Below are 72,089 nucleotides of genomic sequence, written 5' to 3'. Positions count from 1 at the left end.
TTATATTATCATTACAAACCAGAACATGGAGTAAAGAAGACACATGTGCATTTGAAATGTTTATTTACTAATGCCGTCTTCTCAGGCGCAGTATCTTAGATAATACAAGTATACTTATTATCAGTATCAAAATTATCAGCATAGTTACTAAGACATAAAAAGCGAATGGTGACAGCATGTTAACATGCTGTAATGAATAAGAGTTAACAACACTTATATCTCACCCTCCCTAACACATATATTATATTATTAGCTAAGAAGGTCTCTTTGGGTTGTTTTAGGGCGGGCCCATACCTTAGTGTCCTAGCATGAAGGAATCACATCAGCATACACCAGCTCTCTTCTGCATGTGCACCGCATCAAGTGCCTTAACAATTCTCGTGCAAAGCAATATCAATCCCGCCTCAAGCCCAAGTTGGCAAAGCCTGCACTTGTGTTATGACTATGAAGGCGTGGAGATCAGACCTCATAACAATTCCATATCGTGTTGCTCCTGAAACTTCAGCACTCTCCGTGCAGACATGGTTTATTAAACAAAACTGATATCAGAGCAATAACATATTATTCTCACATACACCACGGCAAACCACTAGGTTGAAAGCTAAGTCAACAATTAAGGGTCGTGTGCAGAAGTTGCAAGAAAGGAAAAATGGCGTTTAAATCTCAAATGTACCTATGCTAACTTAACACGATATAAGGATATATAGGAGCTATACAACACCCCCCCATGATCCGAGAACGGACTAAATAAGATAACAGAAGTGCCATCACATGAGAGCAGAATCCAATTTTAAACGAGCATGAATAAAAATTCAATTATAAAAACTAATGCTAAAAAATAGCCCACAAGTATAATGTGGCTCAAGCCAATAGGCAAGCAAAAATAAAATGTCTTGACCAAAAGTCAATAAAATCAAGGAAATGCTATCAATCAGCATGTCAATTTGAGGCAGTGTCTATGATAAGACTGTATATGAAAAGTAAGCCGCAACAGCCTCCAGGAGGAAGTCACTGTCCTCATCCGAAAACAGTTCAGCCATCCAATTTAAAAGATGAAAGGAACATACGTGATCTTCCAGCACCGGATCCTCTATAACCATCAGAGGACAGCTCGGTGGGTTTTCAAGAAAACTTCGTTCCAAGAAATTTCGCGCTGCCGACAACACATCCCAGGGACCCATTAGTCCATGTGCCACCGCCAAGGCCATAATCCTTTCGTCAGAACAAACCAACTCGTGAGCAATGATAGGACTCATCAGTTGATCAAAATCGACGTCAGAAGATATTGGTCCGCAGAGACACAAATCAATGGCCCAAAGGAAATCACAGGTCAGGCAGCGAAATACAGGCTGGACACAGGTGAAATAGGAGAACCGAAAAGATAATCCAAACGCCGTGCTTAGAGTCGCCAACGGCAGCGTGCCATAATAATCAAGCATGCGGTTGCGAAACCGCGTCAGTAGCAGCTGAGCGTGGTCTTGCACAGGAAGGGCATCCATATTTTAAAAAGGCAGAAAACCACCAATGCGCCAGCCGCTAATGCAAGTAAAAACGGGAACCCTCCAAATAAGGATGAAAAAATAGAATGGAAGAAGGCAGGGATGACTCCAAAAATCTTCTCAAAGGAAGTCACGAGACCACCGCTAACAACTTTAAAAAAATGTGCTAGGCCCGTTGTGGAGGATGCGTTAAAGATAGAACGGACCATGGCTCCGAAATGCAAAGGCAAATCAGTATTTAAAAGAGCCTGAACCTCCGTACGGGTGTTAGCAATGTGAAGCACGAAAGTTTCACGGGCCGAGCTCAAGGCCACCTCTTTCTGGGACAATAGAGCTCTTATTCTAGCCATGCCGCTGAATTCTGCTCCCAAGGTCGGTATCTGTGGCCAAATGGAAGACTCCCTATGTTCACGTGTGGGAGGATAAAGAACATTTCTGCAGCAAATAACTCGCTCACTAACTGTTACTATGAAAGCTATACCTTTAATTAAACCACAACAGTTTTCATTATTGAGCATTAAATAACTACCATTCTCTAACAATTTAAACGTGGGGATGATAGCAGGAACTGGCGTGCCCTGTAAAACGCAAGCCATATTCGGTCGGTCCTTGTTACATGAACCGTGTAACTGTATGTGTCTGCACATTAAAGAATGATCTGGCGTCTCAGCACACTCATCCCCTGTTAGATAAACTTCTTGTTCATCCTTGAAACATCTGTATGTGTATGGGAGTGACCAGACCTCATGAAGAAAACCGCTACCTAAGGGTTCAAAACGACCTATTGGCACATATTTCATACAATTTGAAAACTTATATAAAGCAAAAGGCAGTGTTATTAAACCGTGGATAAGCCACGTAGCAGTAGTGGCTTCTGCCACAGAAAAAGGTAAAGACTCCAATCTTTCAATATGGAGCATAGAAAAGGAAGCATCACGCATTGAAAGCAAGCGTTGTTTGTCTGTCAAATTAAACGGGGAAAATAAAGAGGAAACGTTCATGTATCCCCAGGGAACTTTACCCATTTTCAGAGTCTGAAGTGTCCATGCAAACTGCATGATTGACCGTAATTGATTTTGACCATGGTATAATACTGACACTTCATCATGCACAATATCAACAACAGACGACACAATATTATCTAATGTGTAAATTCTAGAGGAAAGCACGTTAATGCTATTGTCAACAACTGCAAGCACTTTCCCAAGATTCGCCTGATCAATAGCCCTAAGGCGTGAAGCGGCCTCAATCTGTGAGAGTTTCCAAATTTCATTGTAAACCCCATATAACCACCTTTTCGACCTGCCACTAGCTGGGCCTTTAATGAAATCATTCAAATCCACCTCTGCATTCAGTTTGGAAAGGTGATACTTAACCGCAGGTAAAGTTGAATGTTTCAGCCAAGCTTGACACAACTTGCCCACAGAGTAAGAGGTGACAGTATGACTCAATTCAAACCGGGGATCAGATCTAACAGTCTTAAAACCGTCAGATATATTCAAAAATCTTTTTTGGCAAGAATCAGCACTACGGTGCCAAAGCAGCCAACCCCTGGGATTCATACTGGAAATGTTAAAGGAGGAATTAAGAAGCAGAGCCTGTATATCTTTAATGGACAATTGAGTAAAATTACTCCAATTCTCATATTCCTCCAACTCCGGGAAAGACGGGGTGTTTAACCTTTTAGATGTAGCCAATCCAAAGCATGTGGTCTGGGAAATGGTTTCATTTAAAAACAACATATGATTTGGGATGAGACATGCACGGTGCAAAGCCTCAGTGCCTTGTACCTGCCAGGCCCTTGAACCCCAAACTGATTTAAGGTCTATTGTTTCCTTCCATAACTCATAGCCCCCAGTAACTAATTGATCTAGGAAGGCCTTCGAGTACAACAATTTTGTATCGGTAAGTCTAACCTTGGACAGTGGCTGTTTGTGAAATTTAAAATAAAAGGACTCGGGATTGGACTGGTTAAAGTCAGTGAAATAAGTATACTTTTTAAGAAACGTTTCTGAACTCCCTTGTGTAGGAGCTGGGCAATGTTCCCACTGAGTAAAATTAACAGCCACCCTTCGGGAAGATGTTTTGTGTAAGAAGTGATTGCCATAATGTTGGTAACAGAACAATTCACCATAATTAGCAGATTCTAAATATAAATCCTCAGCATCAAAAGCAGCATAGTATTTCAAATCAGAAAACAAACTTTCCACAGCATTAACATCCCAATCATCAGAACGAATGTTTTGTTTCACCACATCCCCCATATTAACTCTTAGTACATTAGGAACATTAACGACTTCCGTTGGGCCATGAATCTGAAAACGAACAGCATCCCACGCGATTCCATCCAGAACAGGCCATGCTGTGATGTTAACCAAAGTCAAGTCTCTTTTTAATCTGTGTGTAGAATGTGAAGAGGAAAGTGGGGCCAATGTTCCATTTAAATGAGTAATGCAAGTTCTCTCCTCGACATAGTGTCCATTCATAATCCGAAAAAAATAAAACACAAAACCAATTGACATAAAAAGGTAAACCGAAAAAAGGACCAGCCAAATGTATATCCAAGGAGGAATCAAAAAATGTTTTTTAAACAGGCTAGCATATACCGCAATTTGAGAGGGTTTTTTCGAGGCAAGGGAAGCAGAGTCAAATGAAAATCTGGATTCCGTGGCTAAACGAGCTTGCAGGTCAGGCATGGACAAATCAGTGGGGTATGTATAGTCTGTCTCATCCATGTTAGTTCCGGGCAAATTATTTAATAATGGACTGGAAACAGCAGGTAATTTGATGGCCACATCAGGTTCAATATTAGAGGCAGTGGGCATAATTGAATTTCTCACAATGGAAGGACAGGAAACAGCCGGTGTCATGCTAAGAAGAATCGGCCACTCTGTGTATCTTGACATTGTCAATAGAAATAAACCTGTTTTCCTTACGACCTGGAAGTGGTGGTAAAATGACTGTTCTTGTGCCCTTCACTCCAAGCACTGGGACTGGAGCTCGATAGGAGGGACCAAACTCTTTCTTGTTGTCGATCTTCTCTCGAACCAGTTCTCCAACTTGGGGTAGCCAGCCAACTACCGGGATCTGCAACGCATCATCCGAAGTGGAGGGCAAATGTTCCTTTGCAAGACTGTCTCTGGTCTTTTGTAGATTCTGTAAAACATTGCAATGTTCATCTGCGTCAAAGGAAGTGGCGCGAACCACAGAGTCTAGACCGTCAAGGTCAGGGACGTACATCTTGATGCCAAAGAGCATTTCGTATGGGGTCCGCCCACCCAGAGACCTTCTAGGGAGATTATTAAGAGCACGCTGCACGCCATAGAGGTGAGCCAGCCAGTTTCTGCCAGTGCCTATAACTCGGGCTGTCAAAGATTGCTTTAAATCACGGTTCATTCGTTCAACTACACTATTACCCTCAGGTCTGTAGGGTGACGAAAACTTGACTTGGACCCCCATCGAAATCATGGCATCCTTATACGCCTTAGAGGCGAAAGCCGGACCCTGATCCGAATGGAAGGTACCACAGGCAAAAATCCCTATAAAGATACGCAAATCTCTAATGACAGTCCGTGAATCAGCGCTGCGATGTGGCCATACCCACACAAAGCGTGTGCATGAGTCAACTGCTACTAAGATGTATTTATACGCAGTATCAGATGAAAATGGACCGCAGTGATCTAAATAAACACAGCCTAGCGGTTTATTAGAAATGTACAACTGAGTCTGAGGCGGACGCGTAGCAGTTGAAGGTTTAATCTGCTGGCATATGTCACAAAGAAGGACATAATCACGCGTCTGTTTGTACAGTCCCCGCCACCAGAAACGTAATTGTAATTGAGTTACAGTGGCCGAGACGCCCGCATGCGCAGACGCCACACCTTCATGAGCCGCTGTAATCAAGTCTGCTCTGCGATCCGAGTTGGGAATCAGCCGTTCCCCAACATCAGGAATTGTCACAAAAGGAACCTTTTCGGGACTTAAGTGGTATTTATACTTCGAAGGGAACCCCGCAGGATGTTTACTTCCCTTCTCAGAGGCAGCAATCGCTGCCAAGATGTCGCTATCAATCTTGGTTTTAGACCTAGTAACTGCTGCAACTAAGTATGTAGATACTGCTGATTTCGCCGCTTCATCAGCAAGCGAGTTGCCAACAGCGTGAACTCCCACGCGCTGATGACCGAGAGTATGAATCACATAAACGAGTGGCAACATAGCCTTAAGCTCTGCCACTCGAACCCAGATCATTTTATGTTTTATTGCGCTACCCTTGGAATCATGAAAATCATTTTGAATCCAAAAGAACAAGTTTTCATTGTAAGACTGGACACAGTAGTAAGAATCACTTACAATTAGAGTAGTAACACTTGGATCTGCGTACTCCAAAGCTAGTAAGAGAGCACGAAGCTCCGCCAATTGTGCGGTGCAATCGCCCAGGGGCAACGTGTGTACCTCCCTGGAAATGAACTCATCATTCAACATAGCACCGACCACAATGGCGCATGCGGAAACGTAGGCATGTTTAGAGCCATGCGCAACCTGCGCCGACCCATCAGTGTAAATGATGCAATGGAAGTCCTCCAAAGGTCGCATCGCCAGAGGAGCAGGATGAACGAATTCATACTGCAAGTACTCCTGCGACCGTAAGGAAGCGTCAAAAATAAACATGACATCCGTGGATGACAATGACGCAGCCCACTGAATCCACCGAGGGTGCAAAGCCTTTGAATTCGGTACACTGGCTTTCGTGACTGCCTCCAAGTGAGGACAGGGTGTTACCACTAGCATGCGTTTCCCCTGAGACAGTGCTCGTTCCTTTAGAATAGCCATCTGTACAGCAGTTAAAATCTTTTCCACTGTGGGAAACCGCATCTCAGCCGAAGTGTACAAGTGTGACTTGTAAGCAATAGGTACTGTGTCACCTTCATTAAAAGTGAGGTATGTGAAACCCACCGTCCCGGGAATTATTCTTATTACCAGGTTGGTGTGGTTATCACGAGTCAGTAAATATTTAGAAGCGAGCAGATCAGCCTGCAAGGATTGCAAAATGGCTGAATGCTCAGGCAGCCAGCATGATTTCGAGAAAGTTGGTTGTATCAAAGCATACAAAGGCTTGATACGCTGGGCATATTCCGGAATGTAAGTCCTGCCGAAATTCAAAAAGCCCAGTAAAGATTGTAATTTTTTAAGTGTTGTTGGAGCGCGCAATTGTGCGCACTTCTCTAAGAAGTGAGGAGCCAAACCTCTACCTTCATTGTTGAGCTCATAGCCCAAAAACAACACAGTGTGTTCAGCAATGTGCGATTTTGCAAAGTTAAATTTGTAACCCATGTCTGCGAAGTTGCAAATAACAGAATTTACACGACACAGATGCTCCCAAATATCGTCGTCTGTGAGATATATGTCATCCACATACGAAAAAGCATCAGGGTCGAGTGCCTCCAGGATAGAGACAATACGAGCGGTAAATATACCAGGACTATTCTTGTAGCCCATTGGAAGACGCCGGAATTGCTTTTGGACTCCAGCGCTCGTAAAACTGGTCCATTGGGAGCTAAAGCTGTCCAATCTGTGGGCATAAAAACCATTGGATATGTCAAGCGTTGTCTTGAAACGCTTACGCACGAGACTATCCACTAGGGCAGAGCCGTGGGTATTCTGTACAGCACAGTTACGGCAATGCGAGTTTAAATGCCGGTAATCCAAAACCAAACGATATGATCCGTCAGGTTTGTTCACAGTAAAAAGGGGATTATTCATCGGTGACACACACGTTTCAATAACTCCCTGATATTCCAATTGTTCAAGGATTTCCGCGACGGAAGATTTTGCTTCACGTCGAATGGGATATTGAGGTTGAGGCTGCGGCTGAGACCGCAACGGAATTTCGTGGCAAGGCGACAATCTATCCCAACCACATTGGTTACGGTACAGAGCCGGCGCGAGAGCCCGAGCCCACTCTTCTGCAAAATGCTGCGCATGCTCTTTCGAGACAGTGTTCGCGAAACTGGGTAGGATCACCTCCTCCCCTCGCGGCGCCGCGAGCACAAAAGGTGGGGGCCAGTCAGCCTCCGAAAGTAAAATATCATATGTAGAAGACAGATTCTCCCAAAACACACCTTTAACGGTACGCTGTATGTCACCTTCAATTAACAGGACAATTTCATATAGTCTTTCAGGGGGAGCAAGTCTCGTATCCGCTGTTTCTATCACAACGTAGACATCAGTCGCTGTCACCCTCAGTAGTGGACGCAGCGCCTCTCTGACTATGGTTATCTCCGCCGCGCTGTCCAGCAAGGTCAGAGCCCACGTCAGATTCCGAAGCCGCGTTCTCACTATCTGTGGCATATCGATGCGCTGTTAAGGCTGCGACTTTCTTTTTCGCAAACTGCGGACGCCTAGGCGTAGAATCCTCCTGCTTCACTGCGCCGTCCGTCTGGCGGGACTGACCACGTCCTTGTTGGCCACCACGTCCACGTCCACCCCCTCCTCCTCCACCGGTCTTCGGGGCCGATGTGTCCTGAAAGGAACGAGGAGAGCGTAGATCAGAACCCTGAAAACGATCAGGCGATTTAATCATCGCGCGGTCGCGCAAATCATAAACTTTTTCGGGTGGCGCAGGAGCTTGTATTGCAGGAAAAGGACCCTGAGTCTGCGTAGTCTGCTTCCCCTGTGTCTGTTTTTTAGGCCAATTCTGTTTTTTGGACTTGGGCTGGACATCTGTCACTGCAGATTGTCCCTGAGGTTGTTTTTTATCCTTCACTGGAAAATATTTCAGACCTCTACTTGTGCGGCCAATTGTCTTATAAGCGGCCACCACAATCTTTGCTAACTGGCGGGGTTTGTCGGCATCGGGCAGAGCAGCCAAAGCATTCGACACCTGAAAGTTAACTGCATCTCCTTTAACATTGGAGAGAATGAGATCACTTACAATCTCAAAAGAACCACACAGGCGCATACCCAATTCAACCGCTGCCTCCGGACCGTGATCATTCTGAACACGTCTAATGATTTCAGGTAGGGCAGTCATAGACGGGTTGCCGAAGCACCTCGTATAAACCGCCGCAAAAGTTTTACCCCAGCTTTCACAGTCAGCAAGTTCAGGAGTAATATCCTTCGGTAGAGTAATCGTTAACATTCTATGTTTATCAGCAGGAGTAGAATTCGGAAAAACCGCCTCCAGCTGATCAAACTTCTCTGCTAGCCAGAATGGGAAGTCATCGTTGTCAACAGGACGCGCACCAAAAACCGAATTTACCATCACTGGATTGAGACGCATTCCGCCTCGTTCCATGGGAGCGGCCGCACCCCCCTGGGGACCACCAGGAAGATGTCGACCGATGTATTGCACTAAAGCACGAATCACGGAAATGGAAACTACATGTAGCCTGCGAATTTCTGCCAGGGTACAAGCCCCGTGATTCGGGTGCGGGGTAAAGCCACCCAACGCAGGCCAATTTGTACCTGGAATTGAGAGTGGACCTAACCTCGCAGGGGACAAAGAGTGGGGGAGGGCGCCATCAAACCAAACTCGATGCTGCCAATGATCAATAGGTATTTCCAATGCCCTGTACGGCGTATATTCAGCCGGGACATCCGAGGCGGTGTAGGAGTGGAACAAACCAGAATTAGCGTCCACAGCCGGAAACGTAACCCAAGAGTAAAACAACTCGTAAGGAAACGCCGGATCTGCACATACCACGAAAATCAGAGCCATCCCATCTACTGGGACCTGGTACGTCTGAAGATGGTTGCGTACCGCTACGCGACTATGCTGCGCAATAGCCACCGCTGCCGCCATTACAGAATTGGAAACAAGAAAACACAAAGAATACTTTGTAGCACAACTGGGTAGTAATTCAAAGAAACCGTTTAAGTAAGAATCAAGCTTGAATAAAGACCTATTCCAAAAAATAGGTAGGTTTCACCAACACCCCGTTTTCCGGAAACGGACGTGAAGGGGTTAAGGCATGAACGATAAACTACTCGAGTGTCATGATATAAGACCACCGAAACCGTTGGGCGCCATGTTGCAGGGTTTCTGTACTCACACAGAACTGTGCACAGAGGAGTGGAACCTCGGCAAATTAGGGTGTCCCAAAACTTACCTTAGCAACCAACTCACCCCTTACCGAGCTAGCTACAGTGTCTCATTGGACATATCAAACTCCCAATGTTTAGACAAACCAGAACATGAACTTACAGTACCTCAGGGTACGTGGGACTCATGAACACTCTTTCGTTATATTATCATTACAAACCAGAACATGGAGTAAAGAAGACACATGTGCATTTGAAATGTTTATTTACTAATGCCGTCTTCTCAGGCGCAGTATCTTAGATAATACAAGTATACTTATTATCAGTATCAAAATTATCAGCATAGTTACTAAGACATAAAAAGCGAATGGTGACAGCATGTTAACATGCTGTAATGAATAAGAGTTAACAACACTTATATCTCACCCTCCCTAACACATATATTATATTATTAGCTAAGAAGGTCTCTTTGGGTTGTTTTAGGGCGGGCCCATACCTAAGTGTCCTAGCATGAAGGAATCACATCAGCATACACCAGCTCTCTTCTGCATGTGCACCGCATCAAGTGCCTTAACAATTCTCGTGCAAAGCAATATCAATCCCGCCTCAAGCCCAAGTTGGCAAAGCCTGCACTTGTGTTATGACTATGAAGGCGTGGAGATCAGACCTCATAACAATTCCATATCGTGTTGCTCCTGAAACTTCAGCACTCTCCGTGCAGACATGGTTTATTAAACAAAACTGATATCAGAGCAATAACATATTATTCTCACATACACCACGGCAAACCACTAGGTTGAAAGCTAAGTCAACAATTAAGGGTCGTGTGCAGAAGTTGCAAGAAAGGAAAAATGGCGTTTAAATCTCAAATGTACCTATGCTAACTTAACACGATATAAGGATATATAGGAGCTATACAACAACCCCATTCCATCCCTCATCTGCTAGTCCAATGAGCTGTCTAGATCAATGAGCTGTGAATTGCTCAGAACTAAAAGGGCAGGACATGGGTAGAAGAGAGGGGGAGGGATAGGACTTTGTTCTTCCCTGCCCGATAGCACTCTATTTTCACCACGTCCATGTACATTGATGATCCTACTTAATCTTTTCCTCCACTGCCGAATAATTGCCCTCCAATGCACTCTCAGAGCACAATTGTCGGCCTTGAGTCCAATTATTAAGAAACATGTTATCAGTTTTTTTCCTTGAACATAAAACTTTATGTAAATGGTGCATTAATGCTGCAAATCAGTGATCATTTTGACAATGAAAAATACTCTATGGAACTCATTCCATATTTTGTCCTGGTACCATATTGGCTTTCCACTTGATCTCAAGCAGTCATGTAGTTTCTAAAAATACATAGGATCTGCATGTTTTTTGGACAACATAAACTAAGGGATTTGTGTCTAGACTGATTTCAGACACCCCCACAGGATATGTCAGGCTACAGACCAGCTAGCTCACAGTGCCACTATAAGCCCCTGAACCTTATCAATGAGCGAATCATTTCTGGCAACATTGAATATGACAACCCTTGACCCTTCAGTGATCGTGGAAAGAGTACAGTACGTTTTGCTCAGTCAATCGTGCTCACTTAGGTGCCTATTAGGATAGCGGACAGACATACGTCCGCCCACCACCCTAGCGGTGCTGGGACCAGCCGCCAGTATTGCGGCAGTCCCGCACTGGCAATTAGGATGCCACCGCCACAGTGGTGCTGGCATCCCCCATCCACATCATTGTGGTGGGCGGTGCACACAGCACCGCCCGTCACAATGCTGGGGCTGCACACTGTGCATTTGCATGCACACGTGGCAGGCACCACGCAGTGCCTGCCATGTTGTGCATGCAAATGTAGGGGGGTACCATCGGTAGCCCTTCATGTGCCCCTCCCCCAACATCCTGGGGGCCCGCAACGGGCCAACAACTGTGAAAAACACATGCCTTTTCCTGGCGACATTGCCGCCACGGAAAGGCTGCTTCCCGCTCCCATTATAATATGGATGGGGGTGTCTAGCAGACACTGCCACCATATTCAACCCTTTTTCGCCCGGTTGACTGGTTGACAGGATGGAAAAGAGGCGGACGGTCTTCCCGGCCGCCACGGTATCCCCGCCATCATAATATGGCGGGGGGAAAAGGGAGGCGGGCGGGGGATTATGTTGGGCGGTCCGACTCTCTAGTCTCAGAGAGATTCACAGAATAGACTTTGGGAAAGTTGTCATTCATTGAACCACCGTCACCCACCGCTTTGCCTGTGTGCTACCTACCACGTTGCCTCCATCATTCTTTGTCACATGCTCATCCTCGTATTTGTTATGTAATTTTAGACGTGTTTGTGACCATTATTTGAAGCATTATCTGATTATCAATTATATTATAATCTATCTATGAAATGTCTATTTATCTTCTTTAAATTGTTCAAAAAAATGTGTACAAAAAATATATATATCTGTGAAAAAATAAAATAAATCAGAATACACCTATGCATCTGGTGATTTAGTATTAGAGTTAGTGGGCTTACAGAATAGTAGTTTTAGTTTATCTTTATTTTTCTCACTAGTTATAGACCTTTCCAAAACGTGTTTCTTCCCTATGTATAGCTAGTGTATTGATATATAGGGGTCCCCTACTTCCTAAACTATTCATTGAACCAGCACCATTCTTGTATAAACATGTTTGCTGCGACAATCAATAGAAGAAAATGTAAGAGATTACAAGCATCTACAGAGTAAACAGAAGGTAGCATTCTACCATGGTACTAAAACAGTAAATATATGCAGGCATATAAACATGTCAGTAATCAAGCGTACTCCTATGATGCTGACTATACCTAAGTGGACCTAGCATATATGTGGATAAAAAGCCAAGAATCCCTAGGAAATAGCCAACTCCATTACCTGATGGGAGATAATGAAGGACCCCGTCTTGATCACGAGTTGGTAACCCAGATAGGGATGTCAGATTGCTGCATGTTGAAGCCTCAGCGTGCAGGGACATTCTTGTCAGTGTCAGCATAGAAGCGTCTCCTCTAGTTACCTAATGAAGGTGCAGTTCATTTATACCAAAGAGGTAACCTCAGGGGTTCTACCACAATCGATATGTTGTAAGTACGATTATGTAGATGAGACTAAATCAATAATTGTAATTATGCAAAGTAGCCCTGTCGCCCGAGGATGAAGATAGCAAAGGACGTTGTACAGAGTATGTTAATCCTGTTAAGTACGTTATGTGCAAGGGATTAAGATATGATGCTAAGAATCCTCATGCATAATAAATGAGGCTTGTTTCAAGGAAACAATTGACATTTATTCAGCACATAACTCGGGTAAAAGTTCATTGCTAGAACCAATATGTAGAGCATGGTAGGACAAATGTAGGTAAAATGTTGTTTTGCTATTTAGGCTTAGGTTAGGAAACATATCAAAGCTTTTCTCAAGCTTCTTCATAGGCTGTGAGCTGGCATTTCCAATTTGCTCATTGCCTAGGGTGACAACGTTTATGAGATGTAATTATGAAAATGGTTAGTAACAAAAGAAGACTCATGAGGATTTTACTCTGTCTTCATCAGGCCAAAGATGATTTCATTATCAAAGGCCACTGTTGCAATATATTGTGCATTTGATAACAATGCAGTATGTGGCCAGCAAACCTGCCTATGAGCCGATGGTCACCATGCACAATTTGGGTAAATGCAGTTGGAGATGAAAGGTAATTGTAAAGGAGAACCAACAACAGATTTCTAAAGGAATATACGTTTGTGCATGTGTGCATTTTCCTTCAATATTGCACTACTCATGTTAGTACAGAGAAACAATATTTAAGAAAAGGCCACAGTACAGGGTCTTCCAAGGGCATACATAGCTAAATATACATGTTTGTGTCTGATTGCATCTATTACCACGGACAATGTATGATCTGCAATGCTAAGTCCTCAACACAGGATTATGCTTCATAAGAGTCATTATTTTTTCTGAATCATTCACATAGGAGTACAGCATGGTGCAAAACCATGCAATCTCTGATGCGGGACTTTATTACTCTTCACAGACGGAGTGGAGTAAAAGGGAGTGTCACTTAAAAATTCTAATCTGCAGTGGCAAGACCTCTGCAACCCTCGCACAAAACAAGAGAAGCTGGTAGAACTCATAGGGCTAGATGTACGATCGTTTTTTGTGCAAAAAAGGGTCCTGGCATTTACAAATGCTATTTTGCGAGTAAATTCGCAAAATAGCGTTTGCAACTCTCGCTATTAGGAAGGGGCATCCTTTCCTAATAGCGAGTCACAATGGAATGTACCATTGTTTTGCAACAGCATTTGTGCCCTCAAAACAATTGCAGTTTATCACCTACTCCGAGTAGGTGATAAGCCACAAGCAAACGGGAAGGGGTCACTAGGGGACCCCTTCCCCTTTGTGAATGGATGTGAAAATAGTTTTTAAGAGCAGGCATGCCTGCCCCTAAAAAATAAAACAGCAATGTTTCATTTTTCTTTTTTAAACGCATCCCGAATTTCTTTAAGGAAAACAGGCTGCATTTTAAAAAAAAATGCTTTATTAAAAAAGCAGTCACAGACATGGTGGTCTGCTGGCCCCAGCAGGCCACCATCCCTGTGAGTGCTGGCCATTCCTATTGGGGTTGCAAATAACACCTGCCTCATGAATATTAAAAAGGCAGGCAATTTGCGACCCCATTAGGAATCGCTAACAGTGTCTGAGACACTGTTTTAAATTGCATTTTGCGAGCCGCAAATGACCAATTTGCGAGTCGCAAAATGTTAGGGTCGTACATTGTATCTTAGGCTACAGAGTGTCAGGGTTCTAAGGAGAATTCCTGCTAAAGGTCATATTCTGGCTAGTGTTTCTATGAGAAGGACCACCCGACAAAGGAGAAATTCCCAAACAGCAAACAAGTGGAGGTTAAATTGGCGGCTCTGGAAATCTAAGATGGCTGCCAGCTCAACTTCCCATTTAGCACACTAGTGTTTATTCTCTTCCTCAGTCCGTTTAGAATGTAAGGCGTGAGCTGCTTAACAAAGGCTCACTTCACCTGAGAAATTTGAAGAAAGAACAATGCGTTCAGAGAACTCCACCTGAGAAAATTGAAGAAGAAACCACGCATTCAGAGAACTTCATCATGTTAGTTAGTTATGGTAGGATTCGTCTGGGGCGTTGTTTAGCTCCTTCGGTTTCGCACACTCTCCTGTCTCATTACAGCGCATGACCCTTTGAGGAAGAGATTAGTGTCTCTCGAGAAAGTCGCTGTTTAACCTCCTCGTAACCTCCTGAGGTTTTATTGAACTCGAGAGAGAGCAGTTTCTCAGCCTTCTCTCTCGTCCTTAAAAATAATATCTCTGATGTAAGGGTTTAATGTGAGTCCTGAGAAAATTTTGAATTAGGAAAAAGTATACGATTTGAAGACTCTGAGTTCAAGTCATAAGTCATAAATTCCACGGAAGAGAAACTTCAATGGAGAAACTGTGAAGACTTGTGGCATCGTTATAAGCACAAGTGTTGTGTGAAAGCTTATGTTTATCTATTTGTTCTTTCGAATGAATTTGTCTTCTACAAGAAGGTTTTCAGCTTACCTGTTGATGTTCTCGATTCAATGGTGAACACCTCCAGACACGCAAGTACAACCTGACAGAAAGAAAGTATTACTGCATTAAGAAAAAATATTAATGATAAGAAAAAGTTATTTGAAGAAATTAGTATTACAAAACAAGTCAATACTAATTAAAACAGAAGAGGAGCAATAGCCTAAGGCAGTGGGGTATGTACTGTGTGAGATGATGATAATAATACAATAGAACGAAGCATAGAGAGAGGGTATAATAACCTTGTTTAACATTCTTTTACAGTATACAAATTAAAGAAGGAAGTTGTTAAGCAAGAAGTGAAGAAGCAGTTCCTTCCTGATAAACCATTGAGTGGCAAACTCTTCTCTTCTCTTCCCCATCCCCTTTCCTCCCTTTGAACATAGCTGCACCTAGATTATTTAAAAACTCTTGGGCAGTGAGTTCCTGGATGGGAATTGGGAACAGGCGTCCTTCTGCTCCTGTGCAATTGAGATCTGACACAGAGTTACCATTATAAAGATGACATCTAGAAAATGCTGCACAATTTGGAGTGTGGTGATAACTAGCATCATGGCTGTTTTTAGGGCTCCTTGGCATGAACTGTCAAAAGTATGGAGAGGGATGGATACATGGTCATTGTCATTATTTTAAGCCAGTCATGGTGGTAAGGCAAGGAACAACTAACTCCCAAATGCAGCAATCGTGAGTAAAAACCAGACCCCAAACTCCCTCTATGAAGGAGAGTAGTGGGTGATAAGACAAGACCAACTCACTTGCAACTCTGTGAAGTGGACCTTGGCACAGCAGACGAGAAGGTAGCAGGGGTTCTGCCATGGGGACACACTGAGCCAAGGTGGGTGATTTAAGGTTTGATAAGTGAATGTCACCTAACAATAGTAAGTGTGCAAGTCACACCTTGGTTTCACATTTACTGTATATACCTGCTGAGATTTAGATGGCGCATGACAAAGAGATAGGAAATTATAAACAAGCATTGGCAATACCAATAGTTCTCACCAATGGGAGACCTATTGGCTTTGTCAATGGGGTGGAGGTGGTGTATGAAGATCGCCTGAGTGATGGAAAAGAGAGCTTAACTGAAGAATTTGGTTTGAACTTATTTATTAGCCCTGGAAGATTGATTGATATTTTAACAAGGCGAGCACACTCAAATGTGAGGACAACACAGGGGATAGATAAGGACAGAGGTCTGTGAAGTGAGGGTAGAATGATGAGACCAGACTGAGAAAAGAAATGACAGGCATGTATAGGCATGGATACCATGCCATGCTGCACAAGAGATCACTTCAAATAACTTACCAGTACCAGCCAGCAAGATCAGACTGAGCCCACCTGAGAAAGCGCCTCATGGAGGTGATAAGGGGGTGTGTCTGCCCACAGCTCAAGGACACACAAGGCTGAGTGTGTGGCCAACTGATTCAAACATCATTGCAAGTAAATCCCAATGAGATGTCCTCTTTCAGCCATGATGAGCTCAGAAAATAGATCCAGCGGCGCCCGCCCCCAAGCCAGCAGTGGGGTAGAATGGGCGGTAAGGCAACACGTGACAAGAAGAGTTGGGGAAAGTGGCTCCAGGAATAAGAGGGGGTGGAAGGGATCAAAGAAAACCAGCTTTGAGGACAGACTGTGTCACTTGGGAGAAAGGGGTGAAATATAGACCTGTGTCAAGCAGGGAGATCACACGCAGGTTAAACAACAACCCAGTCCTGCTCCGGTTCGTGTCGGGTTCGAGGATGAGATGTGGATCCCTCGGAGGAGAGCAGTCATGGATGGCTGAGGGAAACAATCAGTTGAGGGCTTCAACAGGAGCCTTGCAACAGGTTTCTTGGAGGAGGGATCTGAAAAAGCAAAGCAGTTGAGGGATCTGAATGGGAACCCAGGGTGCAGGAGGCAACACTGCCTTCGAAAGAGCAGTGGAGGGCTCCTGTTGAGTAGGCAGTCGACGGCTCTCAGTACAGGAGGCAGTGAAGAACTCAGGAAGACGAAGGCAGGGCAGCAGGTGACAGTGGAGGGTTTTGAGAGGAACAGATAGGGAAGGGCTCTGAGATGGTCATGCAATGAAGGTTGCCAAGAAGGGCACCGGTATAGCGAGGATGGCAGTAGGCCACTCCTGTGCAGCCTTCCTAGTTCGGCAGTGCGCTGAGTTCCGTGAGTGGCTCCTGTACCTCAGGAAGTGAAGAGGAGCTGCAGCCAGGGCAGATGAGGAGACACTAAAAGCGTTGGACAACTTAAAAGGGAAACCTAGGGTGAGACACGGGCACTAGAAGAGGATCTTGTAAGTGGGTAAGAGGAGGGGAGAGAAAGGTGTTCAATGAGCGGTGGCAACAGTAAAACAGTAGATTTAGTGTAGGACATATTTCTTCACACAAAGGCACTACGCAGCAGCTTCGCTGTCTCCAGAGTTACTTACCTGTCTTCAGCAGTCTTCACTCTTAAGTTCAACTTGTGTTTGAAATTGAATGTATCCACAACACCACCGAACACCAGCAAATGTATAACCCGACAACAGATATGTCTAATCACTCACTTTTAGAAGTATTTAGCAATACAGCACATTATCCTGGGTGGTACAACATCTACAGTATCTAGACATGGTCCAGGGCTGAGCTCTGTCTCTCTTTGATGACTTGTGAAGTTGGAAGGAGTGACTTCTCTCTAACAGCTGGCTGTGCTCAGGCAAGTCCAACCAAAACTGTGCTTTTCCAATGCAAATAAATAGTAGTTAGGGCGGCGCTTGTTGACCAACAGGAATCCCAAATAGTAAAGAAGGGGCTGGACAAGCATCTACTAATCTCTCGAGAGATTAATGTCTCTCGAGAGAATCGCTGTTTAACCTCCTCGTAACCTCCTGAGATTTTATTGAACTCGAGAGAGAGCAGTTTCTCAGCCTTCTCTCTCTTCCTTAAAAATAATATCTCTGATGTAAGGGTTTAATGTGAGTCCTGAGAAAATTTTGAATTAGGAAAAAGTATACGATTTGAAGACTCTGAGTTCAAGTCATAAGTCATAAATTCCACGGAAGAGAAACTTCAATGGAGAAACTGTGAAGACTTGTGGCATCGTTATAAGCACAAGTGTTGTGTGAAAGCTTATGTTTATCTATTTGTTCTTTCGAGTGAATTTGTCTTCTACAAGAAGGTTTTCAGCTTACCTGTTGATGTTCTCGATTCAATGGTGAACACCTCCAGACACGCAAGTACAACCTGAAAGAAAGAAAGTATTACTGCATTAAGAAAAAATATTAATGATAAGACAAAGTTATTTGAAGAAATTAGTATTACAAACCAAGTCAATACTAATTAAAACAGAAGAGGAGCAATAGCCTAAGGCAGTGGGGTATGTACTGTGTGAGATGATGATAATAATACAATAGAACGAAGCATAGTTAGAGAGAGGGTATAATAACCTTGTTTAACATTCTTTTACAGTATACAAATTAAAGAAGGAAGTTGTTAAGCAAGAAGCAAAGAAGCAGTTCCTTCCTGATAAACCATTGAGTGGCAAACTCTTCTCTTCTCTTCCCCATCCCCTTTCCTCCCTTTGAACATAGCTGCACCTAGATTATTAAAAAACTCCTGGGCAGTGAGTTCCTGGATGGGAATTGGGAACAGGCGTCCTTCTACTCCTGTGCAATTGAGATCTGACACAGAGTTACCATTATAAAGATGACATCTAGAAAATGCTGCACAATTTGGAGTGTGGTGATAACTAGCATCATGGCTGTTTTTAGGGCTCCGCGGCATGAACTGTCAAAAGTATGGAGAGGGATGGATACATGGTCATTGTCATTATTTTAAGCCAGTCATGGTGGTAAGGCAAGGAACAACTAACTCCCAAATGCAGCAATCATGAGTAAAAACCAGACCCCAAACTCCCTCTATGAAGGAGAGTAGTGGGTGATAAGACAAGACCAACTCACTTGCAACACTGTGAAGTGGACCTTGGCACAGCAGACGAGAAGGTAGCAGGGGTTCTGCCGTGGGGACACACTGAGCCAAGGTGGGTAATTTAAGGTTTGATTAGTGAATGTCACCTAACAATAGTAAGTGTGCAAGTCACACCTTGGTTTCACATTTACTGTATATACCTGCTGAGATTTAGATGGCGCACGGCAAAGAGATAGGAAATTATAAACAAGCATTGGCAATACCAATAGTTCTCACCAATGGGAGACCTATTGGCTTTGTCAATGGGGTGGAGGTGGTGTATGAGGATCGCCTGAGTGATGGAAAAGAGAGCTTAACTGAAGAATTTGGTTTGAACTTATTTATTAGCCCTGGAAGATTGATTGATATTTTAACAAGGCGAGCACACTCAAATGTGAGGACAACACAGGACAGGGGATAGATAAGGACAGAGGTCTGTGAAGTGAGGGTAGAATGATGAGACCAGACTGAGAAAAGAAATGACAGGCATGTATAGGCATGGATACCATGCCATGCTGCACAAGAGATCACTTCAAAGAACTTACCAGTACCAGCCAGCAAGATCAGACAGAGCCCACCTGAGAAAGCGCCTCATGGAGGTGATAAGGGGGTGTGTCTGCCCACAGCTCAAGGACAAACAAGGCTGAGTGTGTGGCCAACTGATTCAAACATCATTGCAAGTAAATCCCAATGAGATGTCCTCTTTCAGCCATGATGAGCTCAGAAAATAGATCCAGCGGCGCCCGCCCCCAAGCCAGCAGTGGGGTAGAATGGGCGGTAAGGCAACACGTGACAAGAAGAGTTGGGGAAAGTGGCTCCAGGAACAAGAGGGGTGGAAGGGATCAAAGAAAACCAGCTTTGAGGACAGACTGTGTCACTTGGGAGAAAGGGGTGAAATATAGACCTGTGTCAAGCAGGGAGATCACACGCAGGTTAAACAACAACCCAGTCCTGCTCCGGTTCGTGTCGGGTTCGAGGATGAGTAGTGGATCCCTCGGAGGAGAGCAGTCATGGATGGCTGAGGGAAACAATCAGTTGAGGGCTTCAACAGGAGCCTTGCAACAGGTTTCTTGGAGGAGGGATCTGAAAAAGCAAAGCAGTTGAGGGATCTGAATGGGAACCCAGGGTGCAGGAGGCAACACTGCCTTCGAAAGAGCAGTGGAGGGCTCCTGTTGAGTAGGCAGTCGACGGCTCTCAGTACAGGAGGCAGTGAAGAACTCAGGAAGACGAAGGCAGGGCAGCAGGTGACAGTGGAGGGTTTTGAGAGGAATAGATAGGGAAGGGCTCTGAGATGGTCATGCAATGAAGGTTGCCAAGAAGGGCACCGGTATAGCGAGGATGGCAGTAGGCCACTCCTGTGCAGCCTTCCTAGTTCGGCAGTGCGCTGAGTTCCGTGAGTGGCTCCTGTGCCTCAGGAAGTGAAGAGGAGCTGCAGCCAGGGCAGATGAGGAGACACTAAAAGCGTTGGACAACTTAAAAGGGAAACCTAGGGTGAGACACGGGCACTAGAAGAGGATCTTGTAAGTGGGTAAGAGGAGGGGAGAGAAAGGTGTTCAATGAGCGGTGGCAACAGTAAAACAGTAGATTTAGTGTAGGACATATTTCTTCACACAAAGGCACTACGCAGCAGCTTCGCTGTCTCCAGAGTTACTTACCTGTCTTCAGCAGTCTTCACTCTTAAGTTCAACTTGTGTTTGAAATTGAATGTATCCACAACACCACCGAACACGAGCAAATGTATAACCCGACAATAGATATGTCTAATCACTCACTTTTAGAAGTATTTAGCAATACAGCACATTATCCTGGGTGGTACAACATCTACAGTATCTAGGCATGGTCCAGGGCTGAGCTCTGTCTCTCTTTGATGACTTGTGAAGTTGGAAGGAGTGACTTCTCTCTAACAGCTGGCTGTGCTCAGGCAAGTCCAACCAAAACTGTGCTTTTCCAATGCAAATAAATAGTAGTTAGGGCGGCGCTTGTTGACCAACAGGAATCCCAAATAGTAAAGAAGGGGCTGGACAAGCATCTACTAATCTCTCGAGAGATTAATGTCTCTCGAGAGAGTCGCTGTTTAACCTCCTCGTAACCTCCTGAGGTTTTATTGAACTCGAGAGAGAGCAGTTTCTCAGCCTTCTCTCTCTTCCTTAAAAATAATATCTCTGATGTAAGGGTTTAATGTGAGTCCTGAGAAAATTTTGAATTAGGAAAAAGTATACGATTTGAAGACTCTGAGTTCAAGTCATAAGTCATAAATTCCACGGAAGAGAAACTTCAATGGAGAAACTGTGAAGACTTGTGGCATCGTTATAAGCACAAGTGTTGTGTGAAAGCTTATGTTTATCTATTTGTTCTTTCGAGTGAATTTGTCTTCTACAAGAAGGTTTTCAGCTTACCTGTTGATGTTCTCGATTCAATGGTGAACACCTCCAGACACGCAAGTACAACCTGACAGACAGAAAGTATTACTGCATTAAGAAAAAATATTAATGATAAGACAAAGTTATTTGAAGAAATTAGTATTACAAACCAAGTCAATACTAATTAAAACAGAAGAGGAGCAATAGCCTAAGGCAGTGGGGTATGTACTGTGTGAGATGATGATAATAATACAATAGAACGAAGCATAGTTAGAGAGAGGGTATAATAACCTTGTTTAACATTCTTTTACAGTATACAAATTAAAGAAGGAAGTTGTTAAGCAAGAAGCAAAGAAGCAGTTCCTTCCTGATAAACCATTGAGTGGCAAACTCTTCTCTTCTCTTCCCCATCCCCTTTCCTCCCTTTGAACATAGCTGCACCTAGATTATTAAAAAACTCCTGGGCAGTGAGTTCCTGGATGGGAATTGGGAACAGGCGTCCTTCTACTCCTGTGCAATTGAGATCTGACACAGAGTTACCATTATAAAGATGACATCTAGAAAATGCTGCACAATTTGGAGTGTGGTGATAACTAGCATCATGGCTGTTTTTAGGGCTCCTCGGCATGAACTGTCAAAAGTATGGAGAGGGATGGATACATGGTCATTGTCATTATTTTAAGCCAGTCATGGTGGTAAGGCAAGGAACAACTAACTCCCAAATGCAGCAATCATGAGTAAAAACCAGACCCCAAACTCCCTCTATGAAGGAGAGTAGTGGGTGATAAGACAAGACCAACTCAATTGCAACACTGTGAAGTGGACCTTGGCACAGCAGACGAGAAGGTAGCAGGGGTTCTGCCGTGGGGACACACTGAGCCAAGGTGGGTAATTTAAGGTTTGATAAGTGAATGTCACCTAACAATAGTAAGTGTGCAAGTCACACCTTGGTTTCACATTTACTGTATATACCTGCTGAGATTTAGATGGCGTACGGCAAAGAGATAGGAAATTATAAACAAGCATTGGCAATACCAATAGTTCTCACCAATGGGAGACCTATTGGCTTTGTCAATGGGGTGGAGGTGGTGTATGAGGATCGCCTGAGTGATGGAAAAGAGAGCTTAACTGAAGAATTTGGTTTGAACTTATTTATTAGCCCTGGAAGATTGATTGATATTTTAACAAGGCGAGCACACTCAAATGTGAGGACAACACAGGACAGGGGATAGATAAGGACAGAGGTCTGTGAAGTGAGGGTAGAATGATGAGACCAGACTGAGAAAAGAAATGACAGGCATGTATAGGCATGGATACCATGCCATGCTGCACAAGAGATCACTTCAAAGAACTTACCAGTACCAGCCAGCAAGATCAGACAGAGCCCACCTGAGAAAGCGCCTCATGGAGGTGATAAGGGGGTGTGTCTGCCCACAGCTCAAGGACAAACAAGGCTGAGTGTGTGGCCAACTGATTCAAACATCATTGCAAGTAAATCCCAATGAGATGTCCTCTTTCAGCCATGATGAGCTCAGAAAATAGATCCAGCGGCGCCCGCCCTCGAGCCAGCAGTGGGGTAGAATGGGCGGTAAGGCAACACGTGACAAGAAGAGTTGGGGAAAGTGGCTCCAGGAACAAGAGGGGGTGGAAGGGATCAAAGAAAACCAGCTTTGAGGACAGACTGTGTCACTTGGGAGAAAGGGGTGAAATATAGACCTGTGTCAAGCAGGGAGATCACACGCAGGTTAAACAACAACCCAGTCCTGCTCCGGTTCGTGTCGGGTTCGAGGATGAGATGTGGATCCCTCGGAGGAGAGCAGTCATGGATGGCTGAGGGAAACAATCAGTTGAGGGCTTCAACAGGAGCCTTGCAACAGGTTTCTTGGAGGAGGGATCTGAAAAAGCAAAGCAGTTGAGGGATCTGAATGGGAACCCAGGGTGCAGGAGGCAACACTGCCTTCGAAAGAGCAGTGGAGGGCTCCTGTTGAGTAGGCAGTCGACGGCTCTCAGTACAGGAGGCAGTGAAGAACTCAGGAAGACGAAGGCAGGGCAGCAGGTGACAGTGGAGGGTTTTGAGAGGAACAGATAGGGAAGGGCTCTGAGATGGTCATGCAATGAAGGTTGCCAAGAAGTGCACCGGTACAGCGAGGATGGCAGTAGGCCACTCCTGTGCAGCCTTCCTAGTTCGGCAGTGCGCTGAGTTCCGTGAGTGGCTCCTGTGCCTCAGGAAGTGAAGAGGAGCTGCAGCCAGGGCAGATGAGGAGACACTAAAAGCGTTGGACAACTTAAAAGGGAAACCTAGGGTGAGACACGGGCACTAGAAGAGGATCTTGTAAGTGGGTAAGAGGAGGGGAGAGAAAGGTGTTCAATGAGCGGTGGCAACAGTAAAACAGTAGATTTAGTGTAGGACATATTTCTTCACACAAAGGCACTACGCAGCAGCTTTGCTGTCTCCAGAGTTACTTACCTGTCTTCAGCAGTCTTCACTCTTAAGTTCAACTTGTGTTTGAAATTGAATGTATCCACAACACCACCGAACACCAGCAAATGTATAACCCGACAAAAGATATGTCTAATCACTCACTTTTAGAAGTATTTAGCAATACAGCACATTATCCTGGGTGGTACAACATCTACAGTATCTAGGCATGGTCCAGGGCTGAGCTCTGTCTCTCTTTGATGACTTGTGAAGTTGGAAGGAGTGACTTCTCTCTAACAGCTGGCTGTGCTCAGGCAAGTCCAACCAAAACTGTGCTTTTCCAATGCAAATAAATAGTAGTTAGGGCGGCGCTTGTTGACCAACAGGAATCCCAAATAGTAAAGAAGGGGCTGGACAAGCATCTACTAATCTCTCGAGAGATTAGTGTCTCTCGAGAGAGTCGCTGTTTAACCTCCTCGTAACCTCCTGAGGGTTTATTGAACTCGAGAGAGAGCAGTTTCTCAGCCTTCTCTCTCTTCCTTAAAAATAATATCTCTGATGTAAGGGTTTAATGTGAGTCCTGAGAAAATTTTGAATTAGGAAAAAGTATACGATTTGAAGACTCTGAGTTCAAGTCATAAGTCATAAATTCCATGGAAGAGAAACTTCAATGGAGAAACTGTGAAGACTTGTGGCATCGTTATAAGCACAAGTGTTGTGTGAAAGCTTATGTTTATCTATTTGTTCTTTCGAGTGAATTTGTCTTCTACAAGAAGGTTTTCAGCTTACCTGTTGATGTTCTCGATTCAATGGTGAACACCTCCAGACACGCAAGTACAACCTGACAGAAAGAAAGTATTACTGCATTAAGAAAAAATATTAATGATAAGACAAAGTTATTTGAAGAAATTAGTATTACAAACCAAGTCAATACTAATTAAAACAGAAGAGGAGCAATAGCCTAAGGCAGTGGGGTATGTACTGTGTGAGATGATGATAATAATACAATAGAACGAAGCATAGTTAGAGAGAGGGTATAATAACCTTGTTTAACATTCTTTTACAGTATACAAATTAAAGAAGGAAGTTGTTAAGCAAGAAGCAAAGAAGCAGTTCCTTCCTGATAAACCATTGAGTGGCAAACTCTTCTCTTCTCTTCCCCATCCCCTTTCCTCCCTTTGAACATAGCTGCACCTAGATTATTAAAAAACTCCTGGGCAGTGAGTTCCTGGATGGGAATTGGGAACAGGCGTCCTTCTACTCCTGTGCAATTGAGATCTGACACAGAGTTACCATTATAAAGATGACATCTAGAAAATGCTGCACAATTTGGAGTGTGGTGATAACTAGCATCATGGCTGTTTTTAGGGCTCCGCGGCATGAACTGTCAAAAGTATGGAGAGGGATGGATACATGGTCATTGTCATTATTTTAAGCCAGTCATGGTGGTAAGGCAAGGAACAACTAACTCCCAAATGCAGCAATCATGAGTAAAAACCAGACCCCAAACTCCCTCTATGAAGGAGAGTAGTGGGTGATAAGACAAGACCAACTCACTTGCAACACTGTGAAGTGGACCTTGGCACAGCAGACGAGAAGGTAGCAGGGGTTCTGCCGTGGGGACACACTGAGCCAAGGTGGGTAATTTAAGGTTTGATAAGTGAATGTCACCTAACAATAGTAAGTGTGCAAGTCACACCTTGGTTTCACATTTACTGTATATACCTGCTGAGATTTAGATGGCGCACGGCAAAGAGATAGGAAATTATAAACAAGCATTGGCAATACCAATAGTTCTCACCAATGGGAGACCTATTGGCTTTGTCAATGGGGTGGAGGTGGTGTATGAGGATCGCCTGAGTGATGGAAAAGAGAGCTTAACTGAAGAATTTGGTTTGAACTTATTTATTAGCCCTGGAAGATTGATTGATATTTTAACAAGGCGAGCACACTCAAATGTGAGGACAACACAGGACAGGGGATAGATAAGGACAGAGGTCTGTGAAGTGAGGGTAGAATGATGAGACCAGACTGAGAAAAGAAATGACAGGCATGTATAGGCATGGATACCATGCCATGCTGCACAAGAGATCACTTCAAAGAACTTACCAGTACCAGCCAGCAAGATCAGACAGAGCCCACCTGAGAAAGCGCCTCATGGAGGTGATAAGGGGGTGTGTCTGCCCACAGCTCAAGGACAAACAAGGCTGAGTGTGTGGCCAACTGATTCAAACATCATTGCAAGTAAATCCCAATGAGATGTCCTCTTTCAGCCATGATGAGCTCAGAAAATAGATCCAGCGGCGCCCGCCCCCAAGCCAGCAGTGGGGTAGAATGGGCGGTAAGGCAACACGTGACAAGAAGAGTTGGGGAAAGTGGCTCCAGGAACAAGAGGGGTGGAAGGGATCAAAGAAAACCAGCTTTGAGGACAGACTGTGTCACTTGGGAGAAAGGGGTGAAATATAGACCTGTGTCAAGCAGGGAGATCACACGCAGGTTAAACAACAACCCAGTCCTGCTCCGGTTCGTGTCGGGTTCGAGGATGAGTAGTGGATCCCTCGGAGGAGAGCAGTCATGGATGGCTGAGGGAAACAATCAGTTGAGGGCTTCAACAGGAGCCTTGCAACAGGTTTCTTGGAGGAGGGATCTGAAAAAGCAAAGCAGTTGAGGGATCTGAATGGGAACCCAGGGTGCAGGAGGCAACACTGCCTTCGAAAGAGCAGTGGAGGGCTCCTGTTGAGTAGGCAGTCGACGGCTCTCAGTACAGGAGGCAGTGAAGAACTCAGGAAGACGAAGGCAGGGCAGCAGGTGACAGTGGAGGGTTTTGAGAGGAATAGATAGGGAAGGGCTCTGAGATGGTCATGCAATGAAGGTTGCCAAGAAGGGCACCGGTATAGCGAGGATGGCAGTAGGCCACTCCTGTGCAGCCTTCCTAGTTCGGCAGTGCGCTGAGTTCCGTGAGTGGCTCCTGTGCCTCAGGAAGTGAAGAGGAGCTGCAGCCAGGGCAGATGAGGAGACACTAAAAGCGTTGGACAACTTAAAAGGGAAACCTAGGGTGAGACACGGGCACTAGAAGAGGATCTTGTAAGTGGGTAAGAGGAGGGGAGAGAAAGGTGTTCAATGAGCGGTGGCAACAGTAAAACAGTAGATTTAGTGTAGGACATATTTCTTCACACAAAGGCACTACGCAGCAGCTTCGCTGTCTCCAGAGTTACTTACCTGTCTTCAGCAGTCTTCACTCTTAAGTTCAACTTGTGTTTGAAATTGAATGTATCCACAACACCACCGAACACGAGCAAATGTATAACCCGACAATAGATATGTCTAATCACTCACTTTTAGAAGTATTTAGCAATACAGCACATTATCCTGGGTGGTACAACATCTACAGTATCTAGGCATGGTCCAGGGCTGAGCTCTGTCTCTCTTTGATGACTTGTGAAGTTGGAAGGAGTGACTTCTCTCTAACAGCTGGCTGTGCTCAGGCAAGTCCAACCAAAACTGTGCTTTTCCAATGCAAATAAATAGTAGTTAGGGCGGCGCTTGTTGACCAACAGGAATCCCAAATAGTAAAGAAGGGGCTGGACAAGCATCTACTAATCTCTCGAGAGATTAATGTCTCTCGAGAGAGTCGCTGTTTAACCTTCTCGTAACCTCCTGAGGGTTTATTGAACTCGAGAGAGAGCAGTTTCTCAGCCTTCTCTCTCTTCCTTAAAAATAATATCTCTGATGTAAGGGTTTAATGTGAGTCCTGAGAAAATTTTGAATTAGGAAAAAGTATACGATTTGAAGACTCTGAGTTCAAGTCATAAGTCATAAATTCCATGGAAGAGAAACTTCAATGGAGAAACTGTGAAGACTTGTGGCATCGTTATAAGCACAAGTGTTGTGTGAAAGCTTATGTTTATCTATTTGTTCTTTCGAGTGAATTTGTCTTCTACAAGAAGGTTTTCAGCTTACCTGTTGATGTTCTCGATTCAATGGTGAACACCTCCAGACACGCAAGTACAACCTGACAGAAAGAAAGTATTACTGCATTAAGAAAAAATATTAATGATAAGACAAAGTTATTTGAAGAAATTAGTATTACAAACCAAGTCAATACTAATTAAAACAGAAGAGGAGCAATAGCCTAAGGCAGTGGGGTATGTACTGTGTGAGATGATGATAATAATACAATAGAACGAAGCATAGTTAGAGAGAGGGTATAATAACCTTGTTTAACATTCTTTTACAGTATACAAATTAAAGAAGGAAGTTGTTAAGCAAGAAGCAAAGAAGCAGTTCCTTCCTGATAAACCATTAAGTGGCAAACTCTTCTCTTCTCTTCCCCATCCCCTTTCCTCCCTTTGAACATAGCTGCACCTAGATTATTAAAAAACTCTTGGGCAGTGAGTTCCTGGATGGGAATTGGGAACAGGCGTCCTTCTGCTCCTGTGCAATTGAGATCTGACACAGAGTTACCATTATAAAGATGACATCTAGAAAATGCTGCACAATTTGGAGTGTGGTGATAACTAGCATCATGGCTGTTTTTAGGGCTCCTCGGCATGAACTGTCAAAAGTATGGAGAGGGATGGATACATGGTCATTGTCATTATTTTAAGCCAGTCATGGTGGTAAGGCAAGGAACAACTAACTCCCAAATGCAGCAATCATGAGTAAAAACCAGACCCCAAACTCCCTCTATGAAGGAGAGTAGTGGGTGATAAGACAAGACCAACTCACTTGCAACACTGTGAAGTGGACCTTGGCACAGCAGACGAGAAGGTAGCAGGGGTTCTGCCGTGGGGACACACTGAGCCAAGGTGGGTGATTTAAGGTTTGATAAGTGAATGTCACCTAACAATAGTAAGTGTGCAAGTCACACCTTGGTTTCACATTTACTGTATATACCTGCTGAAATTTAGATGGCCCACGGCAAAGAGATAGGAAATTATAAACAAGCATTGGCAATACCAATAGTTCTCACCAATGGGAGACCTATTGGCTTTGTCAATGGGGTGGAGGTGGTGTATGAGGATCGCCTGAGTGATGGAAAAGAGAGCTTAACTGAAGAATTTGGTTTGAACTTATTTATTAGCCCTGGAAGATTGATTGATATTTTAACAAGGCGAGCACACTCAAATGTGAGGACAACACAGGACAGGGGATAGATAAGGACAGAGGTCTGTGAAGTGAGGGTAGAATGATGAGACCAGACTGAGAAAAGAAATGACAGGCATGTATAGGCATGGATACCATGCCATGCTGCACAAGAGATCACTTCAAAGAACTTACCAGTACCAGCCAGCAAGATCAGACAGAGCCCACCTCAGAAAGCGCCTCATGGAGGTGATAAGGGGGTGTGTCTGCCCACAGCTCAAGGACAAACAAGGCTGAGTGTGTGGCCAACTGATTCAAACATCATTGCAAGTAAATCCCAATGAGATGTCCTCTTTCAGCCATGATGAGCTCAGAAAATAGATCCAGCGGCGCCCGCCCTCGAGCCAGCAGTGGGGTAGAATGGGCGGTAAGGCAACACGTGACAAGAAGAGTTGGGGAAAGTGGCTCCAGGAACAAGAGGGGGTGGAAGGGATCAAAGAAAACCAGCTTTGAGGACAGACTGTGTCACTTGGGAGAAAGGGGTGAAATATAGACCTGTGTCAAGCAGGGAGATCACACGCAGGTTAAACAACAACCCAGTCCTGCTCCGGTTCGTGTCGGGTTCGAGGATGAGATGTGGATCCCTCGGAGGAGAGCAGTCATGGATGGCTGAGGGAAACAATCAGTTGAGGGCTTCAACAGGAGCCTTGCAACAGGTTTCTTGGAGGAGGGATCTGAAAAAGCAAAGCAGTTGAGGGATCTGAATGGGAACCCAGGGTGCAGGAGGCAACACTGCCTTCGAAAGAGCAGTGGAGGGCTCCTGTTGAGTAGGCAGTCGACGGCTCTCAGTACAGGAGGCAGTGAAGAACTCAGGAAGACGAAGGCAGGGCAGCAGGTGACAGTGGAGGGTTTTGAGAGGAACAGATAGGGAAGGGCTCTGAGATGGTCATGCAATGAAGGTTGCCAAGAAGTGCACCGGTACAGCGAGGATGGCAGTAGGCCACTCCTGTGCAGCCTTCCTAGTTCGGCAGTGCGCTGAGTTCCGTGAGTGGCTCCTGTGCCTCAGGAAGTGAAGAGGAGCTGCAGCCAGGGCAGATGAGGAGACACTAAAAGCGTTGGACAACTTAAAAGGGAAACCTAGGGTGAGACACGGGCACTAGAAGAGGATCTTGTAAGTGGGTAAGAGGAGGGGAGAGAAAGGTGTTCAATGAGCGGTGGCAACAGTAAAACAGTAGATTTAGTGTAGGACATATTTCTTCACACAAAGGCACTACGCAGCAGCTTTGCTGTCTCCAGAGTTACTTACCTGTCTTCAGCAGTCTTCACTCTTAAGTTCAACTTGTGTTTGAAATTGAATGTATCCACAACACCACCGAACACCAGCAAATGTATAACCCGACAAAAGATATGTCTAATCACTCACTTTTAGAAGTATTTAGCAATACAGCACATTATCCTGGGTGGTACAACATCTACAGTATCTAGGCATGGTCCAGGGCTGAGCTCTGTCTCTCTTTGATGACTTGTGAAGTTGGAAGGAGTGACTTCTCTCTAACAGCTGGCTGTGCTCAGGCAAGTCCAACCAAAACTGTGCTTTTCCAATGCAAATAAATAGTAGTTAGGGCGGCGCTTGTTGACCAACAGGAATCCCAAATAGTAAAGAAGGGGCTGGACAAGCATCTACTAATCTCTCGAGAGATTAGTGTCTCTCGAGAGAGTCGCTGTTTAACCTCCTCGTAACCTCCTGAGGGTTTATTGAACTCGAGAGAGAGCAGTTTCTCAGCCTTCTCTCTCTTCCTTAAAAATAATATCTCTGATGTAAGGGTTTAATGTGAGTCCTGAGAAAATTTTGAATTAGGAAAAAGTATACGATTTGAAGACTCTGAGTTCAAGTCATAAGTCATAAATTCCATGGAAGAGAAACTTCAATGGAGAAACTGTGAAGACTTGTGGCATCGTTATAAGCACAAGTGTTGTGTGAAAGCTTATGTTTATCTATTTGTTCTTTCGAGTGAATTTGTCTTCTACAAGAAGGTTTTCAGCTTACCTGTTGATGTTCTCGATTCAATGGTGAACACCTCCAGACACGCAAGTACAACCTGACAGAAAGAAAGTATTACTGCATTAAGAAAAAATATTAATGATAAGACAAAGTTATTTGAAGAAATTAGTATTACAAACCAAGTCAATACTAATTAAAACAGAAGAGGAGCAATAGCCTAAGGCAGTGGGGTATGTACTGTGTGAGATGATGATAATAATACAATAGAACGAAGCATAGTTAGAGAGAGGGTATAATAACCTTGTTTAACATTCTTTTACAGTATACAAATTAAAGAAGGAAGTTGTTAAGCAAGAAGCAAAGAAGCAGTTCCTTCCTGATAAACCATTGAGTGGCAAACTCATCTCTTCTCTTCCCCATCCCCTTTCCTCCCTTTGAACATAGCTGCACCTAGATTATTAAAAAACTCTTGGGCAGTGAGTTCCTGGATGGGAATTGGGAACAGGCGTCCTTCTGCTCCTGTGCAATTGAGATCTGACACAGAGTTACCATTATAAAGATGACATCTAGAAAATGCTGCACAATTTGGAGTGTGGTGATAACTAGCATCATGGCTGTTTTTAGGGCTCCTCGGCATGAACTGTCAAAAGTATGGAGAGGGATGGATACATGGTCATTGTCATTATTTTAAGCCAGTCATGGTGGTAAGGCAAGGAACAACTAACTCCCAAATGCAGCAATCATGAGTAAAAACCAGACCCCAAACTCCCTCTATGAAGGAGAGTAGTGGGTGATAAGACAAGACCAACTCACTTGCAACACTGTGAAGTGGACCTTGGCACAGCAGACGAGAAGGTAGCAGGGGTTCTGCCGTGGGGACACACTGAGCCAAGGTGGGTGATTTAAGGTTTGATAAGTGAATGTCACCTAACAATAGTAAGTGTGCAAGTCACACCTTGGTTTCACATTTACTGTATATACCTGCTGAAATTTAGATGGCCCACGGCAAAGAGATAGGAAATTATAAACAAGCATTGGCAATACCAATAGTTCTCACCAATGGGAGACCTATTGGCTTTGTCAATGGGGTGGAGGTGGTGTATGAGGATCGCCTGAGTGATGGAAAAGAGAGCTTAACTGAAGAATTTGGTTTGAACTTATTTATTAGCCCTGGAAGATTGATTGATATTTTAACAAGGCGAGCACACTCAAATGTGAGGACAACACAGGACAGGGGATAGATAAGGACAGAGGTCTGTGAAGTGAGGGTAGAATGATGAGACCAGACTGAGAAAAGAAATGACAGGCATGTATAGGCATGGATACCATGCCATGCTGCACAAGAGATCACTTCAAAGAACTTACCAGTACCAGCCAGCAAGATCAGACAGAGCCCACCTGAGAAAGCGCCTCATGGAGGTGATAAGGGGGTGTGTCTGCCCACAGCTCAAGGACACACAAGGCTGAGTGTGTGGCCAACTGATTCAAACATCATTGCAAGTAAATCCCAATGAGATGTCCTCTTTCAGCCATGATGAGCTCAGAAAATAGATCCAGCGGCGCCCGCCCCCAAGCCAGCAGTGGGGTAGAATGGGCGGTAAGGCAACACGTGACAAGAAGAGTTGGGGAAAGTGGCTCCAGGAATAAGAGGGGGTGGAAGGGATCAAAGAAAACCAGCTTTGAGGACAGACTGTGTCACTTGGGAGAAAGGGGTGAAATATAGACCTGTGTCAAGCAGGGAGATCACACGCAGGTTAAACAACAACCCAGTCCTGCTCCGGTTCGTGTCGGGTTCGAGGATGAGATGTGGATCCCTCGGAGGAGAGCAGTCATGGATGGCTGAGGGAAACAATCAGTTGAGGGCTTCAACAGGAGCCTTGCAACAGGTTTCTTGGAGGAGGGATCTGAAAAAGCAAAGCAGTTGAGGGCTCTGAATGTGAACCCAGGGTGCAGGAGGCAACACTGCCTTCGAAAGAGCAGTGGAGGGCTCCTGTTGAGTAGGCAGTCGACGGCTCTCAGTACAGGAGGCAGTGAAGAACTCAGGAAGACGAAGGCAGGGCAGCAGGTGACAGTGGAGGGTATTGAGAGGAACAGATAGGGAAGGGCTCTGAGATGGTCATGCAATGAAGGTTGCCAAGAAGGGCACCGGTACAGCGAGGATGGCAGTAGGCCACTACTGTGCAGCCTTCCTAGTTCGGCAGTACGCTGAGTTCCGTGAGTGGCTCCTGTGCCTCAGGAAGTGAAGAGGAGCTGCAGCCAGGGCAGATGAGGAGACACTAAAAGCGTTGGACAACTTAAAAGGGAAACCTAGGGTGAGACACGGGCACTAGAAGAGGATCTTGTAAGTGGGTAAGAGGAGGGGAGAGAAAGGTGTTCAATGAGCGGTGGCAACAGTAAAACAGTAGATTTAGTGTAGGACATATTTCTTCACACAAAGGCACTACGCAGCAGCTTCGCTGTCTCCAGAGTTACTTACCTGTCTTCAGCAGTCTTCACTCTTAAGTTCAACTTGTGTTTGAAATTGAATGTATCCACAACACCACCGAACACCAGAAAATGTATAACCCGACAAAAGATATGTCTAATCACTCACTTTTAGAAGTATTTAGCAATACAGCACATTATCCTGGGTGGTACAACATCTACAGTATCTAGGCATGGTCCAGGGCTGAGCTCTGTCTCTCTTTGATGACTTGTGAAGTTGGAAGGAGTGACTTCTCTCTAACAGCTGGCTGTGCTCAGGCAAGTCCAACCAAAACTGTGCTTTTCCAATGCAAATAAATAGTAGTTAGGGCGGCGCTTGTTGACCAACAGGAATCCCAAATAGTAAAGAAGGGGCTGGACAAGCATCTACTAATCTCTCGAGAGATTAGTGTCTCTCGAGAGAGTCGCTGTTTAACCTCCTCGTAACCTCCTGAGGTTTTATTGAACTCGAGAGAGAGCAGTTTCTCAGCCTTCTCTCTCTTCCTTAAAAATAATATCTCTGATGTAAGGGTTTAATGTGAGTCCTGAGAAAATTTTTAATTAGGAAAAAGTATACGATTTGAAGACTCTGAGTTCAAGTCATAAGTCATAAATTCCATGGAAGAGAAACTTCAATGGAGAAACTGTGAAGACTTGTGGCATCGTTATAAGCACAAGTGTTGTGTGAAAGCTTATGTTTATCTATTTGTTCTTTCGAGTGAATTTGTCTTCTACAAGAAGGTTTTCAGTTTACCTGTTGATGTTCTCGATTCAATGGTGAACACCTCCAGACACGCAAGTACAACCTGACAGAAAGAAAGTATTACTGCATTAAGAAAAAATATTAATGATAAGACAAAGTTATTTGAAGAAATTAGTATTACAAACCAAGTCAATACTAATTAAAACAGAAGAGGAGCAATAGCCTAAGGCAGTGGGGTATGTACTGTGTGAGATGATGATAATAATACAATAGAACGAAGCATAGTTAGAGAGAGGGTATAATAACCTTGTTTAACATTCTTTTACAGTATACAAATTAAAGAAGGAAGTTGTTAAGCAAGAAGCGAAGAAGCAATTCCTTCCTGATAAACCATTGAGTGGCAAACTCTTCTCTTCTCTTCCCCATCCCCTTTCCTCCCTTTGAACATAGCTGCACCTAGATTATTAAAAAACTCTTGGGCAGTGAGTTCCTGGATGGGAATTGGGAACAGGCGTCCTTCTGCTCCTGTGCAATTGAGATCTGACACAGAGTTACCATTATAAAGATGACATCTAGAAAATGCTGCACAATTTGGAGTGTGGTGATAACTAGCATCATGGCTGTTTTTAGGGCTCCTCGGCATGAACTGTCAAAAGTATGGAGAGGGATGGATACATGGTCATTGTCAATATTTTAAGCCAGTCATGGTGGTAAGGCAAGGAACAACTAACTCCCAAATGCAGCAATCATGAGTAAAAACCAGACCCCAAACTCCCTCTATGAAGGAGAGTAGTGGGTGATAAGACAAGACCAACTCACTTGCAACACTGTGAAGTGGACCTTGGCACAGCAGACGAGAAGGTAGCAGGGGTTCTGCCGTGGGGACACACTGAGCCAAGGTGGGTGATTTAAGGTTTGATAAGTGAATGTCACCTAACAATAGTAAGTGTGCAAGTCACACCTTGGTTTCACATTTACTGTATATACTGTGGTACTGAGAATCCCGGAACCCGCCATTGTGCGGTACCGAGTCTCTGCACTTGTGTCATAAACATCATCTTATCTTGACGATTTTGGTATTGGCAGACCGGTAATGATTGGGATACTATACATAAACATTTGCGTCATGATCAAGTGACGAAATCGCCCCAAAATCGTAGTTTTTGTCTCGAACCCTCGGTTTCCATTTTGTGAGCGGCATCCATTTTGTGATTGCCCTTACATAGCCAAATGACTAAGGCCGAATTCAATCTGAAAGGATACGTACACCTTTGCTGAACTCCCCTGTGACCTGGGCGAGCTGACTCCATTGCCTCGAGCCAAACCTGTTCAGGCAGTGCCTCTCCCAGTGGCCGAGCAAGATTAGTATCAAAGCACAACATGTCATAAACCGTTCATCGCATACAAGCTATGTTTAATCTCACACACACCTGTCCCTGTTTCTTCTTTATGACCTGTTTTACAAGGAGGAGGTGCCCGGTTTTATTAGGGGTCTGTCGATATCTGATGAAAGTTCTGGGCCTTGCCGGTAATCCATCATGAACTGGACAAACTGAAATGTGGGCTTGCCATCATGACTCTGCTTTTTCTTTGTAGTAGAAATATTTGTATGACCAACTGTAAAAACAAAGAATTTGCCTGAAGCTTATTATTTAGTATAAAAAGAGAAGGCTGGTTCTGTAAAAACGAGCAGTCTCCTGAGAACCTGCATGCCATTGTACTTCTAGGATACCTGTTACTGGTTGCAACCAATAAACTCGATCCTTGACTTCACCTAGAAGACTCTGAGTTTCTGTGGTCCGAAACAGGGAAGGACTCGAGGTCTTTGGGTGTTCTCCCTGGCACCGCCGGGTCCATAAAACCCGGTACCTCAGTTGGCGCCCAACTCGGGGCGGTATCAAGCGGTACCGGTCCAAGCCAGAGGTTCGTGAGGAGCTTCGTGTGAAAATTCCAGAGGACGGCCAGCCACTTCAGCGACCCCTGTATGTCGACGTGGTTCCGAAGGTCTTTGCTGCGAGGTTCCCCGCGTCCCGACGGCTACGAAGGACTGCTGCCCTGACTATCGCCCTGTTTTGGACCCTTGATGATTGGTAGAGCGAAACGATAGACGAGTCTTCTGGTGACGTCATTGATCATCGATACTTCAGTTAAGTATAAGTGGAGCGTCTCCCAGTCCTTAGTTTGGTTCTTAGTTTGATATTCTTCGGGATAGCTTTGATTTGGAACTTGCAAGCGCCAAAGCCGAAGGTCTCGTGTATTCACAAGACTATCGTATTCGATAATCCTTTGAAGTTTGAAGCTAGACTAGAGAGCGAAGATGCCTGGTTTTAGCAGACTTGGAAATTTGTTTTGTCTTGGTTGTAGTAGGGACTCCCGATTGGAGGACTCGTGTCCGGTTCCTCCGATTGGAACTCCAACGTATGAGCTCTATGTGAAGCATGGCGTAGGCCCTATCACATATAACGAAGTATGGATCCGATACACCAGAAAAGATGGTGTTTTAAAATGGCCCCAATATGGTAGCTTTGACACAGAAATACTGGATAATTTAGAGGTTAAACTTTTTAAGAAGAAAGCCCGGCCGGCGATGTTTGACTCCTTTCGCCTATGGCGTAAAGAAGCCAAACAAAAGGAAATTAAATTAGCAAAGAAGAATAAACGAGGTATGTCAATGGTACAAGCTGCCGTTGCGTTCAGGGATAATGAGGAAGAGCAAGAGCACGAACAAATGTTTAGAAGTAGGAAGTTAGCGGTAGATAAGTGCTACCCGGTTTTGCCACGTAAAGGACAAGGATCAAAGGAGAAACTTGACAGCGATCCTTTAATGTCTCACTTACTGAGTTCACCACCCCCCTATGCACAAAATGCTACTGCACCTCCGCAACGCTTTGTTATACCATGCCCCGCCGCAAAGACCCCAGTTCTTCCACCACCACCAGCACCTCTTCAGCTGGTTCCTACTCCTCCGGCGCAGCCCTCTCAAGGGCCGCCGCCTTTTCTACCTACTCCATCTGCGTTCCCTGCAACTTTGCCTACTGCTCCGACTTCTGACCCTGGTAAACCTTATGTGTCTGTCTCCACTTCTGCATCACCTCACCCTGTCTTTTCTCCTGTCTTTCCTTCTGCCTCCCCTTCTGTTCGACAGAGAGTGATCAACACTGTTGCTGGTCTTTTCTCACCTTTCTTTGGGTCGCCTAACACGACCCCTAGCACAGAACGAAGACAGTTGCGGAGTCAACTGCCCGGCCGTCGAGAGAGAGAATTACTGGATCGGTTAGCGCGTAAATGGGTTCTCGACACTGTAAAGTATGATGTACAGTCTATCGCGGAAGTCTTCCATCAGTGGGAAGCACCGAAGCAGAGATATGTTTTTGAGCAAATGTGTGTTTTTCTCTGGGACGATTTGGAGGGAAACGATCTGGAATGTAGCCCGCCTGAGTTGTGCCGTGTGCGGTTCGATTTCGCAGAGGGCATGATCGTAGGTCCCGATGTTAAAAGGGCGATTGAGACATTGTCGTCGTATCGGAGTAAAGGGACAACTTCTCGATCACTGTCCGAGCATGACGCACCAGGTAGGAAAAAGGTGCGACAGTACCCGATGCGAGAGGTTCCCCCGGTGTGGAAAGAAGCCGTTCAGGCTAATGTTAACGCTGGAATTTTACCTGTGCCAGCACACTTTCAGCGTGTTTGGGTGCATGTATGTATGTATGTATGTATGTATGTATAAATTGTTTTATAGCGCGCTCTATTACTTGAGAGTATCCTGGCGCGATGGAGAACAAAGGGCAAGGGGACAGCACAGTGATTAGCTTATGTCAAGTTTCTGAACAGATGAGTTTTTAGGTTCTTCTTAAACTGGGCAACATTTTGGCAGGAGCGCAGATGGAAGGGGAGAGTGTTCCACACACGGGACACCACTACAGCAATTGACTGCCCGCCCAGCCTGGCCCGCCTGAACCGTAGATGGGTCATTTTGAACAGTGAGGCTGACCTGAGGGCTCTTGTGGGGACGTAAAGGGAAAATCCCCCTGGAAACGTGCTGAAGTTTTAGCCATTAAACAGTCCTTGCCTGATCCGCGCAAAAATCCAGCAGGGTACTATAAAGAGTTGACTCAGACTGTGGGTTCATGTATTATGAATTTGGCAGATATCGACATGTTGTTTGGCAATGTTGTTCCGCAACCTATTTGGAGTAAGATTCGTCATGCAGATCATGCGGTCGAATTAGGTGATACATGGGTTAATCTCAGAAACGCTGATAATGGACAAATAGGCGGCGCTAAGCCCAATGATTTGATCACAGAGCTTCCTGGTAAGATTATTACGTATATGAAGACCCTGATGCCCGAATTGCGTGTTAATTGGGACAAGTTGTCTTTCGTAGATCATAGTGGTCAGGATATGGCTACTGAAGGTGGCCAGAGATTGTTTGTCGACAAATTTGTACATAATTTACTTCCTGAACTATGTAACAAGTTGAAGGACTCTGAAAGTGCTTGGGCTGTTTCTACATCAGCACAGATTCTAGCTACGGCCCAGTACTACGAAAATAGGCGCAAAGATGAGTTAGAGAAAGCGGACAAAAAGACTAAGGAATTGAAAAATAAGGTCCTTCTGCAACAAGCTTATCCACCTCGTAACAATAATCAGCGCGATTACCAGCAACCCCAGCAATATTCGAGGAACTCGCAAAGAAACGAGTTTTCTCAGCAGCGTTTACAGTATGGGCCGAATCAGTGTGCGTATTGTAAAGAAGAGGGTCATTTCAAGAGTAGTTGTCCGGTTTTGTTACAGCGTACAAATGGTGCTTCTGGTGCGAGAGGTCGAGGCGTTCAACAAGCTCCTAGAGGTAGGGGCCGTGGAAATTTCCCCCAGATCGCTCGTTCCTTCCCGCCACAGAATTCCATGAATAGTTTTGACCAGCAGAATAACGCGTTTTCTAGGACAGCTCAGTACTATGCTGATGACTACTATGCAGAAAACGAGAACATGGAGGGTAATGATTGCTAGGACAGCCATGGACAAAGAGAGGGAGTTGTTTCAGTTCCAGTAGATCAGAACGGACCTTATGTTGAGGTGATTACATCAGGTGTGTCAGAGCCTTTCCTGTTGGATACTGGTGCTACAAAGAGTTCTATTATGCACTCAAAACTCCCTGGCGCACCTTTGTCTGGCGAAATGAATGTTTCAGTAGGTTTTTCTGGCGCCCCGGTTAGAAACCCGATTTCTAGTCCTATGTCTCTTTCTGTGGGACCATGTGAATTAGAAGCACCCCTCATTCTTACCACAGGTTGTGGTGAGAACTTGTTGGGATTGGATCTGTTGAAGAGATTATATGCGACTTTGTACTGTTCTCCTTCGGGAGTACAACTTACACTGGGTAAGAAACTGGTTTCACCAATGTACCTGTCTCGGGAAAAGATCCCAACAGAATTGTCTTCTCTTCCAGATATTCTTTGGGCTACTGGCTCCAATGATGTGGGTCTCTTGGAAATAGCGCCATATGTTGTAACGCTGAAAACTAACGTTAAAATGCCACGCATTCCCCAATACAAGATTTCTAGTGAAGGTGAAAGGGCGTTGTTGGCTATCATTTATGATTTGATTGAGAAAGATGTAATTGAGGAGACAAGAGGCAACATCTGTAATAGTCCTGTTCTGCCGGTTCTGAAGCGTACTGATCCTTCCCAGCCACCCGTGTACAGATTCGTGATTGATCTTAGAGAGGTCAATAAGATTGTTGTGCCACAGTTTCCGGTTGTACCTGATATCACTGCCCTATTGACTATGATTCCAGCTTCAGCCAGTTGGTTCTCAGTGATTGACTTGAAGAATGCTTTCTTCAGCATCCTGATTGCTGAGGAGAGCAGGGATATTTTTGGCTTCAATTTAGGAGGTCGAAGTTTCCGCTTCAAACGCGCTCCTCAGGGCTACTGTGAAAGTCCATCAATATTCAGTCAGGCTCTAAAATCACAGCTTGACACGATTGTTCTACCTGACGGCGCTACCCTTATTCAGTACGTCGATGATTTGCTAATAGCGGCAGATACTGAGGATATTTGTAAAAAAAGCCACATTGTCGTTGTTGCGTCATTTATGTGAGTTGCACCACAAAATCTCTCTTTCAAAGTTGCAATATTGTCGACAAGAAGTGACCTACTTAGGTCACCTCTTATCGAAGGAGGGAAGGAAACTGACCCCAGAAAGAATTCAGGCAATTGCAAAATTGAGTGTCCCAAGGACACAGAGAGAAGTGCGTGCTTTCTTGGGCATTACATCATATTGCAGGCAATGGATACCGAATTTTTCCTTGTTGGCCAAGCCTTTGGTGGCCTTAACTTGTAAAGATACACCGAATCCCATCCCATGGCCTGAAGAGTGTCAGGGAAGTTTTTCCGAATTGCGCGATGCATTATGTTCGGCTCCTGTGTTGAGTACCTCCGACTACAGTAAGCCTTTTACATTGTATGTCCATGAGAAAGAAGGTTGTGCATTATCAGTTCTGACACAGTCTTTTGGAGACAAACAGCGTCCATGCGCATACTTTTCGGCGACTTTAGATCCGGTTGCTAAGGCGCTGCCAAGTTGCTTGAGAGCCACTGCGGCAGCAGCTGTTTCTATTCGACAGTCTGCTGGATTAGTAATGAATAATATGCTGATTGTCATGGTCCCACATGCGGTAGACATTTTGTTAAACAGAACAAGGACACAGCACTTAACTAGTGCTCGATTGTCAAGTTATGAGCTGACACTGTTAGCAAGTCACGTACACATAAAAAGGTGCGATACGCTAAACCCAGCCACATTATTGCCGATTTTAGCTGAGACAAATGATGATAATGAAGATCAGCATTACTGTTTGCTGAGAACAGAGGAAGAGACGAAAGGGAGAATAGACCTTAGGGACACTCCCTTTTCTGAATGTGATGGTACTTTGTGGGTGGATGGTTCGTGTTTCAAGTTACCGAACGGTGATACGACTGCAGCATATGTGTGACAACTTTGTACACGATTGTTGAAACTGCACGTATTCCCCATAACTCCGCGCAAGCAACAGAGTTGATTGCACTCACAAGAGCATGTGTGTTGGCGAAAGGAAAGCGAGTGAATGTGTACATGGACAGCCAATACGCCTTTGGCGTGGCTCACAGTTTTGGACGATTGTGGAGAGAACGTGGGTTCCTAATGTCGCATGGTACTAAGATCCAGCATGGTCAGTTAGTAAATGAGCTTCTCGGGTCACTGACCTTGCCGCTACAAGTTGCGATTGTGAAATGCAGTGCACACAAAAAAGTCACTGATGATGTTGGTCGTGGAAACGCGTTTGCAGATGAAGTTGCGAAAGAAACTGCAAGGAATGTAATGAGTCGAATATATGTTGCAGGCCCTGCAAGATGGATTGGTGACGTTGGTATGTGCGAAGATACGATCGAGAGTGTGAAGTCCATTCAAACTGAAGCCACAGAACAAGAGTTGAATGAATGGAGAGAAAGTAAGGGTAAATTGGATGCGAATGGTTGTTGGATTGAATTGTCAGAACATCAGAGATGGCTGTTACCCAATGCGTATGTGCTTGCAGTGGTGACGATGGCTCATGGAATGGCTCACATCAGCGTGAAAGGGATCTGTAAGCTGCTAGCTCCAGTATGGCAAAACTCTGGGATCCCTAAGTGTGCAGAGAACGTGGTCAAGAACTGTATGGTGTGTCTAAAATACAATCCTGGTAGGGGAACCCCAACTCCAGCTGGTCATTTTGCACCTCCAACATATCCGTTCAAGGTTTTGCAGCTAGATTTCATCCACATGGAAAGGTGCAACAATTTGAAATACGTACTCGTTGTTGTTTGTGCCTTTTCCAGGTGGGTGGAAGCATATCCCCTTAAGGACAACACAGCCTTATCCACGGCTAGAGCCCTTGTCAAGGAATTCTTCCCTAGGTTTGGAATGCCTAGGATGGTTTGGAGTGATAATGGGAGTGAATTTGTGGGTCGAGTGATGAAGAAAGTGTGTGAGGGGCTAGGCATACAACAAAAGTTTCACGCTGCAAATCACCCCCAATCAGCTGGATTAGTAGAGTGCTATAATGGCACTCTAAAATTGAAACTGGCCAAAATTCAAGCAAGCACAGGTCTTAAATGGCCTGACGCCCTGCCCTTGGCACTCCTATCCACCAGAATGACTGTTCACTCTAGAGTGGGACTTAGTCCACACGAAATTGTGTTCGGCCGCCCGGCCAACATATGGGGAGTGCCAAGGCCCACCAGGTTTAGCGAAATAGAACACCCTGTACTGCTTGATTATCTGTATGAATTGACGGCTAAATTGCGTGTTTTACACCAACAGGTCCACAACACTCTACCTCAGGCCTCTGAAGCTCCAGGGCATCCGATCGATCCTGGATCCTGGGTGCTGGTTAAAAACTTCCAGCGAACAAAGAACGACCAGCCCCGGTGGACCGGCCCTCATCTAGTCCTTCTCTCGACGAGATCTGCCGTTCGAGTGGAAGGGAAAAAACATTGGGTCCACGGCAATCATTGTAAGAGGGTCCCACTGCCTCTTCCGTATGACCGGTGGGTCCAGAAGGGAATCGCTGACTCTGAAGCTGAGACTGTGCCACGATTCCTACCTTTCAGCGACGCACGCATAAAAGGAACAATTACTGAAAAGGAAAGTGACAACATTTTGCAAGAAGCTGTGCCTCCATCAAGTCGACTAAACACTACAGAACCTGAAATCTTGTTTCAAGACCAGACGGCACCTGGCAGAAATCATTATAATTTGAGGCCGAGACCAATGACTATGGACAAATAAATTTTTCCTTTTTATTGTGCAGCTCTCCCATCCAAGAAACTTGCTAATTTTTTTTTTTTTTTTAACTGCCATCCGGTTCTGCTGCTAGGGTCGCGGTTGCCACAGTCTTTGGAGTGCAGCTGGAGACGGTTAGGTCGACAGTTCTGGCTGGTTCAAGGGAGTTACCCTGGACTGACAGAAGCACTCTTCAGCAGAAACAACCTACCACAGCGGGCAGCAAATTAGAGTGGATGGAGTTTTCTGAGATGGAGAGACCTGCCAGATCCGCGAACTTTGAAGCAAGAATATGCACTGTGATGGCGAAAACACGATTTTTGATAATATGCATTTTTATGTTGTGTAGTATAATGATGTTTTTAATAGGCTATGCTTTATTCACCTTTCGAGTCTCATTTGCACACGCCACACAGCCCACACCTCCTCCTATTGTTTCCCTGCACTCTTTTCACCCTCTACCCTCGAGTCTGCCAGAAGATTAGAATTTATAAATAACTAGTTCGTTCAGCTCCTACACCAACACTAGGTTGTAATAAACACGACAAATTGTTGGGTATGTGGACTTATGCCACACACGACCGATAAGGGTATCCCGTATTTTGTCTTGCCATTTAGCTACCATGGCTCTTTGTGGGCATTTCAAACAATGTTCCTATTTGCCCTCGAACCATATTCCCCACGTTCCACCGGGAGCAACTCGAGCAACAAGGCACTAGTAGCAGTAATCAGAAATATGAGCAGAGATATCGACACGTATAGAACGCTTCCCAGGGACGAATTGAAGGCCTACAGTAGATGGAATGTAACAAAATATGGAATTTCCTTAAGTGAGAGCCAGCGAGCAAAGAAATCCTCCCCAATTTGAATAGTACCCCATCAAGGTCACCTATGTCTGCAGGGAAATGGCAAAAACCCCAGAGCTCAGTTAGGGAAGAGTGTCTGTACCGAAACATATGTCTTCCCGTCTCAGACCTCCCCTTCATTTTCAGCAGCTAAAGGTACATATTTCATCTGCCATGATAGAGCATATACATGGCTGCCCCCTGACTTTTCGGGCACATGTTTCATCTCGTTCCTGTTGCCACCCACCTACACGGCCGCGGCAGATTACCATAGGACAAGGACAGTTAGGGGTGTTGTGAGTGAATACGACACTGCGGAACAGGAGTTTGGGGATTTCGCAAAAGGTTTTCTGCCACTTTGGGGGCCTATGGTGAACAGCAGGAACATTCGCCAATTGACAAGGGTAGTTGAATCCACCGTGATCGAAACGGCTGGTGCCCTTAGTAACTTGACTGCAGAGCTCCAGTCGGACCGCCTTATGACTCTTCAGAACAGGGTTGCCCTAGATGTCATACTTGCAGACCAAGGTGGGGTATGTAAGGTGATCCAATCCAGTTGCTGCATCTTCATCCCGGATAACGCTCCGACAGTATACCAGGCCATCTCCAAACTACATAAGATCTCTGAGTCCATTCACGTAGATGAAGGAGACTGGTCCTTGATGGGGTGGCTCTGGAAACTGATATCTGCCTGGGGATGGAAGATTCTGATAGTCATTGGGATAATCTTGGCCATCCTTTTCCTGTTCTGTCTGTGCGTGCAGTGTGCTCCTGCAATATGTGGCCTCTGTTCTACATCATGTGTAAGGAAACCCGTATCGAGAGACGAACTAAGTAATAGGATGATGTTACAGCAGCATCTCAATGACTTTTTGAATACAGACCTAGACTCAGATTAGCATGAGTATAGGTTATTGCCTATGCAAGGGCAAAAGGAGGGTCTGTGGTACTGAGAATTCAGGAACCCGCCATTGTGCGGTAACGAGTCTCTGCACTCGTGTCATAAACATCATCTTATCTTGACGATTTTGGTATTGGCAGACCGGTAATGATTGGGATACTATACATAAACATTTGCGTCATGATCAAGTGACGAAATCGCCCCGAAATCGTAGTTTTTGTCTCGAACCCTCGGGTTCCATTTTGTGAGCGGCATCCATTTTGTGATTGCCCTTACATAGCCAAATGACTAAGGCCGAATTCAATCTGAAAGGACACGTACACCTTTGCTGAACTCCCCTGTGACCTGGGCGAGCTGACTCCATTGCCTCGAGCCAAACCTGTTCAGGCAGTGCCTCTCCCAGTGGCCGAGCAAGATTAGTATCAAAGCACAACATGTCATAAACCGTTCATCGCATACAAGCTATGTTTAATCTCACACACACCTGTCCCTGTTTCTTCTTTATGACCTGTTTTACAAGGAGGAGGTGCCCGGTTTTATTAGGGGTCTGTCGATATCTGATGAAAGTTCTGGTCCTTGCCGGGTAATCCATCATGAACTGGACAAACTGAAATGTGGGCTTGCCATCATGACTCTGCTTTTTCTTTGTAGTAGAAATATTTGTATGATCAACTGTAAAAACAAAGAATTTGCCTGAAGCTTATTATTTAGTATAAAAAGAGAAGGCTGGTTCTGTAAAAACGAGCAGTCTCCTGAGAACCTACATGCCATTGTACTTCTAGGATACCTGTTACTGATTGCAACCAATAAACTCAATCCTTGACTTCACCTAGAAGACTCTGAGTTTCTGTGGTCCGAAACAGGGAAGGACTCGAGGTCTTTGGGTGTTCTCCCTGGCACCGCTGGGTCCATAAAAACCCGGTACCTCAGTACCTGCTGAGATTTAGATGGCGCATGGCAAAGAGATAGGAAATTATAAACAAGCATTGGCAATACCAATAGTTCTCACCAATGGGAGACCTATTGGCTTTGTCAATGGGGTGGAGGTGGTGTATGAGGATCGCCTGAGTGATGGAAAAGAGAGCTTAACTGAAGAATTTGGTTTGAACTTATTTATTAGCCCTGGAAGATTGATTGATATTTTAACAAGGCGAGCACACTCAAATGTGAGGACAACACAGGACAGGGGATAGATAAGGACAGAGGTCTGTGAAGTGAGGGTAGAATGATGAGACCAGACTGAGAAAAGAAATGACAGGCATGTATAGGCATGGATACCATGCCATGCTGCACAAGAGATCACTTCAAACAACTTACCAGTACCAGCCAGCAAGATCAGACAGAGCCCACCTCAGAAAGCGCCTCATGGAGGTGATAAGGGGGTGTGTCTGCCCACAGCTCAAGGACACACAAGGCTGAGTGTGTGGCCAACTGATTCAAACATCATTGCAAGTAAATCCCAATGAGATGTCCTCTTTCAGCCATGATGAGCTCAGAAAATAGATCCAGCGGCGCCCGCCCCCGAGCCAGCAGTGGGGTAGAATGGGCGGTAAGGCAACACGTGACAAGAAGAGTTGGGGAAAGTGGCTCCAGGAACAAGAGGGGGTGGAAGGGATCAAAGAAAACCAGCTTTGAGGACAGACTGTGTCACTTGGGAGAAAGGGGTGAAATATAGACCTGTGTCAAGCAGGGAGATCACACGCAGGTTAAACAACAACCCAGTCCTGCTCCGGTTCGTGTCGGGTTCGAGGATGAGTAGTGGATCCCTCGGAGGAGAGCAGTCATGGATGGCTGAGGGAAACAATCAGTTGAGGGCTTCAACAGGAGCCTTACAATAGGTTTCTTGGAGGAGGGATCTGAAAAAGCAAAGCAGTTGAGGGCTCTGAATGGGAACCGAGGGTGCAGGAGGCAACACTGCCTTCTAAGGAGCAGTGGAGGGCTCCTGTTGAGTAGGCAGTCGACGGCTCTCAGTACAGGAGGCAGTGAAGAACTCAGGAAGACGAAGGCAGGGCAGCAGGTGACAGTGGAGGGTTTTGAGAGGAACAGATAGGGAGGGGCTCTGAGATGGTCATGCAATGAAGGTTGCCAAGAAGGGCTCCGGTATAGCGAGGATGGCAGTAGGCCACTCCTGTGCAGCCTTCCTAGTTCGGCAGTGCGCTGAGTTCCGTGAGTGGCTCCTGTGCCTCAGGAAGTGAAGAGGAGCTGCAGCCAGGGCAGATGAGGAGACACTAAAAGCGTTGGACAACTTAAAAGGGAAACTTAGGGTGAGACACGGGCACTAGAAGAGGATCTTGTAAGTGGGTAAGAGGAGGGGAGAGAAAGGTGTTCAATGAGCGGTGGCAACAGTAAAACAGTAGATTTAGTGTAGGACATATTTCTTCACACAAAGGCACTACGCAGCAGCTTCGCTGTCTCCAGAGTTACTTACCTGTCTTCAGCAGTCTTCACTCTTAAGTTCAACTTGTGTTTGAAATTGAATGTATCCACAACACCACCGAACACCAGCAAATGTATAACCCGACAAAAAATATGTCTAATCACTCACTTTTAGAAGTATTTAGCAATACAGCACATTATCCTGGGTGGTACAGTATCTAGGCATGGTCCAGGGCTGAGCTCTGTCTCTCTTTGATGACTTGTGAAGTTGGAAGGAGTGACTTCTCTCTAACAGCTGGCTGTGCTCAGGCAAGTCCAACCAAAACTGTGCTTTTCCAATGCAAATAAATAGTAGTTAGGGCGGCGCTTGTTGACCAACAGGAATCCCAAATAGTAAAGAAGGGGCTGGACAAGCATCTACTTTATGTCACTAGCCACTGTGATGTTGTCGAATTCGATGCCAAGGTTCACCATTTGAGTGATGTCATGACCCCGCCTCCCGAGGGGAGGTAGAGACCCCATGCATGAGGACAGTTGTAGCTATATGGGCAATCAATTAAGTTGCAGCTGCCGAGTTACTTGAGACTTTGTGAGAGCCAAAGTAAAATTCGAAAGTGAAGTATCACATGGCATTTTGTATACGGCCCTAATGCTGCTGCCGGCAAAATGCTGCAACGTCCTGGAAATACTATGACAGACAAAGCCTCTGAAAAAAAGACAATAATAATAATGAGCGTCTGTAAAATATAAAGCATGTCATCCTTGAGGCGGGCGCCACGTTGAGCCAGGGAATCGCTTTCAGGGGGGGGAGAGCGAGCGTCTTTGATAGATAAAGGGCATCATCTGTAAATCGGGCACTGCACTCAGTCAGGGAAACGCTCATACACATTTTTTTTAAAGTCCCTGAACAGAAAGTAACATAGAAAAACGATGAAGCCTCCAAGTCCTGAGGCAATACTCCAGGGGAGTGAGCAACTTGGAAAAAGGAGGGACCAGGAAGCCAAATTACACACTAGACAAGTTACTAGACAAATCCAAAGTGATAAGGGGAGTCAAAGCCCCCAAAGTGGCACGCGGTGTAAAAGCCCGCGTTGTAATGCCGTACATCCCCACAAAGTACATACAACAGATCGTCCTGACAATGCAAGCGCAGTAGGCTTGACTTAAAAAGGGAGAAAGAGGATTTCTGCCACAAGTATGCAGGTGGAAGATCAGGTTGACTCTCGTCCTTTCCGAAGAGTAAGCAGGGGTGAGCAAGGAAGGTGGCACCAACATAAGTTTGGGAAAGATGGTAAAATAAGATAACAGAAATAAGAGTATGGTAAGGTGTAAAGAGTAAGCATGACACGTCTGGAACTTTGCGAGGTTTTTTGTGCAAAGAGAAAAGTTTTGTTAATGGCAGAGAGATTGAAGAAAATGACAGTAAGGCCCACAGTCTGGCAGGTTAACAAGAGGACCGTTGCAAAAAATCAGAATTAAAGGAAACACCGTGATGACAGAGAAGTGGCACAGTTGGTCCAGAGAATGGGATCATTACATTCCGAGATTTGGGACCATTATCTTTGGATAGGTGGAACTCTTACACCCAAATGAGGGTTGGGAGTTAAGCCTGGAAACTAAGAACTAAGAACTGTAAGGGCAATGGTTGTTGAGCCTTAGGCATGGGACCTTTAGGTTACTCACTCACGGTTGGTAATTGTTAGAGTTGGAAACGTTTGGATTATCTTTAGACTTTGGGGCATTACTTAGACATCTTAGGCTAGTTAGCATAAAGGTAATGGGGTCGGAATGCGTTAGATGTACAAGTTACACTCTCCATTATAAAATGTGGCCTTTTTCATAACTCAGGAACAAAGTCCTTGTCCTGAGTGGTGCACTGCCCTTCCGCAAGACACCTAAAGTGTGGGGGGAGTTGTAGGGGCAGAGTGTGGACGAGGGGGTGCACTGTGGCAAGGGTTGTGGACCACCGAGAAGTATGCCACTCCACCTCCTAATTGATGAGACACAGTGGCACGACGCAGACATTATCCAGAGTCTTTTCACTGCACAGGTGACTGTCTAATGGTATCTCACTGAGGGTTGCATTTTTTCTTTTTAAATCGTTACTTGTCTAGCAAGATATTTTGGCCGTCTAGTAAATAACGTGTTGCCATCTTCCCTGCTCTTGATGCAATTAGGCCATTAGAAAAAATGTGCGGAGTCCATCACGTGTTTTTATAAGAACTTGCTTTCAGCACTCCCATTTGTATTTTGTCACGTAGAGAAAGGGGCTATTGTTTTTTCCATGAAAAGCATTTGAAGCAGTTTCTTTAGTATAATGATCATTCGTGCACTGGGGCACCCTGCACGTTTCACAAAGCAGGATGTACAAAGAAAACATGATCTGCATACACTCGCTGTTGCATGTTAATTCAACTTTAACAAATCATTGTGTTAACATTGACAGTTCTTTCTTTCAAAAATATAATTTAGTCATACACTAAGCATCCTACATTTCTTGTGCCTGAATTAGCAGCTTTGTTTTCTTAGCAAAATTAATTATGTGTTTTTCTACTTTTTGTTCTGCTTTTGCAAATCCAGTGACTTTGATTTGTAATTTAGCTGAAGCGTTTTGTTTTTCAGATGAAACACGTGAAGAGTCTGTGCAGGGGAGGGTCAATGGGTGTACTGATCTCGAGTGTCTTCTATCGGATAAATGTTAATGGTCTTGTTCAACAAGACTAGTAATGCATTGCTCTATTTATGAAAGTTTTAACGTATGCCATTGGATGAGCAGATTTAAATAGCAAATGAGAATTAGACTAGTCTAATGCTTGCTAATATTTCCAATTTCTGCACATTGGAGAAAGTACAGTAACTTTGCTCTGTTAGAGAATTTAACATGCGTGAAAACAGAAATGCACACCATATCTGGAGCAATAGTAATTTTGTGACATATGTAAAAAAATATATATGTTTGCGCCCCCAAACAACTGTTATCGTTACTCATGTAATAAAACTCACTCATTTTTAAATACAAAAGCAACAAAGCGAAAGTGATCTAAAAGACTAGTTCATACTTAATACAAAGTGGTATTTCATAAAGACAACGAAGGGAAAGAAGTGTAAAAAAATCATATATATACACACACACACTCCCCTGATTGGGGAGATTAGAGGTTGGAGTTTTTGCGAGCTACATACATATATATATATATGTCGTAAAAAACTCCAACCTCCAATCTCCCCAAGCAGGCAGGCACAAGAGCACGGACCACAAGTAAGTGCAGATTTCTGTTTATTGGATTCTAATAAGCACCAGCAGCATTACACGTTTCGGCTCCAAGGAACCTTGATCACATGATGCGCCACACAGTTAATGGTCAATTTTTATTCACAGTGGTTTTCTTTCTTTTTTAAACTTTTTTTTGCCTTTTTCTCTTTCTATTACTTTAAAGTGACAATGCATGGTGTGCAAGGTAATGCATGGAAATAGACAACATCCTGTCAGATCAATATGTCTTAACTTAAGGCATAATTATTGCATTCAGGTAAGATACCCTTTAAATGTATGCAAAGTTAAAACGTAATTATCAGATACATCCTGGTATAAAAACTTGTCCAAACATTTTTGTAGAGAATTGTAAAGTGCTAGTGCGAACAAATGTGCAAGGTAATGCATGGATACAGCCCACATCCTGTCTGTTTAACATTTCTTAACTTCTGGCACAATTGATACATTCAGGTACAATATCCGTTAAAATTCTGCAAAGTTAAAAGATACTTTTAGGTACATCCTGGTATAAATACCTATCCAAATGTTTTTTTTATATATCCAATACATAAAGTGCTAGAGCAAACTACAGTACCTGTCCACAAAGTGCCTGGGTGCTAACCTTGCTGCATACAAAAAATCATGTCTAAAACCTGTGCAAAATTACGCTATAAAAGGTGTATACATTTTTTTCTAAAACCCATCTTATTAAAAAACCCTGAATACAATAGTGTAAAAAAGTTAAATGGTCGAGATTTGGGCAACTGGATAATTACCTAGTGTTTGGTTGAGGATAACAACATCTTATTATGGTTTCAGAGGCAGGTGTACAATTCCTCCGTAATATTAAGGCCTCCTGGGGACTTTGTCTAGGATATATCTGGTCTCTAGACGTCTGAGGGCTTTCTCCCTATCCTCCCTCTTTTGTATGGTGGAATAGCAACAATTATGAAGTATTTGAGATTTTTGGGGTCTGCATTGTGTGCCTCCCCAAAATGTTGCGCTACGGGGTAAGTAGTATCCTTGTTTGTGATGGCTCTGATGTGCTGGAGTATCCTCTTGTGCCCCTGTAGTATAGTACTACCTACATATCATAGGGCACATGGACACTCCAGCACATAGACTACATAGTCCGATTTGCAGGTTAGGGATTTCCTTATGGGTTTCTCTAAGTTACTGAATGGGGTGTCATAGGACACTTTGTTCACTCCAAATTGACACACCTTACAGGTCTTACAGTGATGCAATCCGTTTCTTTGAGACAACCATGTGTTTTTAGTTTGGGTAAAGGGCTCATCTTGAACTAGGACATCCTTCATACATATATACATACACATGTTTAGATAGTCCGTGTATATAGAGTCACTGAAGAAACCAAAGGTTACAGGGATGTTCTACTTAGGTTCACACACAACCATAGAAATTCTGCAGTTATAGTTATTGTTATCTCAAGGAACTGTAACTTGTGCCCTGAGGTAACTATAGCTCACGCCTCCGCCTTGCACTGTTATTGCATCAATAATTTCACTGCAAATTTGGCAGTGATATTATCAATGATATCATAGAAGATGTCATGACTGATGTAATATGTAAGGTAATGAGCAGTGCACGGCTAGTGCGTGAGTTATACTTACCTCTGGGCATGAGTTCTAGTTACTTTAGATAACTATAACCATAACTATAACTGCTGTCCTAGATGAAAAACACAGGCAGGGTAAGGCTTAAATGAAATATGCAGCGCTCGGAGAAGTCAAAGTTCACATAATAGTCTCCATAACCAATATACAAATAATGCACTGAGTCTGGTCCTTACCAAGCTGAGGTGGTTACCTCGCTTATCACCCTTTCCCACCTTCATTAAGGTTAGTCTTCGGACATTCCATTTTTGTTCCGAAGACAGGCGGGTCATGCCCTCCAATTTCTACCAACAAGACAACTCTGTCGTCAAGGGCCCCCAACCCTGCAGGGAAGCCGTGGCTGCCGGGGACGGAAATCACAGTAATTTAATCCAACAAACAGAGGTGCCACAGCCCAGTTCCAGACTACCAAGACATTTATTTAATATTGCAGGTTACAGAGATTTGCGAACTCCTTCATGACACGTTTCGGCATGATTGCCTTAATCATAGGAAATGACGTCTTCACTGGCCACAGATGTTTAAATGATCTTTGAGTCATGTGTTTATATGGGTTATGGAGACTATTACGTGAACTTTGACTTCTCTGAGTGCTGCATATTTCATTTAAGACTTACCCTGCCTGTATTTTTTATCTAGAACAGGCACGGCAATAGACAAACTCCATTTGGAATAACGAACATTGTCTTGCATTCCGAGAAGCATTATAGGACTTACAGTTGTTAACATAAGTCACAAGACTCAAAGATCATTTAAACATCTGTCGCTGGTTAAGACGCCATTTCCTATGATTAATGCAATCATGCCGAAACGTGTCAGGAAGGAGTACCCAAATCTCTGTAACCTGCAATATTTAAGAAATGTCTTGCTTGTCTGGAACTGGGCAGCGGCACCTCTGTTTGTTGGAGATATATATATATTTATATATCTATATATATACATATCTATATATATTCCAAACAAAGTATGCACCATGTGGAAAAGTCCTCTTGTGTTGGAAATAATCCCAAGTTGAGGATGCAGTTGGTACAGCAAGGACACAGAGCCAAAGTTTCACCGTGCCGTACGCGTTTAGGGCTAGACGCCCTTGTTCACCAGCAAATGACAGGAAACAAACGTAAATTGCAGTTACCATTTTATTGAACTTATAGCCCCACCCTCTTTGCAAGGCATTCTGTTATCTGTAGTTCTGCAGGTAAGTATTACCTCAGTGAGCTTCATAATTATCCCTTAATAATGTCAATAAAATCCCAAGTGGGTTTGGCAGCACTGTCCGTGTAGTCCCAATGTCATTATTACTAGCATCAACTGGAAAACCAACACGTCGCCGAGTACCACGTGATCGCGGTCTCTTGATCCGCCTTTCCGCGGCGGGCCTCTTCCACGACCAGAGCCAGCCGATTTAAAATTCCAAACAAAGTATGCACCATCTGGAAAAGGCCTCTCGTGCTGGAAATAATCCCAAATTGAGGATGCAGTTGGTAAAGCAAGGACACAGTGCCAAAGTTTCACTGTGTCGTACGCGTTTCAGGCTAGACCCCCTTGTTCACCACCAAATGACAGGAAACAAAAGTGAACTGCAGTTACCATTTTATTGAACGTATAGCCCCGCCCTCTTTGCAAGGCATTCTGTTATCTGTAGTTCTGCAGGTAAGTATTACCTCAGTGGGCTTCACATTTATCCCTTAATAATGTCAATAAAATCCTAAGTGTGTTTGGCAGCACTGTCCGTGTAGTCCCAATGCCATTATTACTACCATCAACTGGAAAACCAACTCGTCGCCGAGTACCACGTGATCGGGGACTCTTGATCCGCCTTTCTGCGGCGGGCCTCTTCCTCGACCGGAGCCAGCCTATTTAAAATTCCAAACAAAGTATTCACCATGTGGAAAAGGCCTCTCGTGTTGGAAATAATCCCAAGTTGAGGGTGCAGTTGGTACAGCAAGGACACAGTGCCAAAGTTTCACTGTGCCGTACGAGTTTCGGGCTATACGCCCTTGTTCACCAGCAAATTACAGGAAACAAATGTGAACTGTAGTTACCATTTTATTGAACTTATAGCCCTGCCCTCTTTGCAAGGCATTCTGTTATCTGTACCAACTGCATCCTCAACTTGGGATTATTTCCCCAACATGAGAGGCCTTTTCCACATGGTGCATACTTTGTTTGGAATTTTAAATTGGCTGGTTACGGTTGAGGAAGAGGCCCGCCGCGGAAAGGCAGATCAAGAGACCGCGATCACGTGGTACTCGGCGACGAGTTGGTTTTCCAGTTGATGGTAGTAATAATGGCATTGCAACTACACGGACAGTGCCCACTTGGGATTTTATTGACATTATTAAGGGATAAATGTGAAGCCCACTGAGCTAATACTTACCTGCAGAACTACAGATAAGAGAATGCCTTGCAAAGAGGGAGGGGCTATAAGTTCAATAAAATGGTAACTGCAGTTCACGTTTGTTTCCTGTCATTTGCTGGTGAACAAGGGCATCTAGCCCGAAACGCGTATGGCACAGTGAAACTTTGGCACTGTGTCCTTGCTGTACCAACTGCATCCTCAACATGGGATTATTTCCAACACGAGAGGCCTTTTCCACATGGTGCATACTTTGTTTGGAATTTTAAATCGACTGGCTCCGGTCGAGGAAGAGGCCCGCCGCGGAAAGGCGGATCAAGAGACCGCGATCATGTGGTACTAGGCGACGAGTTGGTTTTCCAGTTGATGGTAGTAATAATGGCATTGGGACTACACAGACAGTGCAGCCAAACCCACTTGGGATTTTATTGACATTATTAAGGGATAAATGTGAAGCCCACTGAGGTGATACTTACCTGCAGAACTACAGATAACAGAATGCCTTGCAAAGAGGGTGGGGCTATTAGTTCAATAAAATGGTAACTGCAGTTCACGTTTGTTTCCTGTCATTTGCTGGTGAACAAGGGCGTCTAGCCTGAAACGCATAAGGTACTCTGAAACTTTGGCACTGTGTCCTTGCTGTACCAACTGCATCCTCAATTTGGGATTATTTCCAACACGAGAGGCCTTTTCCACATGGTGCATACTTTGTTTGGAATTTTAAATCGACTGGCTCCGGTCGAGGAAGAGGCCCGCCGCGGAAAGGCGGATCAAGAGACCGCGATCATGTGGTACTCGGCGACAAGTTGGTTTTCTAGTTGATGGTAGTAATAATGGCATTGGGACTACACAGACAGTGCTGCCAAACCCACTTGGGATTTTATTGACATTATTAAGGGATAAATGTGAAGCCCACTGAGGTAATACTTACCTGCAGAACTACAGATAACAGAATGCCTTGCAAAGAGGGCGGGGCTATAAGTTCAATAAAATGGTAACTGCAGTTCACGTTTGTTTCCTGTCATTTGCTGGTGAACAAGGGTGTCTAGGCTATAACGCATAATGCACGGTGAAACTTTGGCACTGTGTCCTTGCTGCACCAACTGCATCCTCAACTTGGGATTATTTCCAACACGAGAGGCCTTTTCCACATGGTGTATACTTTGTTTGGAATATCTATATATATATATATCTATATCTATATATATATCTATATCTATATATATAGATATCTATCTATATATATATTCACTGAAAAAACCATAGGTTATAGACCATATATAGTTAGTTATTAGCATTTACAAAACCTTGAAAATTCACTGAAAAAACCATAGGTTATAGATCATATATAGTTAGGAATTAGCATTTAAAAAACCTTATTTTACTCACACAAAACCATTGAAATTCCATATATAGTTAGTTGCACTAACTATATATCGCGCACCCGCAATCCACTGCTGATGATGTCACATATTACATCATTCATGACATGGTCAGTGACATCACTGATGACATCACTGATGACATCTCAAATGACATCACTGATGACATCATGACACACCAATACCAGTTACTACATACGCACTCACTGATTCCTATGTCTACACACACATTCACTCATTCACCCATACAATCACTCATACATACAGTCACTCATTATTACAACACTATCATATGCACTCATACACCTATGCAGACAGTCACACACTGCCACTCATCCATGGAGTTACTCACACACCAAGTCAGTCCTGTAAAGAATCAATCACACTTCCATTTCCTCATCTATACAGTTAAACACAGAACACCATACTTCAGTGACATCACTGATGACATCACTAATAACATCTCAAATGACATCACTGATGACATCTCAAATGACATCACTGATGACATCATGACACACCAATACCAGTTACTACATACGCACTCACTGATTCCTACGTCTACACACACATTCACTCATTCACCCATACAATCACTCATACATACAGTCACTCATTATTACAACACTATCATATGCACTCATACACCTAGTCAGTCCTGTGAAGAATCAATCATACTTCGATTTCCTCATCTATAGTTAAACACAGAACACCATACTTTTCACACATATACTAACACATACTTACTCTCTTATACAATCACTGATACAAGTACACATTGATATGCACAGAGTCACACACCTCCAAGCCAGCCACACACACACTCAGTCTTCCATACATCCACTCATTCTTCAATATGTAAAACGTATTTAAACTTTACAAAAACACACAGACACTAGATGATGTCATCAGTAATGTCATTTGAGATGTCATCAGTGATGTCATTTGAGATGTTATCAGTGATGTCATTTGAGATGTCATCAGTGATGTCATCAGTGATGTCACTGACCATGTCATGAATGATGTAATATGTGATATCATCAGCAGTGGATTGCGGGTGCGCGATATATAGTTAGTGCAACTAACTATATATGGAATTTCAATGGTTTTGTGTTAGTAAAATAAGGTTTTTTAAATGCTAATTCCTAACTATATATGGTCTATAACCTATGGTTTTTTCAGTGAATTTTCAAGGTTTTGTAAATGCTAATTCCTAACTATATATGGTCTATAACCTATGGTTTTTTCAGTGAATTTCATTGGTTTTTTAACAGCTAATATCTGTAGCTGTAAAATGTATTCTTCTTTAAATCCAAAAATATATTTTATATGTTTATTAATAATTTTTTTTTTTTATATTTTTTTTTCTTCGTTCCCGCTTTGCGAATCGGGAAGCTTCCCGTTAGCTGACCTTGATGCCGCGAAATAGACCGCGAGCCGGTAAACGTTCCTTTACCGCAACTGCCGCGTTAGAAAACAACATCGTGACGCCTCCCGTCCGCATGACGTTTCGCGTTGTCGCGTGATACGTCATATGACGTGCTACGTTAGCGAACTGGTACGCTTACCGAGGCGCAAAGCGCAGGTTTCTGGAAGCAAACCTGGAGGCCCTGCAAAGCGCGTAACGTAAACACAGCAGGTCATGTGACTTGGTAATAACACTTTTCATTGGTTCATTTCACTTTTGGTTTCCTAATGATGTAAGACTAGGTCATATAATCTAAAATGAACACTTTTCATTGGTTGAGAACTATTGTTTTTTCCCAAATGATGAAAATCCCTCCTTCTTTCCTCACTCTGACTTTCATCATTGTGAGAGAAAGACCCTTTGTTACCAGTGAGCAATGGCTTCTTTAGTAGCTTCAGCTGGTGCTTCCCCACCACCTCCAAGGAAGAGTGGACCACCTGCTGAAGTTATAATTCAGCAAGAAGAGGAAGAAGAGGAACAGGAGGAACAGCACGAAGAGAGGCACTTTTTGCCTGAGGAGCCCAGGACGTCTCACCGGAAAGAAAACTTCATTTGGCAATTTTTTAAAATTCCCAAAGGTCAGAAAAAAGTAAATGCAAGATACGTAACTTGCCTTATATGTCAAGATAGACTGTCCAGAGGGACCGACAAAAAATACAGTTTCGGAAACTACACAATGCATCGCCATATGACTAGGTGGCATCCTAACAACTACAGTGCTGCACAGTTTCGTAACGACCTAGATAATCTCCCTATTATGGCCAGAAGATCTGTTGTACCGGAAGTAACGGGACCAGAGGGCAGGGAGATGGTGCCAAATATACAAACGAGATTTCGTGAAGTAAAACAAGTCTGCGTACATTGCAGTGGATTCATTTGCTACGGAGAAAGTAGCATCACTCTGATCAACAGAGCTATTGACTATCATATGCAAGTTTGTACGAAACGCCCCAAATAATAAATTCTTTTTTTTTGTTTTGTTGCTCCTGTTGAGCCCTTTACAATGAATCGTTTTCGTTGCCCCCTCCGAAAAAAAACAAAAAAAAATATAAAACTGTTCAGAAAAATTCAAAAAAAGTAAAAAAATGTTCAGAAAAATAATTAAAAAAATATAAAACAACAAAAACAATTAAAAAAAAAGTTCTTTTCAGAACTACCTCCCCGTTATTAAAAAATTGGTACAATATTTGGAACTGTGCCAACCTCTATTTCTCTTAGTTCGCTTCCCAGTTCGCTCCCCGGTACGCGAACCGGAAGCGAACCAAAAATTTTTTTTTTTAAAAAAGAACAGTAAGTATAAGGGAAGGAAACAGACAGTTATGTTAAAAGAAAGACAGCTATAGGGGAGTAAACTAGAGATACTATTACCCGTAATCCACTGCTGATGATGTCACATATTACATCATTCATGACATGCTCAGTGACATCATCAGCAGAGGATTGCGGGTAACAGTATCCCTAGTTTATTCCCTATAGCTGTCTTTCTTTTAACATAACTGTCTGTTTCCTTCCCTTATACTTACTGTTCTTTTTAAAAAAAATATTTAGATCAGTCAGAAACAGTGAAAGTAATGAAATATAAAAGACTACGTAGAATATGAGCACTGTATGCAACAACTTTGACACTTACAGAAGCCTCACCTTCTCCATGCCTCCTACACAGTTCTACATGTACATCATAAATGCAAACAGAACAGAATTAATTATACATGTTAAATGGTTTATTTTTGCTGTTCTCAGAATGTATCAAATTTCACTAAAACAGTGACTTGAAGGTATTCATCATATAACAGCGGGGAAAAATCAAACACAATCAAAATGATTGTGTTTAAAAAACCCATACAACATAACAAATCAGAATTCAGAACTCCTTAAAGTTAACTTACTTTCCATGACGGCCAAGGATGTCCTACGAACAGCTTACACTCTGTTGTGCTGTTATTACTTTCAACCCGCCACTTTCTGAAAGAAAACCTCCATCGTTTTCAAAAACATGTTACATACAATAAATGACTTCTCGCTCTCTACCACACGTTTCCACAAGGCCAAATCGTGTCTGAGCCATTTATAACTCTTAGAATTCTTTTAAGCCAATCCCGTCATGTTGTATTTCCGCAACTTTCACAATTAAAATGTTGAAGATCATTTTCACAATCCTGGACTACTAATATCTTCCCCTTCTTGCTCAATCATGTTCTACATTTCCTATCACACTGATACTGCTTACTATGAAGCAGACTTACACTACCTTTATGACTAGTACAATTATTTAATTCTCTACATCACTTTTAATCACAAAGCAATGTAAAACAGTAGACAGCATTGCAGACTTACATTCCCTCTACTCCATGTTTTGATTGGCTGCTTCAATTAGCTTATAAAAAGAAACAGTTTTTCTGAACTCATTCAAAGTGCACGTATTTCTCCATGACGTCCAGTGTTATGGTAAGAAGTTATGTCTCTGTACTACACTTATCCTCAAGGCCAAATCGTGTAGAAGCCATTAGAACTTCTTGAAATTCCTCAGAGCACATCCCGAGATTCTTTCCCTAAAATTTTGGTTTTAAAAACACCAGGTAAGAGTTTTTAAGGTCATACGGCAATTTTTTTTTGAAAATTAAAACAGAATCATTGCAGAATGACCAGCCATTTCTACACTTTAAATAAGCTGTATAATGTCCTGATGTTATTGAAGGACCATCATGATATATAATTGCTACAGTTACAAAAGTCCTTCCTGATATTGACAACTGTGAAGCCACAAAATTTTTAATTAAAGTTGTCAATTTTGTTCCATCAGGCCTACATCGTTGGAACATTAAAATGACATACTGGCCATATGTTCGTATAAATAATGTGGACATCATTTCAGATTTACATTGGCTACACTCCATGTTGTGATCAGCTGCTTTTACTAGCTTATTAAAAGAGACTGATTTACTGTCTGGCAAAGTTAAATATATAAATCTTTCTGAGTCTACACTAGTACTACTTGATACCCTACAGTTCTCGCAGTCATGCTGCCATTGATAAGAAAGCCCAAACAGGTGATCTACATCTACACCTTCATCATGCAATACATCAAGCATATACATTAAAAACTCCTGACAATCTTGCTGACTATTTTGAGAGAATTGTGTTTGGCCTGAACATCTGTCTAACAGATTTCGAATTTCAGACACACTTTCTATGTTTCTTCTATCAGTGCTACATTTCTCTAACACAGAATTTAACAAACTGCAAAATCTTTGATCAGAATTGACCACAATCTCTTCTTTTACATTTTCTAGAGAAAACAAAACATTAACCACTACATTAGCATAGCAGTTGACACCAGAACTGTTTTCAAATTGAAAACCAACAACATCTTCAACAGAATCCTTTTTGTTTCTGCTTATAATTTCAGGTTCATCGACTTTTCGTCTTTTTGCTACAACCTCCCCAGTATTGGTCACATTTCTTCGTTTCCGGCCTACCACACGTTTCTCAAACAAAGGATACTGAGGCAAATGTGGCGCATACTCTCTTCTTAACCTATTGTATTCCTTAACACAATCTAGATCCGCACAAATGTTTGTGACATCACACTCAATCAAGTACAATCCCGATAAAGTTCTAACTCGTGACAATGCCACATATGCCATACCCTCCTTGAACACAGAACTGCCAATATTCACCAATGCACAGTCTACACTTAAACCTTGCGATTTATGGATTGTCACCGCATATGCCAAGCAAACAGGAAACTGCTTACGACGAACATATAAGTCTTTTACAAGCAAAAATCTAGCAGAACAACGACCAATTAGCTGTACTTCCTCAATGCCATCAAATTTAATTTTTAAAAATTCAATTCCATCTCTATTTCTGTATTTCACAAAATCAACAACATTACCCATTGATCCATTTACCAGACCTCTTTCAACATGTAAATTCCTTCTTAAAATTATACGGCAGTTCAAGCACACATTCAGAGTCTTTTCAAAACCCGCAGTTTTAGATATACTCTTCTCTAATTAATCCAATTTTGTTTTCAGATTCTCAGACAAAATAATTGTTGATCCCATATGCTCTACTCTGTCAATAGCTTCCAGTTTCACAATCTCTTGCTTTTCTAAATGCAACATTTTGTTGTTGAATTTGGCACATTCTGCAAGAGTTGGCATCAAACATATTCCAGATTTTTTCTCAGTAACTTTCTGAAAAATATTCTCAGGCACAACATCTTCGTCTGGATATAAATTTGTCAGTAATCGTGCATGTAAAGCTTCTTTCCCATGCTCGGTCACTTTTCCAATTCTAACATCTTGTAGAATAGTCTTGTAAACTTCATCCTTTGCCTGACGCATATTTTCATGCAGTTCAGCATAATTGAAGTTTAACCATATATTGACATTGCCAATGCTCCCTAAGCACTTCCTGGTATCTTCATGCGTGAGCATTTTGAACACAGGTTGCCCTTTCACTGGTGTCAGCTGCAGAAGATCTCCGAAAACAATGATGTGTTTGCCACCAAATAACACATCATACTCTGTTTTGAGAACTTCTTGCATTCTCAAATGCACAAAGGCAAGCATGACATTGGAAACCATGCTTACTTCGTCAATGATAAGAAGTTTCATTTTCCTCAAGACTCTTGAAACTTCAAAACAAGCATCTCCAGATAGCTTGTGATATTCTAATTTGTTGTCATGCTCCACTGGCAGCATCAGTAAACGATGTAAAGTAATCCCTTTAATGTTATGTGCTGCCAGTCCAGTTGGAGCGGTGACAACACAAGACAGCGATGACTCTGTCCTTTCCTGCAAATAACATGAAATTGCTTTAATAAGGAAACTTTTTCCAGTTCCCGCTTCTCCACTCACGTACAGTCGGACAGGCTTCAACGACGTACATGAGCACTCTTTCTTGTCATGACTTAATCCATGATCAATTTGCATGGTAAGTTCGTCATATATTTTCCTCTGCTCAACGTTGAGTTGTCTTTCCAACTCTTCTAAGTTAACCGCATCCTCCTGAGCATGTGCCATGGCTCTTTCCACTTCATTCATAGCAGTGGCAGCTTCATTTTCGATAAGAGGTCCTCCTAGTGGATCCTGACTCAATGAAGCAGAACTCTGACTGTCCTGAGAACTGTCTCTGGCAATCTCGGCTGCAATCGTTGCTTCCTGCTCGATTTCCACATTCAACATTTCTACATATTTGGGAAAAGCAGGACATTCTATGGTCTCCTTGGCAGCATTGAATGAGTCTTCGTAACAAAGGAAATCTCCAAGCAGTTCCTCTTCTGCACGCCAAGGCTTAAAAAGTTGCAAAAGTGCTAAATAGAAAAACTCCTTTTTTTCAGGAGATTCGCCACTCAATTTTCGATGGTTTATCAAGTGGCATTTTCTTTGCTTGACCAGACATCCCTCACTTCCTATTACAGCATACACTCCTTTCTCAGTATCTTCTTTCATGTTCCTCTTGAATATGTAATTTTGCAGAACCTCATACAGACAAACATTCTCGAGGTGACTGCTTCGATTTGGATAATATGTATCCAACATGTTGCTCTTCAAAATGTCGGTACTGTTTGGCTCCTTTTCCGCCAAATACTCAATTTCCCACACAGGTTTGAGAACTCGATTACGCGTTGCAGCAAGACCAACACTCGCCCAAACGATACTCCTGGACTTGGCATAGAGACTTGCTGAAGACAACCGGTCAGAACATTCGTAAGCTCCAATTTCTCGATGCGACAACATCTTCAGACTGAAACTGTACAACTTCTTGCTGAGGCTCTTTTCATGGGAAATGTCCTCCCACATATCCTTCAATTCTGTCTTCTCTTTTTTGGTGATGTAAGATGTCACATACCGAGCCACAGCCATACAGTTATCAGCCACAAACTGTATATCCATGTTAGCATTCCACATGGACAAAATCACCGGGTTGTAGTCGTTGATGTACTTAGACTCTTCGTTCCTCTTCAAATTGTATGTGTTTTTAGGTGATTTCTTCATCACATTATGTCGCAGCGAAGACATCAAACTGTTCACTCTTCCTTTAGAAATCACCGGTCGTGGAAAGCCGAAACGACATTTGGTGTAGAACTTGTCTTTGTTCCGGAACTTACGACGACAGTACTTTCCACATCGATGGCTTTGGAAACGTAGAACTTTTTCTCTTAGGCTTTTTTTCTCCTTTGCGTTTGGAACAGCACACGTAGAATACTGTTCTATGAAACTCATCACTGAGTCTTCTGCATCCGTTCCAAATTTAGGTGCATCCTTGATCCACAGCAACATATGTATATGAGGAGCACCTCTTGCTTGGTACTCCTTCCTCCAGAAAAAATCCAACACCTCTCCAAGAGGTGGATTCTTCTTATTCATGATGAAAGACATCATACCTTCAAATCTATGATTGAAGTACCTACATACATTGACTGGATCCAAAGAGCACAGTTCTCCGGGTGTCTTGAATTCGATGTTTTCTACGTTAGCATTTGCCTCTCGTAGAAATTCAAGTAAGTCTTCCCAGCCATACTCAGCACAGCTCAAAGTGAGGAACCATGTGGGAGTTCCTAAGTTCCTCAGCATACATTTTAAATCACCATGACGACGGTACCAGTACTCATTAGTACCACGCTGACACGCCATGAGATTAATCAGGTGAGAATCCAAAATACTGTCTTGGACATTGACTTTATCCATAAAGTCACTTGCCGAGATGTTTTGCATGTGTATACCACTTTTCAAGATGTGGTTCACTGCATATGACAGTCCAGACAGATCGCTTTCAAACAGGAGATGAAACAAATAAGGAATGCATTGTCGAAACCTAGGATCTCCTGCATACAATCGCAAAGTCCGGTATTCAGAAGCAGGAATTTGATGAGGTCGCTCATCATATCTTCCTCCCTGATCTGTTGGAAAAAGCTGTGGGAAACACCGAGCTTCCAAACTTTCCTCCCAAACACTAATGGGACTCCCTTTCGCTTGTTTCATTTGAAACAACTCAATAGCATTCCCCATGACTTCCTTGGAATGCAAAGGATGAACACTATAATGTTCATATATTTCTTCACTAGTACAGGGTTCTACTTTCTCAATTTGACCAGCACACAAATCGCTATCCTCTTCCTCACTTACTTCCTCTTCTGCAACATATACATTTTTATAGTATTTATTATAATTTTTTCAAATACAATGTTGCCCTTTTGACTTTCCTAACATCTACTAAATCTTGCCATATTTTCTTATTCTTTGTCGGAACCCCATTAACTAAGATAACAAGAGGTTCCTCTTCCACTTTTTCTACTCCAATTGTGTTAATGTTTTTCTTCAAATCTAGAGGCAAATAAACAACTCTTCCCTTTAATCCTCTCTGTAAATCTGATGGAGGCAATTTCCCTGTCTTTGGCTCCATTCTTACAATAGCCTGAAAGGGATGGATACTTTGAATGAAAATAGATTCATAAGTATTTAAATCCTTCAATTCAGAAGGAATCTCAACCAATTCCAGATTATTATGAACTGCTCTAGCAGGCATCTGGTTTTGATTTAATTTGTTACAACAATAAGTACACACACGTTGATCCAATCCCAAATCAAAACAATTTTCTACCATCAAGTATGTTGTAAAATCCTTCCATTCACTATTATTTTCCCTTTCACTTTTTCCATATAAATCCACTAACTTAGTCTGATTCTTATAATAAGTGCGTCGACAACACACACAAGTGAAATTTGGCCTTTCACTTGATTTCACCTCAAACGTCGCAATTTCCCTCTGGAAATTATCTGTACTGGAAACCTGTACACTATCTTCCACATTACTCTCTTCTTCTTGGTCAATTTCAACATTCTCCTCTTTACTTCCAAAGTAACAAAACTCAATTTCTTCACATATATTCTTCACATCTATTTCAGAACCATGCAAAAGAGCAGCGCATAATTGTTTAAGCATAATTGCTGGACTCTTCGCATAATACAACATTCTAACTAATTTCCTCACTTTATTATGATGCACTGCTAGCATCCTGAAATGATGAAAAACACTCTGGCATACTCTCCTGGAAAGACAAGCCAGTGAATGACCATGCAAACCTATCACTTCTCTCACTCTGCAAGGATCTAATTCTTGCAACAACTTCATTTTCTGCTTCAAACTTTTCTTATTAAATGACCGTATAAAATCACAAAGCAAATTGATGGAATCCTGTCGTACACTGCAAATACTACTACACTTCCAGGTGTACACAGGACCCTTAGGACGTCTCCCTTAAACCTCATTACCTAACACCTCTTCTATCTCTGTTGTCACAAGTTTTTCTTTTTCAACTGGACAACCATCTTTCACTTCATAAGCTCGACCACTGGTGTCAACTGCATGCACCAAATCATTATCCTGGAAATAACTCTCCTCATTAAAAAATGCCTCAGAGCTTGAACTATGCATCCATTCTCCAGAAAAAACTTCACAAAAATTACTACGATTAACTATTCTCTTCCATCTACTATTTCTTTTGAAATCATAAATTGCCTTGTTTAGCTTCCTAATTCTATTGATTGTCAAAATAAATAACTTACGTTTAATTTCAAATGCCAGATCAATAACTTTCTCAACTATTTTTTTTCTCTTATAAAAAACCACTTTCTGTTGACCTTTCTTAATATTTTTTAACAAATTGCCAATTATCCTGTTACGGAACATTCATTTACGAATGTTCCTAAACTGTTGTTTCCTTCTACTTTCATGCATAGAGTTATCTCTTACTCTAGCAGTAACATTTTTCATTGGCCTTTCCTTACCGTTTGAATTGCTTCTCCTTTTCTGGACTGAAACATTTTCTGTAGTAATATTTTTTTTACTACAGATATTTCTTATGAATGTTTTTGTACTCTTACCCGGTGCTTTCTTGGTGACTTGACAAATCTTTTTGTTAGAGGACTGCTGCTTTTTTTCATTCACCTGCTGTCTTTGACGTTTTGCAGCCTTTCTCACTCTTTCTTTGCTTGGCATCCTAAAATCTTGAAATAATCTGCAGTTGAATCTGTGGTAAAATATAATAAAAAATGTTATTAACCACTATTACCCAACAGTAAATTAATAACAGTCATCAAAAACTTAACACATTACTTAACATTTTTACATAGAAATTTTTTTTGTACATGGCAAATTTAGAATACAGAAATAGCAGAAAAGAAATGGAATTTATATTCATTTTACCTGTGCTGTTTTATATATGAATCTGATCTAATTTTATGACCATATTTTAATATTTTATTGAAGACACTACACATAACCTGTTTTTGAAGGTGTCTTTATTTTTAAATTAAACGGTTTAAATATTTACTTTTTATTTATTATAAATTTATAAAATAAATGTTTATAGTTCCATAGGCTCAAGCACGTCAGCTTCCCATCCTATGTCATACAATTCCGACAAATCTGCATCCTCATCACGTTCTTCTTCATCCTCAGGATTGAAATCATCCATGGGATCAACATCCACTGATGTTTCAATTACGAGTTCAATGATGAGGTCGAAATCAACTGATTGCTGATTGTCGCTCATGTTGATGTTGTCTTTATCTTTAAAGAAAGATAACAACAATGAGATGTTGCACAGTAAGAGACAAATCTCAGAGATTATAATAGTAAAATTGTTTAACAAGAGTAACATTTTGCAGCTATTATTTAACCATGTCCAACGATGCTGAGGAGGAGGTGAAGCCTATCTCCAATTTTTCACTGAACAGGACTCATCTCTTCGTAACCTTGGATAAACCTCACCGACTCTGTGTCCCCTGCACATAATTAAATGTAAAGGGGCAGATTTATATTAACTAGCACATCCCCAGGGATGCACCAGTTAACGTGCACCGCTGCTCTGCCACCCACGGTGTGCCGCATTTACAATCAGATAGGACAAAGCTGCATCAAAACCCTGCGCCTGCTTGAAGCAGGCATAGATCTTGACGCAGGTAGGCTGAAAGCTAAAGCAACAACTAAGTGTCGTGTGCAGAAGTTGCAAAAAAGGAAAAATGGCGTTTAAACCAGTAATGAGCCCATGCTAACTTAACACAGTGTAAAGATATCCAGGATCTACATCAGTTTGGGGTTCACGAACCTGGCAGGTACAAGGCACTGAGGCTTTGCACCGTGCATGTCTCATCCCAAATCATATGTTGTTTGTGAATGAAACAATTTCCCGGACCAAATGCTTTGGATTCGCTACTTCTAAAAAATTAAACACCCCTACTATCCCGGAGTTAGAGGAATATGATGGTTGGAGTAATTTTACTCGGTTGTCCATTAAAGATTTACAGGCCCTACTCCGTAATTCTTCCTTTAACATTTCCAGTATAAATCCAAAAGGTTGGCTGCTTTGGCAACGTGCCTTATCCACGGTTTAATAACGCTGCCTTTTGCTTTATATAAGTTTTCAAATTGTATGAAATATATACCAATAGGTCGTTATGAACCTTTAGGTAGTGGTTTTCTTCATGAGGTCTGGTCGCTTCCATACACATACAGATTTTCAAAGATGATCAAGAAGTTTATCTGAATGGAGAGGAATGCACTGAGACGCCAGATCATTCACTAATGTGTAGGCACATACAGTTACACGGTTCATGCAACAAACACCGACCAAATATGGCTTGCGTGTTGCAAGGCACGCCAGTTCCTGCTATCATCCCCACGTTCAAGTTGTTGGAAAATGGTAGTTATTTGATGCTCAATAATGAAGATTGTTCTGGGTTAATTAAAAGTATTCCTTTTATCGTAACAGTAAGTGAACGGGTTATTTGCTGCAGAAATGTTCTATTTCCTCCCACACATGAACATAGGGAGTTTTCAATCTGGCCACAAATACCAACCTTGGGAGCACATTTCAACGGCATGGCAAGAATAAGAGCTCTTTTGTCTCAGAGAGAGGTGGCCTTGAGTTCGGCCCGTGAAACTTTCGTGCTTCACATAGCGAACACCCGTACAGAGGTGCAGACCCTTTTAAATACTGATTCGCCTTTGCATTTCAGCGACATGGTTCGGACTATCTTTAACGCGTCCTCCACAAAGGGCCTGGCACACTTTTTTAAAGTTGTTACCAGTGGTCTCGTGACTTCATTTGAGAAAATCTTTGGAGTCATCCCTGCTTTCTTTCATTCTATTTTTTCCACTGTGCTTGGTGGATTCCCATTTTTACTTGCATTACCAACGGACGCTCTTGTGCTTTTTTACATTTTTAAATATGGATGTCCCTCCTGTGCAAGCTCCCGCCTTGCAGCTGCTGACGCTGTTCCGCAATCGCATGCTTGAATATTATGGCACAATGCCGTTGGCGATATTAAGCACGGCATATGGATTATCTTTTCGATTCTCCTACTTCACCTGTGTCCAGCCTGTATTTCACTGCCTGACCTGTGATTTCGATTGGGCCATTGATTTGTGTCTCTGCGGACCGGTTTCTCCTGACGTCGACTTTAATCAGCTGATGACTCCTATCATTACTCACGAGTTGGTTTGTCCTGGCGAAAGTATTATGGCTGTGGCATTGATGCATGGACTAATTGGTCCCTGGAATTTACTGGCGGCAACACAGTCTTTCTTGGAACAGAGCTTTCTTGAAAACCCACCGAGCTGTCCTCTGATGGTGATAGAGGATCCGGTGCTGGGAGAGCACGTATGTTCTTTTCCGCTTTTAAATTGGATGGCTGAACTCTTTTCGGATGAAGACGGTGACTTCCTATTAGAGGCTGTTGCAGCTTATTTTGCATACACAGTTATGTCATAGACCTTTTTCATGTTTGATATGCTGAGTACTAGCATTTCATTGACAATTCATTGACTTATTTGTCAAGTTTTTATTATTTAGCTTGCCTATTGGCTTAAGCCTCGATAAAGTAGTTGGCTGTTTTATTTTTCTTTAGCATTAAATTTTCCTAGTTTTTAATGTTTTACCTTGCGGACCGTCCACATATAAAGTTGCAATCTGCTCTCATGAGATGGCACTTCTATTATCTTATTCAGTTCGTTTCCGGATCATGGGGAGGTGTCATCTAGATCCTGGATATCTTTACACCGTGTTAAGTTAGCATGGGCTCATTACCGGTTTAAACGCCATTTTTCCTTTTTTGCAACTTCTGCACACGACACTTAGTTGTTGCTTTAGCTTTCAACCTAATAGTTCATCGTGATTTACATGAGAATAATATGTTATTGCTCTACTATCTGCTTTACTTGTTCAACTATATCTGTACAGCGAGTGCTGAAGTTTCAAGAACAACACGATACAGAATTGTTATGAGGTCTGATCTCCACGACTTCATACTCATAACATAAGTGCAGCTTCTGCCAATTCTGGGCCTGAGGCGGGTTTTATATTGCTTTGCCGAACACACATACACAACACTTGATGCGGTTCACATGAAGAGAGAGCTGGTGTATGCTGATGTGATTCCTTCAAATCTAAGACACTAAAGTATGGGCACGCCCTAAACCAACACAAAGAGACCTTCTTAGCAAATAATATAATATGTGTATTAGGGAGGGTGAGATATAAGCAGCCGCGGGCCGTGGAGGGAGTTACGGTGGGGCAGGGAGGCGGGGAGGGGGAGGGGCAGGGTGGAGCCCTCTCCACCCTGCCCCTCCCCCTCCCCGCCTCCCTGCCCCACCGTAACTCCCTCCACGACCCGCGGCTGCTTATAAGTGTTGCTAACTCTTATTCATTTACAGCATGTTAACATACTGTCACCATTCGCTTTTTATGTACTAGTAACTATGCTGGTAATTTTGCTACTGATAATATGTGTACTTGTATTATCTAAGATACTACGCCTGAGAAGACGGCATTAGTAAATAAACATTTCAAATACACATGTGTTCTTCTTAACTCCATGTTCTGGTTTCTAAGAAATATATAATGACCGACTGTTCATGAGTTCCACGTATCCTGAGGTACTATAAGTTCATATTCTGGATTGTCTAAACATTGAGAGTTTGTTATATCCAATGTGACACTGTACCTAGCTTGCTAAGGAGTTTTTGATTACTAAGGTGAGTTTTGGGGCACCCTAATTCGCCGAGGTTCCAATCCTCTGTCCACAGTTCTGTGTGAGAACAGAAACCCTGCGACAGGGGCACCCCTGAGCCTTGCTGGAGCTTCATCACACTTGCGATACAACTCCAGCAATGCGCCACCTTTACGGCACAGATACGTCACGCATCTGTGCTGTTTTTGCCCCATGATGCGCCGCATTGTAAATGCAGCACACCATAGGTGACGGAACAGCGGCACAGAATGACTAACACATCCCTGGTGATGCGCCAGTCATCATAAATCTATCCCTATGCTTCTTATCTTGTTAGAGATGAACCGCCATATGTATCATCAAAGTTTTTTGCATTTCCTAAATAGCGAACTTTAAGGAATAAATAGCGATTCTTTACCATTCCTAGTTTGCGATGAGCTATTTGCTAATTACAAATTACCCATTCATTTCCATGCAGCAGGAGGCCCATAGGAATGAAGGTGCAATTTGCGATTAGCAATTACCTCATCGCAAATTACGAATTTTTCCGAGGGTGCAGGGGTGTCTCAAGAACACCCTGCTGCACCCCTGAAAAAGAAATTTGGGGGCATATGGCGCACATAAATTTTGAAAACATTCCTTTACCTCAAAAACGATTTTCAACTCATAATTTGAAAACACTGCACATGGGGAAATGACTTAAAATGTCCTTAAGACACATAAAAGCGTTTTTTGATTGCCTTTGCAGCATGTTTCAGTCACCTTTAACATGCCTATGTAACGCAAACATTCAAAATCTAAATTTGCCATGCACAGGTGGGAGCATATTTACAAGCAATTTGCTCCACAGACAAACTTCTTACATTGAAATGGGAAAAATAACATCAGAGACTCTCAATTACCTTATAAAGAAGCAGACACCATTATTTCCTTGTCATCAATATTAAAACCATTGCTTTTTCTCAAAAACGATTTACAAGTCATAATTTGAAAACACTCCACAGCTCCTATGCACATAAAAACCCTGTCAGTACTAATACTTCACATTTTCTCCAATTACAATTTCTCAAAGAAACAAAATCTATTTGTAAAACACTTGAGACAAAGCAACATTTGAAAAACACAACTTTCTTCATAATTTTCTCCTTAAAGCACACTATTTTCTATCTAAATTAAAGAAATCTTTTCTCACCTTAGCAAATACTTTGAGTTTCAAAACAGTCTCAGAAACACACCAATTTGTCTTCAGCAGAGCAAAAGGTATGCACTCCAGAGTCTGCAGCTATCAAAAGCACAGAAATGCTGTAATTCTTCACACATATCTCTCATGTCACCCAATCAAAACTCTTCCCTCACTTTTTTTCAAATCAAAACCTTTCCCCCCTCTGCCCCCTCTCTGCTTTTTCTGCATTGCAACCACCTCTTGCAAGACCTCTGGTGTTTCCAAGTTCACACAACAATGTTGCAATTGAACTCTGAACTCTCAGTGCACCTGCATATCCAGTGCAATCTTTCATTTAATGATTTTTTCTTCGCCACTCAAAATACATCTTTCAACGAACTCATCCATGCACCCTAACTTTTTGTTTTCAGCAATCAAAATCCACCAATCACTCTTACTGCTTCATTAACACAGAAACTCCTCAGTTTTTTTCATTTCACACTCTCATTTTTTCAACTGCCATTTCATTGCCACACTTCATCTGACTGCAGGAGAACCTTCTCTCGCCATGTTTTCTGTCTGGATTGTTGGACATAGTTACATCTATTGGGCTCAGAGGTACGCTGAAAACAGGAATTTACCTAACCTCAATTTACAAGATATGGAAATTAAGTGGTTTGGCCACAGAGGATTAAAATGTCACCAATTGATACCATTGGTGAAAACCTGTATGCATTTGCCAAAACCTGACCTGTTAATTGTGCACTGTGGAGGTAATGATTT

The sequence above is a fragment of the Lissotriton helveticus genome, chromosome 3_1 (genome assembly GCF_964261635.1).
Source record: "Lissotriton helveticus chromosome 3_1, aLisHel1.1, whole genome shotgun sequence".
NCBI classification, from domain to species: Eukaryota; Metazoa; Chordata; class Amphibia; order Caudata; family Salamandridae; genus Lissotriton; species Lissotriton helveticus.
The sequence above is the reverse complement of the archived record's forward strand: the minus strand, read 5'-3'. Positions refer to the sequence as shown.